General features: G+C 41.0%; 2 protein-coding genes across 2 annotated transcripts; one reads left to right on the top strand and one right to left on the bottom strand.

Annotated features, from left to right (window-relative positions):
* Positions 1–19,430: 19,430 nt before the first annotated feature.
* On the bottom strand, positions 19,431–60,799 carry LOC109421511 (uncharacterized). The gene is given in 15 exon segments (XM_062847590.1): positions 19,431–20,153; positions 20,216–20,464; positions 20,525–20,797; positions 20,855–20,958; positions 20,961–21,010; positions 21,072–21,188; positions 21,251–21,497; positions 21,559–21,769; positions 47,092–47,415; positions 47,478–47,726; positions 47,790–47,946; positions 48,008–48,280; positions 48,343–48,459; positions 48,518–48,764; positions 60,200–60,799. Coding segments are annotated over 15 exon segments (3,156 nt in total). The 5' UTR covers positions 60,405–60,799; the 3' UTR covers positions 19,431–19,820.
* Positions 32,431–34,657, top strand: LOC109421512 (probable cytochrome P450 12a4, mitochondrial). The gene is made up of 7 exons (XM_029871739.2): positions 32,431–32,888; positions 32,949–33,195; positions 33,262–33,378; positions 33,433–33,589; positions 33,647–33,919; positions 33,977–34,225; positions 34,286–34,657. The coding sequence occupies exons 1-7, from the start codon at positions 32,696–32,698 to the stop codon at positions 34,616–34,618; spliced, it is 1,569 nt and encodes a 522-aa protein (XP_029727599.1). The 5' UTR covers positions 32,431–32,695; the 3' UTR covers positions 34,619–34,657.
* Positions 60,800–72,089: the final 11,290 nt, after the last annotated feature.

Below are 72,089 nucleotides of genomic sequence, written 5' to 3'. Positions count from 1 at the left end.
TTGCTGAGCCCAATTAAGGCATATACCCAAACCTAGATACAAAGCAGATTCCTCTTTCGAAATGAAATAGGTTTGAAGTTTTAATTGAACCCCCCCATTACCGCGGTGCGTAGAAGGTTCGAATATCGACTGATCAGTCAGTCAGTGATCGATAAAATCTTGGCCGCTCCCATCATCATCCGTACTGTATTAGAGGTCTATTAGGTAAGGGTTTTCCGGTTTCCCATGGACCCGCGCGGGGTACACCATCTGTGCCTAGTCTAGCCCCGGGTATGTACCTAAGCATATTTTCCTAATCTCTTCGCATCATCTTCTACGAAAAACACACTAAAGAAAGCAGACATTTTCGGGCGGTTCAATGGTCTTTCTCCTCAGCCCTCGGGTGATTATCGATTATTATTACCTTTGTTTTTTTTTTCTTTTCTCACTCACCATCATTCGGGTGGTTTTTCATCTTGCGGACGGAGAATGGAGGGCCGATTTACGCCGGAGAATGAGATGGAACCCCGCACAAGATGGATGTAATCGATTACAATAAATTAGAAAGAATTTTGATAATTTATGTTGGAAACCTAATGGCGCCGGATACGCGTTACAGCGGGAGATTGTGTTTTCGTGGTTTTGGATTGGTTCAGCCTTACGTGGGATTGTTCTTGACGGTTTTATTGGTCTTGTGTGGCTCTGGACTCTGGACTAGAGTCTCTGAGCGTGGGATTATTTAATAGGGAACACGCTCTAGGTGGAAACGTTAGAATGAAGCTGGGTGAGAGAACGACCTCAGTTGAACAGCTCAACTTTTCACTCGTTGCAAGAAAATCGATGAAATTTTCACCATTTAAAGAGGATTAGTGTATGATCAGAGTGCTGCAAAAAAAAATGATGATTATGTTCATTGAGAGCGCCACTTGAACATGTGACATGATTCCGGATTCTAAGTGAAAAGCTATGTTTCATCGATTTTCTTGCAACGAGTGAAAAGTTATTTCAGATTGAAGACAAGAGGAGGAAAAAAATCTTGCACAAACACGTTGAAAGTTTAGCGTGGCCGAAAAAGCGCGAAAAATGTTAATATCGTCAAAACCATTATGTGTTATGTGCACAGATGTTGTTAACCATGGCATAAGGAAGTGTCCTCGAAAGAAAAAAGTTTGGGTTCATTGATAAATCTGCTTTGAATTTGAAGATTTGGCAAGAAGTTCGAACTCTGGGCATGGTTTTTTCGCAACAAGATGATGAGAATAAATTCATACAAGGATGACAGCCTCAAGAATCGCGTGCTGCTTTTCAAAAACGCACACAAGGGATATGTAGAGGTTTTACCTATTTTGATGAGCTGCCATGACAGCCGGGGTATCGTCACAGATAGGTAGTGTTTATCAACGAAAAAAACACTCAAATTTCGCATTTTCTCAATTCACTGATTTGCCCCTCATTTCGCAATAAAAAAAAGTTTGGCAATTTTTCTTCGGAATCCTAGTCAGACTAGTCAAGGCACTCAGGACACTGCATAGATGACCTGATTGTTGAACAAACGTGCGGAAGGGGTTGTTGCTCAAATTTACCACCGTTGTGCAGATTTTTAGAGAGGTCAACACTGAAAAAGTGAGAAAATGTGTGAAAAATAAAAATAAATAACAATAAATAAAAATAAATAACAATAATTAACCTTTGTTTTGAGGGCTTCACCTTTTATGTTTGTTATTCCATCCCTAAAATATACGTGATTTTGTCATTCCGGATTCTAAATGAACATAGCTTTACCAAAAAGCTTTAGCACAGGGGTTTTCAGACATTTCGGCTCGCGGTGCACTTTTTGAAAATAAATCGCTCCGCGGTGCACATGTTCATTATTGTTAAAAAAAAAACAATTCCAAATTCGTCAAAAAAACTGTCGAATTTTTCATAGCAATTTCAAGGTGCATACACTCGTCATTAGTTTTCCCCCCACCAATTATGACACTGTCTTACGCTTTTTCATCACTTATCGGAGCATAGTGAAGTGACGCAGTTTTTCGACTTAGAATATTTCTTGCACGGCATGTTTCTGGGAACTTTCAGACAAGATCTTTCTTAATGCTAAATGAAATCTTGAGCCAAATTAGTAGTGTTTTGTTTCTTGGTGAAATCCTTCCAAAACTACTGATTCATTTCTAGCAGTAGCGTCTCGTAACCTCTCTTTGTACCTCTTCAACGACTCTAAAACTGGAATTTGCGGATAATTCAGAATCCGAATCAAATTGAAAATGGACGGAAACGACAATTCTCGTGATGTTCTTCAAACTACGAGCTAATTTAATGACATAAATCAAGAATTTACGTTCGTGGGACAGGTAGGTTTGAGGTTAGGAAATCATAACTAGAAAAATTTTGATAGACTTTTTTCCAAGGATTTCTGGATTTCTGAAAAAAAATTCTGGCAACACACTTGGCAGCTTTATTTTCAGAACTTTGGCATATATTGACAATATTTTTGATAAATTCCTTCCAGGCACTCTTGTCAATTCGGAAGGAGTTGTGTGTTCACCTGATTTCGAGATCAGAGATAGATTCCTTCTCTGATATTAAGCAAAGCCACAGAAATATTAGTAAGATTTTTTTATCGCATTCATTGAAGATACATTGCAGATGCTTTGTAGGGTAAGTACTTGTGAGCATCCAGTACTAGTTCTTGGAAAAATATGATATTTATAAGAAAAGTTTTGGCAGACTTGTTCCATGATTCTTCGCGAATATCTGAGACGGTTTTTTTGGATTCAAGGTTAACTTTCCGGCTAGAATAATGGAAATATTACTCTCAATCCCTTTGAGCACCTAACAATTGTTTAGTTGTTCATGAAATAGCTAATGAATTTAAATTTACACTTAATTATGCTAAACTTTTCTGAAGTGCTGCGGTGCACTTGTCATGGCTTCGCGGTGCACCAAGTGCACCGCGGTGCACGATCTGAAAACCGCTGCTTTAGCAGATGAAGACTTAATGCAAATCATGCAATAACTTTCCTAACCATACAAGCTGAACAATATTACTTTGTGGTTAGATAGACATGTATGATAATAGGCAATTAGGGTGTTTGTTCTCTTACTAAGCATATAGGGCAAGAGATGCCGTTTTTCCAAGTTTCATCGTTTTCAATGATATGTAAATAGCTTCGTTTGTTTGTCATTCAAAGTGGTAACAGAAACTGAACAATATTTGCTTGATACTTCAGCAGAAATAGTCACGAAACTAAAGCATTTTCATCGGTTTTTAGCCATTGCAAAAGTTGGTTTGTAGAACGTAAGTGGTGCAAAAAGGGTTTCTGCTATGGTGTAAGATTCCACTTTATGAAAAGATTCAAAAATTACTCATTATTAAATTGGCTTTTTTCGGTAATATGAATACTACTCGAAGTTAGAAGGAGCAAGGAAAGTAATGAAAGTATACAGTCTAACTACCAACTACTATTACCACCCAACAAGATAATAACAATATTATAACAACCGTTGCTAGAAATAACAGAAGTAGATATTATTTTGTTGTAAGGATTTTTATAGGTTAATAATCATAACAAAATCGTAACAAAATTTGTTATTATTTCAGAAACAAAATTATAACAAAACTTGTTTGATTAGTTAAAACAGATGTATAACAACATTTGTTATATTATGCATTATAATAGATTTGCCTCTCACATAATTTCGTAACACGTTTATTTCAATCTTTGGTATATCTTTTGTAACAAAATTATTTCAGAATTTATAAGATTTTTTGTGTTGTCGTGAAAAAGATTAATAATTTTTATGATCATTAACCTTTTTTGATAATTTTTGTTATTTTGGTCACTCGAGCCTAAAGATTTATAACAAAACTTGTAACAAATTTGTTCTGATATATATAACAGAACTTGTTATAATTTTGTTATGATTTCGCATGTTTAGTCTAACAAAATTTGATATAATCTTGCTATGACTATATCTCAACTTGTTATAATTTTGTTTAAATTGGAACGAGCTTTGTTAGATTTTTTGTTATTTTAACTACTAACGGTACATGTTTTATAACAACTGTTGTTACAAAAATCATTGTAACAAAATAACACAACCTGTAATATTTTTGTTTTTCCTATCTAGCCGGGTTGTTTAACAATGGTCAAATGTTAATTTTAATTTCTGTTCAATTTCTCTTATCGCTCGCTTCCGTATCCATCCACCGTATACTTTCATTACTTTCCTGACTCCTTCTTACTTCGATTAGTATTCATATCACCAAAAAAAGCCAATTAAAGTTAATAATATTAAAGTCATGCGGTGATTAAACCTAGTAAAATAAAATTCAAAAATTACGTCTATCATTTAGATATGTTTTCGTATAGAGAAGTGGTCGTTTGTGCACGAAAGCTAGTGTTTATTGATCCATCGTCAGATTACATCACCAACTATAGGTGACTCCCAGACTGACAATGTACCCTACCCTACTAACAAAATTTCCTTCCTTAGACAAACGTGGAGATGCAGCGATTCGCGGTCTTTATAACAACGTTTGTCTCCCTAACATTGCCTCCCATCCTCGATGACCGTAAGGACGTGGCCGGCGCCGTTATTGACCTTACTGAAGTTGAGAGCTTTTGAGAATGGTAAACTAGTCCCAAGTCCAATTCATTGGTTCTTTGTGCAGCCCTGGCCAATCACGGAGTAGCAACTACGAATTGTGTAAGTGGTCATCTATGCTCATGCTCATGCTCATGCTCAATACACTCAAACCTCCGTTTACGTAATGAGTTGGGATTTTTTTTACTTAACAATTTATTTGAGGCTCATGTGCCAACAGGCATAACGGAGCCGAGTTCAGTTAAAACTTTTTACAATTCTATGTTTTTGACTTATAAACTATGTTAGCTTAGGAGAACCGTAAAACTCGCAGTTGGGTCGAGGTAATGGGGAATAAAAATAAGGAAGCGACCATGAATATAATTCATGAAACTTCTTGTTTCTATTCATGATTCTGGTTCTCGTTCATGATATTATGTTATGAATCATAACCATGATATTATGACTTGGCAGACATCATAAGAACATGATTTTTTATTTTTGATGAAGGGAATGGATTTTTTTTTTTCGTGCGCGATCCGAAGACAATGATACTGGATACGCTCTAGCTTCAGGATGTGTGTTTTCGCGGCGGACTGAAAGCAAAAGCTACCGTATTCGAGAACCGACAGTATCGATAAAGCTTTATCAGATCTTCCGGGTGGGCTCCCCACCATGTTTCGGTGAGTGTGCGCATGAAGTTGATTCGTTGTTGGCACTTCTGATACAGATAATTAATGTGCTTTTTTTTTTTATCTAGTTCGTTTATTTGGGGCTCAATCGCGTATAACGCTTTACGGAGCCGAGGATCTTTCTTTGTACTTAATAGTATACATTATACAGAGTAATAACTTTTTAATGATATCTGTTAGTAATGGGTGGAAGCCAGGGTACTCGTGGCAGCTCGAGGTTAGAAGGTCACATTTTGAGGGATGGACAGGGTAAGGATTGGGCCAAAGGTTTCACTGCTGCTCAACCGGGGGTGAATCGCATCTTGCTAGCGTATTCGGTGTCTTGTGGTGTTGGTACCAACTTGTTGTGGGACTTGGTCTTCCGGATGGCCAGGAGCAGCTTGGTAACACAAAGAGGACAAAACAGAGAAAAAAAACTGGAGAAGAAAACACAAGCAAATTAAACTTTTATACCAGCAGAGCGAAGAAAGTCGAAAATACATCCCATGTATGTGACATCGCGGGTCCCCAACACATCTCTCACAAGAAAAAAGGGTTGTCTACCTCGGGCCTCAAGGGTATCCAATAGTAGCGCTCTGGAGGCGTCATTATCCGGGCATTGCCAAACTACGTGGTCGATGTCATCATAACCGGAACCGCACTTAGTACAAACATTGCTCAACGCGAGGTTAATCCTGTGTAAATGCGCGTCTAGCGAGTAATGGTTGGACATAAGTCTTGACATCACGCGAATGAAATTGCGACTTACATCCAGACCATACCACCACACTCGCAAAGAAACATTAGGAATAATGGAATGTAACCACCGTCCCAGCTGGCCATCTCGCCAATCATTTTGCCAACTTTGAAGAGAACTCTGGCGAACAAAATGGAAAAATTCATCATGTGAAATTCTTCTATCATAGATCTCACCTTCCTGTGCGCCCACCTTTGCGAGAGAGTCCGCCTTCTCATTGCCATAAATTGAGCAATGTGAGGGGACCCATACAAAGGTAATCTTGTATGATCTTTCGACCAGTGCACCCATCTGCTCCCTTATTTTTGTAAGAAAGTAAGATGGATGTTTTACAGGTTTCATCGACCGGAGTGCCTCAATCGAACTAAGGCTATCCGAGAAGATGAAGAAATGGTCTACGGGCATGTTTGAAATCATCCCCAAAGCGAAATTGATTGCTGACAGCTCAGCAACATAAACCGAACAAGGTTCCTGAAGTTTGCGGAAGGCGGTGAAATTTTCATTGAAGACACCGAAACCAGTGGATCCATTTATGCGAGACCCATCAGTGAAGAATCTCTTACAGGAATTGACATTTTGGTACTTTTCGTTAAAAATGCGAGGAATAGATATACATCGAAGTTGATCTGGTATTCCATGAATAGCTTGTTTCATGGACAGATCGTATTTAACAGAGGTACTGTCATTAGTGAAGTGTACACGGGGAGGATTATAACTTGGTAGGCTTATGTCAGATGACATGTAGAACAGATAGATTCTCATGAATTTTGATTGAGTGTTCAGACTGAGCATTTCTTCGAAGTTTTCAATGACAAGTGTGTTGCTCACTCCACACTTGATAAGTAACCTTAGCGAGAGCTCCCAGAATCGGTTCTGGAGAGGTTTCACCCCTGCCAGGACCTCAAGGCTCGCATTATGCGTTGAGTGCATACAGCCGAGAGCAATACGCAGACAACGGTATTGAATTCATTCCAACTTTATTAGGTGGCAGTTTGCTGCTGAGTGGAAGCAGAAAGAGCCATACTCAATAACAGAGAGAATAGTCGTTTTGTAAAGTTTTATGAGGTCTTCCGGGTGAGCACCCCACCATGTTCCGGTAATTGTGCGTAGAAAATTGATCCTTTGTTGACATTTTTGCACCAAATATTTGATTTGGGTACCCCAAGTGCCTTTTGAATCAAACCAGACCCCAAGGTATTTCGAAGTCAAAGACTGGTCGATTTCTATTCCCAAAAGATTGAGTTTCAGTTGGGCTGGGTTCCGCTTTCTAGAAAACACAACCAATTGAGTTTTTTGCGGAGCAAACTCGATCCCTAAATCTCTTGCCCAGATTGACAGATTATTTAGAGAATTTTGCAATGGTCTTTGCAACATTTCTGCATGTGGGCCTTTTAGAGAAACCACAGCATCATCTGCAAGTTGTCTTAGCGTGCATTGTCCTTCCAAGCAACTATCAATGTCTTTCACGTAAAAATTATAAAGCAAGGGACTTAAACATGAGCCTTGGGGTAGGCCCATGTAACTAATTCTGGAAGTTGTCAGTTGTCCGAGATTGAAACTCATATGTTTTTCTGACAACAAATTATACAAAAAATTAATCAAAATTCCTGGAAGTCCACTATTGCGCAGTTTTTCTGACAATATTCCTATGGAAACTGAATCAAAGGCGCCCTTAATATCCAAGAAAACTGAAGCCAGTTGCTCCTTTTCCGCAAAGGCCAGTTGAATATCTGTTGAAAGCATCGCTAGACAGTCGTTTGTTCCTTTGCCCTTGCGAAACCCGAACTGTGTATTTGAAAGCAAGTTATTCGATTCGACCCAATGATCGAGTCGTGATAGGATCATTTTTTCTAACAATTTCCTTAAACATGATAACATAGCAATTGGGCGGTATGAATTATGATCAGACGCTGGTTTACCAGGCTTTTGAATAGCTATTACTTTGACCTGTCTCCATTCATGCGGAACGATGTTGTTCTCCATGAATGAGTTGAACAGGTCCAGTAATCGTCTTTTCGCGATATCTGGGAGATTCTTTAGAAGATTGAACTTGATCATATCGCTTCCCGGAGCGGAATTGTTTGATGAAAGAAGAGCCATAGAAAGTTCCAGCATAGTGAAGGGTCTGTCCAGAGAACCGTCTCTTGGGGATGTTTCCCAAGAAATCGGTTGTGCTGGGACTGAGTCTGGGCAGACCTTTTTCGCGAAGCTGAATATCCAACGGTTGGAGTATTCGTCACTCTCATTAGAAGAAGAGCGGTTTCGCAGGTTGCGAGCCACTCTCCAAAGCGTTGTCATTGAAGTTTCTCTTGAGAGACCCTCAATGAAGTGTCACCAATAACTACGCTTCTTCGCTTTCAGCAGGTTTCTCAGCTGTCTTTCGAGTTTTGCGTACTCTTGATAAAGATCTGTGGTACCGTGCCTACGAAAAGTTTTGAAAGCATCAGATTTTTTAAGATACAACTGGGTGCAATCATCATCCCAGCCTAGTGTGGCTGGTCTTCTTTTGAAGGTTGCACTTGGAACACGTCGTTTTTGTGATTCTAATGCACTCTTATATATCAGTTCAGACAGGAATCGATACTCATCCAAAGGTGGGAGGGGATTGAATGATTCGATGCCAAAAGATACCGCTTCTGCATACTTTTGCCAATCGATATTCCTTGTGAGGTCAAAAGGAACCTGAATTGGATGGTCTGACCTTTCACTATTATGCTTTATGGTGGTTATAATGGGTAAGTGATCACTACCATGAGGATCCTCGATTACCTTCCACAAGCAATCGAATGATAGTGAACTTGACCCCAGTGATAGGTCGAGACGACTTTCTTTGCCGTCAGATGCAATACGTGTCACTTCACCTGTATTTAAAATGTTCAAATTGAAATCGTCGCACAAATCATAGAAAATGGCCGCTCTATTATCGTCATATGGTTCGCCCCACCCTGTACCATGCGCGTTCATATCACCCAGAATTAAAACTGGATGTGATAGTGCAGAAACCGCATTCCAAAGATGACGGCGGTTAATTGAAATTCTTGGAGAAATGTAAACGGAAGCTACGCAAAGTTCTTTACCCTTTACGTTTACACTGAAGTTTTTTTTTACGCGGTTTTTTTACGCGGTTTTTTTTACGCGGTCCGTCCTAAAAAAAAACCGCGTTATTCCGAGACCCGTCGTAAAAAAAAACCGCGTTATTTCAAAAACCGTCGTAAAAAAAAATCCGCGTTTTTTCAAAAACACGCGCAAAATAGTCAGCACCACATCTAATGTGACTTGACTTTTTTTACGACGTTTTTTGAAATAACGCGGTTTTTTTTTTACGACGGGTCTTGAAATAACGCGGTTTTTTTTACGACGGGTCTCGAAATAACGCGGTTTTTTTTTACGCGGTTTTTTTTTACGCGGGACCATTACCGTCGTAAAAAAAACTTCAGTGTATTTGGCAAGCGACGATTTCTACGCCAGGATGAGTCGCGATTGGAATTCTATAAAATGAGTAAGTCTTTTTGATCCCCAAAAGAACTCCCCCATAATGGTCATCTCTATCCTGGCGTATAATGTTAAAATCGTGGAAGTTGAGTTCATCTTCAGAAGAAAGCCATGTTTCACAAAGGGCAAATATATCACAATCAGAGTTGTGAATCAAAAACTTAAACAGGTCTAATTTAGGTTTTAGACTATGACAGTTCCACTGTAGCACAGTGATCATATCTTGTACCTCACTTGATGAATTATCCATCGAAAGATATGATCGCAGCAAGGAGGGGCCATGATTGTGTCAGATTCCGAAGATATTCTTCTACTGTAGGTATAAAAATATCAATAATGTCTCTAAATGTTTCTGGAAGGCTGAGGGCATTATATAAGCGATCCACGAGAACCCTAAAAGTAAACAGTCGTCCTCGCTTGGGTCTAGGAGGCTTGCTTGAACTGCGAGGAACTTTGGTAGCTTTTTTCTTGCTACCTTGTCGATTATTTCTCTTTGAAGTGTATTTAACAGGCGGAGACGGGGGTGACAGGTTCTTGCTACAACATGGATCTGAAGCTAGAGGAACCTGATTCTTCGGAGTTTTTAAGTTTACCCCGTCTCCTTTAACATTAGGCAAACTTTTGAGGGAAGACTTTAAAAAGACCTTTCGGCGCAATCCCGGGGAAGATGATGACTTCCTTTTTCCAGGTGCGTGTACCTCCGAAAGAGATCCACCCTCATCAGTTTCGCCATCGTCCTGATCATCGGAAGACAACTCCTGATAGGGATTTTCAACTGGGACAGCTGATTCAGACACGGAATCTGGTGTTTTAAAAGATTTCACCATCTCCGCATATGTCTGTTTGGAGCGCTTTATGATAGAGCGACTCTCATTTCGAATGCGTCTTTTGTAAGCCGGGCAAACTTGCAAGTCGTGTGGATCTCCGTCACAGTAGCTACATTTTTCCGCTTCCTGTGTGCAAGAGTCCTCCAAATGAGCTTGGTTGCATTTGCCACAACGGGGCTTGTTGTCTCAAAAGCTATCACTGTGACCAAACTGCTTGCATTTGGTACAATTAAAAACCTTCGGCCTAAAAAGATGCACTGGGTAAAAACCACCATCAATTACAACAAATTCCGGGAGGACGGAACCTGGAAAAGTCACTCGAAAAAACGCTGAAGGCGAGTACACCTTTTTATTTCCTTCCATGGAAACCTTAGATAAGCGTTTACAGTCTAGGATAGCCACATCAGGAATTGACCTATTTTTGAATCGACCAAAGCCGGTCTTGATGTCCTCACATGTCAGCATTTCGTCGAGGATCTTCCCCTCCACCTCCACTTCTCGTGCTGGCACATAGACCGCGTATTCAACAGTAAACGCTTCGTGTTGAGCAATTTCATTTGCTGCTTTGTAGCTAGGTGCGGTAACACGCAGCTTGGATGCTTTCACTTGGTGAACAACGGTCCCAGGATACTTACGCTCTCGAGAAATCGAAAGCATATTCAATGGTTTGCATTTGCGCCGGAAATAGACAACCCAAGGTCCAGGCGAAGATGGCTGATAAAACCGCGTACGAGCAATGATATCATTAGGAGGCGTTTCGCCTCCAATCGAATCTTCCATGTGGAAACAAATTTATGAAAAATAACTCAAAAGTGCAAAGAGGAAGAGAAAAAACCTTAAAGTATTTACAGTGCACTTTCTTCCTTAGAACGACAACTGTTTGGTTTGTAAACCAAACAATGTTAACCCTAAAAGGGATACCTGGGGTCCATTTGGACCCCAGGCGCCTTGCAGAGCTCGTCTTTGATGGAACACACTCAGCGAGGTGACGAAACTGAGGCCATGAAGGTATCCCTTTTAGGGTTAATAATATATAAAAAAAATAAAGCAAAAAAAAAACTTGTACTAATAATATACGAATTTAATTCTTATGATTATTTTAGCGCACCCTGTAGGATGCAAAAAAACGGTATTGAAAAAAAAGAAAAAATAGCTAATAAAAAAAACCAAAAAAAAAATGTTCTGTTATTTACAGTTTGTACACCCTTACCCGTATACAGTAGTTTGGGAACCACTGTAATGGATGTCAAAAAATGCACGTGGTCGAATTTGGACTGGGGATACAATAGACAAAAGCGATCAAAACAAATTGGGCAGACAAAAGAGTGTATCGAAAGAGTGATACTTATCTGACCGGAGCAGGTAGATATTTATCAGGCAGGCAGATGGTAAAGCTGTCCGTCGCGTCTGCCTTCGCACCCGTCGCCGCCGTCCTCTTTGTTGACGGAGGGGCTGATGATGGCGATAATGATGACTTTTGAATGCAATTATTCCTTGACCTTGATGTACGATGATGCAAGCACCTCGCTTCGAATTTGAATGACCCCTAACATGGATAGCGTAAGAATTACCAACCATGCGCCTCCATGTGTTTCTCAATCTTCTTGGAAACATATGGCTGATAATGATTTTTGGTCATGCAATATGGGTATTATTGGTATGGAAAAAATGTCCTAAGTTCAAAAATGGCTTCCAGAATACCCAAAATGGCGACCTTAAATTTAATATGGCGGTTGTTTTGACATTTTGAATAACAAAAAAAAATCAATCCCTAAAAATTTAGGAAATGCATTCAGTTTCGCCATATGTATTTCTGCTCGTATTCATACACGAATCCCTTCACTAGTATGCTCCTGAAGCTCATCCAGAAGTTTCTAAAAAATCTTGCAGTAATTTCTAAATAAAATCGATTAGTCATTATTTTAAGGATTACTTCACGAATTTCTTCGAAAATTCTTTCAAATATTATTTCGAGAATTCCTCAAAGAATTCTATCACGATTTCCTCTGAAGTATTCTTTAGATATTCCTCGAAAATTTTGTTTCAAAAGTCTTCCAAATTTTAGAAATTCCTCCAAATATTCCTAACACATTTTTTTTCTTTGCAATTGCTTTCAGTTAATACCAAAGAGTTGATGTGGAATGCGTGATGTTCTGTGTCAGAGAGAACATGTGCCAGAAAAAAATACGAAAAAGATTCTAAAAAAAGTGTCTTCGAAGGATATTCATCTGCTAATTTTAAACGTTTCCTTTATTTTTTCAGTTTTTTTAGCATTTGAATACCACGGGAATAATGACATTTTACGATGACGCAAATATGATAACTCCATCGCATCCTGTCGGTTTCGGTCCATACTAACCATCACGAACAAAATCAATTTGATCCAAAGTGATCTTCAAAGGAATTGGCATCATTACTGCGGTTAGCCATAAATTTCAATTTATCGATCGATCGATCGATCCAGAACCATCACGAACAATTGATAGAGTTGCACCACCGCCATCTGAACACTAAAAAAACCGAACCGATTGATTGGTGCACTCACAGTCACCAATGGAGTCGTTCGTCTCCCCAGTGTAAAACTTTTACAATTTCCCTCCGGAACCACATCGGTAGTCCATATAGCAGCGATTGATTATTGCTTGAACTTCATTTGCCAGAGATAGTCATTTCGAATAGTTGCTGCCAAATGACTCGGAACGAATTGCCTCTCTCTTTCTCAGTCTGTCTCGGTTTCCTCCCTCCCAGTTTCTGGCGGTGGCGGCCCATAGACTTGCTATGGCAGTCAATTAAGAATGCAAATTTAGCTTCCAGTCTGCGGCGTTTTCCAGTTCATAAACCACAGCCATTATACGATTGAATGTCTCTCTGCCGTCCTGTCGGTTGAAATTGAGTCTCGGAATGGAACTTCGCCGAATGAATTAAGTTCTGGGATCTGTAGTTTATCGGTATAGAGTTGTTGGTGAAATACAATTGGCATTCCGAATCAATTTTATGAAAGCAATAACTTCTGCGTGATTAGTTTGTTGATTTATTTATATGTTTTATTTATAAATGAGCGAAATTACGAACTCGCAAACGAAGATTGGAATTGAATTGGATTTGAATTTTGAACTCGTGAAACCCAAATCAAAATCTCGTAAAGCTAACTGTACCACTACATTTTTCCAACATCACAGCACAATTATCATAAATACATCTCATAAACTCCCGTCAATCTACGATCATTATGAATATATGCAAATATGGCAGGGACCATCAACAACACAACAGGTAGCCAAGTTGTTAATTGTTTTCTATATAATATCCGTCTTCCACTCGCATTTCTTCACCCTGCGAAAGTCATTTCTGACAAAAAAAATCCTCATCTTTATTATTCCTCCATATTCAAATGTGCTCGAGTCTGACCGGGTCAATTCCCTCCCCAATGGAGGAAACATGGCCAACCGCCACCACTACTATGGCCATCTTGGTCGGCACCAATCAACAACGCTCCGAAGCACCGTTTACACAGTATAGTCGTAGCCACAGCACCAGTCGCGGTCAGAATTAAGATCATTAAGGCGAAAATTTATATTAATATCTCTGTTCCATTCCGGCTAATTAAGGAACGGGTTGGATCGCGGCAGCTTGATGGTTGTACGACTGTGAACCATCAAAATGAAATCCGTGGCTACGTAAGGTGATGGCGAGGACGAGTTAAGTTGATGGCATGGCGGACACGATGAAATGTTGGTGGTAGGTTCGGTGGCAGATTTTTTTTACTGAACAAAATAATCAACCTGGAAAAGAAATGGAATAAAAGTTTCAATAAGGATGTAGGAAGATGTAGGAGATATAGGGTAAACATTTACTTCATCATGTGCGCCAAATCTCGTCACATCAGACGGTAAATAACCAATCATTACATATATTCCGACTTACCTTTGTGAATGCCTCAATAGATGGAAGGAAAAAGATATAGCACTGGAAATCGAATAATTGCACTAAATTTCATGATTGAATTTCACTCCACTTACTAGTTGACCATTTTTCTCGTTTTGCGTACTACGAAATCCCGGAAGAAGTTCCTGGAGGGATCCTAAACCAGGTTTTAGGGGAATACTGAAAGAAGTTCTTGTCAGAGATCCAAGTAGGAAATTCCTGACGGAATTTAGGATGCCATTCCTGAAGTAATCCCCGAAAGAACTCCTAGAGGAATCCCGTGTGACATTGCTAGAATTTCCAGGAATAATTTCTGGAAGTTCAAAACACTTCTGGGGATATTCCAAAAGAAACTGATAGGAGAATCTCTCGCGCAGTTAGAGCAAACATACGATGGTTGCTCACCGCGTGACGTGAAAATCGTTGTCGGCGACATGAACGCGCAGGTAGGAAGGGAGGAAATGTACAGACCGGTAATCGGTAGCCTGCACGCCATATCGAATGATAACGGCCAGCGATGAGTAAACTTTGCAGCCTCCCGTGGTATGGTAGTCCGAAGCACCTTCTTCCCCCGCAAAGATATCCACAAAGCCACCTGGAGATCACCCGACCATCAAACAGAAAAGAGCAATTTGGCGCAGCTACACTTGAAGATGGCTGGAGGGACATCCGATCCGCCATAGGTAGTACCTCGGCTACAGCACTAGGCTTCGCGACTCCGAATCACAGAAACGACTGATACACGACGGCGAATGTGAACAGTTGAAAAACGAGAAGAATGCAGCATGGCGGGCGAGAATGCTGCAACACCGTACAAGAGCGAATGAGGCACGTTACAGACAGGTGCGGAACAGGCAGAACTCAGTCTTCCGGATGAAGAAGCGCCTGCAGGAAGAACGAGATCGCGAAGCAATGGAAGAGCTGTACCGCGCTAAGGACACACGAAAGTTCTACGAGAAGCTGAACCGCTCGCGCAGAGGCTTTGTGCCACAAGCCGACATGTGCCGAGATAATCACGAGAATATTCTCACGAACGAGCGTGAGGTGATCAAGAGGTGGTGGCAGCATTACGATGAGCACCTCAATGGCGACGTTGCAAGTACCGAAGGTGGCGTGGTAACAGATCTAGGAGTATGTGCACAGGACGAAAGACTTCCGGTCCCTGACCTCCAAGAGATTGAGGAGGAGGTTGGCCGGTTGAAAAATAACAAAGCCGCTGGAGCAGATCAACTACCAAACGAGCTTCTAAAATACGGTGGAGAAGCACTGGTGAGAGCACTACACTGGGTCATTACCAAGATTTGGGAGGGAAAGCATTATCGGAGGAATGGATGGAAGATATCGTATGTCTCATCTACAAAAAGGGCGACAAGTTGTATTGCGGGAACTACCGCGCGATCACACTACTGAGCGCTGCCTACAAGATGCTCTCTCAAATTTTATGCCGCCGTCTATCACCGATTGCGAGAGAGTTCGTGGGGCAATATCAGGCTGGATTTATGGGTGAACGCGCTACAACGGACCAGATGTTCGCCACCCGCCAGGTGTTGCAGAAATGCCGCGAATACAAAGTGCCCACACATCACTTGTTCATCGATTTCAAATCGGCGTATGATACAATCGATCGAGAACAGCTATGGCAGATTATGCACGAATACGGATTCCCGGATAAACTGATACGATTGATCAAGGCGACGATGGATCGAGTTCGAGTATCAGGGACACTGTGGAGTCCCTTTGAATCTCGCAGAGGGTTACGGCAAGGTGATGGTCTTTCGTGTTCGCTATTCAACATTGCTTTAGAGGCTGTAATTAGGAATGCGGGGATAAACACGAGTGGGACGATTTTCACGAAGTCCGTTCAGCTGCTTGGTTTCGCTGATGATATTGATATTATTGCTCGTAAACTTGAGACGATGGCGGAAACGTACAGCCGACTAAAGAGTGAAGCCAGGCGAATCAGACTAGTCATTAATGTGTCGAAGACAAAGTACATGATGGCAAAGGGCTCCAGGGAGGAATCACCGCGCCCGCCACTCCGAACTTATATTGGCGGTGATTAAATCGAGGCGGTTGAAGAATTCGTGTACTTGGGCCGCTACCAACGACACCAGCTGAGAAATTCAGAGGCGCATTGTGGCAGGAAATCGTTTTTACTTTGGACTCCGCAGAACTCTACGATCGAATAAAGTTAACTATCTACGAAACTCTGATTAGACCGGTCGTCCTCTATGGGCACGAAATATGGACACTTCGTGCAGAGGACCAACGCGCCCTTGGAGTTTTCGAACGGAAGGTGTTGCGTACCATCTACGACGGAGTGCAGATGGAAGACGGGACTTGGAGAAGGCGAATGAACCACGAGCTGCATCAGCTGCTAAGAGAAGCAACCATCATCGTCCATATCGCGAAAATCGGGAGGCTACGGTGGGCGGATCACGTCATCAGGATGTCGGATAGCAACCCGATTAAAATGGTTCTCGAGAGTCATTCGACCGGTACAAGACGACGTGGAGCGCAGCGAGCTAGGTGGGTAGACCAAGTGGAGGACGATCTGCGGACTAAGGCCAGCCTGGCCTTAGCCTGATCGGTAAGGTAAGTAAGGAGAATCTCAGATGGAATTCCTGGAAGATTCCCGGAAATTCTTGATAAAATCCAGAAGAAATCTTTTGAAGTCCAATAAAGAATCTTTGAAGGAATCCTGGAAAATGTTATGGAGGAATCTCATATTCAACGTTTAAGGAATATCAGAAGAGAACTCAGAGGGAACTTTTGAAGAAAAGAGTCTCAGCTGGAGTACCATGAGGAATCACAGAAGGAAATCCTAGATGGATTCTAGAGGAAATTTGTGGAGAAACCACGAAAGACATTCTTGGAAGAATCTCAGGAGAAAATCCTGGGGAAATCCTAGAAGGAATTCCTGGGGGAATCTCATCTCGGAATCAATTTCTAGATAAAGTTCGGAAGGCATTTTGAGGGAATCCAAAAACTACTGAAATAATTTCAGAATGTATCCTTAAGAAATCCCAGAACAAAAATTTCTAGAAGATTACTGGGTGTATTTTCTGCAAGAATGCCAGAAGTAACTTCTGGAAATCCTCAGAGGGAACTTCTGAATGAATCCTGAATGAACCCCCGGAAAAATCTCAACAAGAACTTCTTAGGAATCCCGGAAGAAAGCCCAGAAAAAAAATCCTTGAACAAATTTGTAAACAAACCACGAAGAATTTCTTGGAGGCAGCCCTGATGGAATTTCATTGTATATCATAAAGATCTCCTGGAGAGCTGCGGTGTGCTAGAGTTAGTCGGCTTCATATAAACAACTCACGCTCATTTGTAGTTAATGGAAACAAACAAGAGTGTGTTGTGGATTGGCATCTAAGCCGAAAGAGAGATGGATTTGTGAAAATAGAAAAGTTCATGGTGTGGGCTCGGAATTTGGTTTTATGTTGAAATCAATCGCGATGGGCACTGATCTTCCAGCAGGACAAATAACAACACTCGACTTGTTTAGTTATCATATGATACAAAGCAGCAATTAATTATTGTTCTATTTTAAAATGTAACATAATAAAATATAAAAATACTCACAACTTTAGCGATTTTCACATCGATACAGAAAGTTGGTTTCGATGCGCCCGTGCTATCACTTGTGTTCATTATGTTGTTGTTATTAATAGCACGGGAGTTTGGCAGGTCTCAGAAAAACACACATATACTTTAGTTCGCAAGCCGATTCTCGCGTAACATTCTTCCGCAGAATCGTTACTTGTAGTGCGGCGTAGTTGATTAAAGCGCCGGTCTAGCAAATACGGAGTCGTGGGTTCAAATCTCACCAGAATGCGTTTTTTTTTACAAATTTTTCTCTCAGTTTATCTATTAGCAACGTTTTGTGTCTTCTAATTAATTACAAGTTAGTCCAGTATGTTTCTGACATACCTTTAAATCTGGTAAATGCTTGTAAAGGGCTATTTAACCTTGTTTTTAGGAATTCCTTCAGAAATTTCTTAAGGAAATCCCTCGGTAATGCCATTGGAAATTAAGGTATCTATGACTTTGGGGATTTCCTTGGCAGTTCCTTTGGATTCCTTGCAGAAACATTTTTTTTAAATTATTTTGTGATTTTTTTCTGAAATTCCTATGATTTTTTTGTAAAGCTCCATCGTGACTACTTCAGAGATGCTTTTGAAAATTCAAGCGGCAGTTTCTTTGAGGATATCTCCGGCAATTCCTTTGGAAATTGCTTCGAAACTTTCTATAGAAATTTTACCAACAATTCCTTTGAGAATTTCTCAGGCAAATATTCTTAAAAATATCTTGGGTAATTATTTTAGAATTCTTTAAGTAACTGAGGGGGATAGAAGCAAAAGGGTGTAAGTGACAAAAACATACTTTCGAGTAAATGAGGTTAAAGTTTATCATCAATTGTTCATCCCATACAAAATGTATGATGTTTCAAAATCCACAAAATTTTCTCCAATTTATTGTATTTTTTCTAGTCATTGTAAAAACAATCTTAAAAATGTTCTTGGAAGCTTGATATCTGAAGAATGTTTTGATATGCTCAGCTCAAAATCGACAAAATAGTCACTTACACCCCTTTGATTCTGGGCCACTCAATTGCTCTGGAATACCGTTGGAGTTTTTTTCGCCTCTTTTGAGAAATTCATCAGCAATTCCTTTAGGATTTCTCGCACCTTGTCTTTGAAAAACCTTTAAGAAATTTCTTTTGAATCGGGCAGATCTTTTGGGAATCAATTCCGAAATTTCTTTATAATATTCTTTGCTAGGTCCTCCAGAGATACCTTTTTGAATTCATAAGGAAATTTCTACTGCAATTCCTGCGACAACTCTATTGGAATCTTATTCCAAATTTCCTTTGGGAATTTTTTTGGAAGTTCTCATGGGTATTCAGTAATTTCTTTAAAAATGTTTTCTGCAACTTCTACGGAAATTCCATAGGCAATTACTAAGGCAATTTTCCGGAAAGAAATCGAAACACTTTCTCGAATAAAATAGTATTTTTGTGTTATACGTAATTTAGTTTCCGAAGCTGTTTAAAGGGATTTTTCGAAGAAAAAAAACACTAAGGGGCGATTTCGTCACCCTGGCTAAGCGTTAAACCAGGTTTAACTATATGAGTAAGTCTGGCTTACCAGTTAAGCCGAGGTGAAGCAATCGGTCCTAAGAGTGTTATTCATCTATGGACTATGTTAGATGTCATATAATTTCAATTTTCAGAAAACTTTATCCTTAGATTTGCTTATAAGATCGTTACAAATATTTATTTCACTAATTGTCCCACTACTCTTAGGCTGGTCGAGGGGGGGATTTTCAAAATGATACAGCATTGAATCTAAAAAGTAATAGAAACTGATTTGTTAAAGAATTTTTAGCTTGAGCCTATTTTAATGTTTTTTTAACCACCCCCTCAAAATGCAAAATCTAGCCAAACAATTTTAAAGGTGGGGATGACTAAAATTCAAAATGAAATTTGTATGAACCTTATTTTTTGTAGAAAGCTGATTTCCAGCCTCAAAAGCATCGTGTAATGCCTCCAAAGGTATCTACAATCAGTTGGAATCAATTATCAACTTCCACCATCTGAAACTTCAAATCATTGACCGGCGTATTGACCAGCGTAGTCTGGATCTTTAAATCCTCGTAGTTCCAACGATACTCAAACATCCGAGTGATCCTTGCTACTAGGATTTCCATCTCCAGCATGGCCAGTCGTCGTCCAACGCAGGTACGAGGCCCATTTCCAAACGGCAGATATGCAAAAGGATGTGCTTCCTTGGAATGGGGACAACCGGGCTCCTTCGTCTTCAACCATCGTTCGGGCAGAAATTCCTTGGCCCTTGGAACGAAACGGTCACTTTGTTGAGCTACCATGGAACCCATGGCGACGTCCGTCTGAAAAAATATGAATGTTTAGTTTGGTTGTGGTTGTTTGAAAAAGCAACAACAGACCGCACCCCTTTAGGAATACGGTAGCCCTGTAAGACGATGTCCTTTCCGGTAGCTCGAAAATTTCCTCCCACAGGTGGGAACAATCTAATGCCTTCCTTGATGCAAGCCCGCAGATAAGGAAGATTGTGCATGCTGTCCGGAGTCAGAGGAGAATCCTTCTTCGGTAGAATGCTTCGTAATTCCTCGCGTAGTTTCGTTTGCTTTTCCGGATATTTGGCTAAGCAGAATAAAATTCCGACTATGGCAGAAGTCGTCTGTAGATTAGATTGAGTTGTTACCGTGACCGAATTTAAAGGTGATTTCTGTTTACGTACCGTGTCCACCCCTGCCAGAACCATATCGAAGGACATGACAATTGCGACGTCTCGATCAATTTTCAGCAGTTTTTCCAATACACTTTGTGTGTCGGTTGAAGTTGACGGATTTTTCTCCAATCTTATGACGGCTTCGTCTACTTTTGCCATTGCTATGGCAGTCAACTCATCGAATACTTTCATCAGTCGATGATACTTTGGTGTTTTATAGTACATCCAAATCGATGGACGGAAGTCCAGCTGATATACGAGTTCAAATAACTCCCTTGTGAGCTGAAATTACCGAAACCAATTGAGAAAACAGTGGAGAATAAAACATGTCATCCTCACCTGAACAATTCTTCGGGCTTCTTTGGATTCTTGCTCTTCTAGAACTCCCAGTCGCGAATCTACTGATAGTACACCAGTTGATTCTAGAGCCCATCGATTCAACAATGATTGAAATCAGCTGGTAGTTCATTCTTCTCGTCGCGAATTTTCAGCATTCTAAGAATAAAGTGTCATCAAGCAGTTGAAACTTTAAAGTTCAAATTCCACCGTTACTCACATAGCCATGAACTCCCGAGTGACTTCGTCCAATTTATCGACGTACAGTCGAACGGTTTTGGGTTGCAGCAATACGGGGTTCACGATGGTCCGAAACTTTTGCCAGCTTTCTCCTTGTCTGAATGAAATCACAGCGATCAACTTCTCATTATGGCGTACGCTTCGTCCCAATATACTCACTCGGTAACCAGACCTCCTACGCCCTTGAATAATTCCGGACGAACCTCCTTCCGGTAGTGTACAAAAGTATCCATACCTCGTCGGGTCGGCCATTGACCCTCCGTTCGAAAAACCTTTTCGAAGTCATCCGGCAAGAAGGTCATAACGATGTCCTTGCGGCCGAGAATTCCGGGGAACCGTATCAGGTCGCCAAAGTCTTCCTGAAGAAGACGATACATATCCGTGACGCTGACGTCATGGTATCGTCCTGTATCGAAATCGTTGAGATGTTCAATTGGTTAAGATTGGTCTGCTCTAGCCACACTTACCTCCCGGTATGAAGTTCTTTATCGATTGAAGGAATTTCATTCTGGGAATGTTTTCGTACGGTAGAGCATTATCCCATTCGGAGTCTTTTCCCTCGGAGGAAGGCGCAGGTTGTGAAATATAGGTACGAAATGGTACTACACAAGACCTCCCATAATACAAATTTAAACTTGATGTTAGAACACCAGAGAAGCGCTTCAATTGCATTTTGTTCTGCCTCCACCAGATTCAACCGACGGTATCCGATGAAATTTTCTCGTCCAACAATAACTTTCGACTTTGATGAATGGTCAAGTAATACTGATGCAACAGCGAGTGAACCGACGTTTAGTCAACACAGTCTTATCGTTCAACTAAATACATAGTAAGTGTAGACATTTGCGTGTCGCTTGTGGAACAGTGTAGGTAGCTCAACAATCACACGATGATAAGATTTCGCGACACGCTTACGAATCATCTCGAGTGGATTGTTGACTCGAATGTGTTGACTGACGCCACCGCTTGTCCCCTCATCGTTTCCCAAACTTGACTCTCGCGAACCTGCTCTCCGTTGTCACATCACTCGCAATAGAACAATCAAAGCGCACCCGCGAGCAGTTGCGGGGTTGCAAAAATAAGTTTGGGAAGCTATGTTCTAGACTGAATGTATGGGAATTTTGCTGTTACAACACATTAAATTTAGCTGCTTCCGTTTTCAGGCTTGTGCCATCCATTATAATACTACCAGTATTATACTACCTTTCAAAATACTCAGCTGACAATGTTCATATTACACTAAACTGCCCATAATCGCATAGTTGACGTAACCATCATTGATAATGTCAGCACTCACAAGCTAATATCTATCAAATATGCATAATTGTGACCAATTTTATTCAATAGAGCACAAGATCTAATCACTAGCTAGATAACAATGTAAAAAAAAATCATAAACTTTTCATTAATAATTGTTAAAATTTCAAAAGTGTGCTGAAAACTACCGTGGCGCTTACGTCAACTATGCGATTTTTGGCAGTAAAACCTCTCTTTATGCATGTTATTTTAATGAACTTTTAAATTAGGCGCCGTCCACAAATTACATAAATAAACAAAAATTGAAGTGCGCGATTGCAACAAATCAACTCGGTGTGTTCAGCGAAAACATCCAAGCAAAGAGCAGAAGAGAAACGAATGCACCGCAGAAAAAAATGGCAACACGAAGAGAGTGTTATTGCTGAAGCGCAGGAAAGGAACGATATGCAGAGGTTTTATGAAACTGTCAATGGCACGCGGCACAAGACTGCGCCAGAGCCCGCCATGTGCAATGACCGGGAAGGAAATTTTCTGACAGACAAAACAATGGTGGCAACCAGGTGGAAGGAGCACTTCGAAAATTTGTTGAATGGTAGCAGCGGAGGAGCACCCAGGAACCGGATTAACATAATGGATGACGGTCAAGCAGTGGAACCACCAACACTGGATGAGGTTAAAAAGGCCCTTAAGGAGTTGAAAAACAGCAAGGCTGCTGGGAAGGACGAGATCCCGGTCGAACCCCTTAAGCACGAAAGCGAGCAGCTACATCAATCAATCCACCAAATTGGAGGATGGCCTCATATGCCCAATCTACAAGAAAGGGCACAGACTAGAGTGTGCCAATTACAGAGGGATTACCCTTATAAATTCGGCGTATAAGATACTGTCGCGTGTCCTGTTCAACAGACTGCGACCTCTTGAGGAATCCTTCGTCGGCGAATACCAGGCTGGTTTTCGTGAGGGCCGATCAACGACGGATCAGATGTTTACCCTACGGATGATCCTAGATAAATTTCAGGAATATAACTTGCAGACTCATCATCTGTTCATTGATTTTAAAGCAGAGTACGATTCAGTGAAAAGAAATAAGCTTTGGCAGATAATGTCAGAACATGATTTTCCGACGAAACTAGTTAGGCTGATACGCGCAACGCTGGATGGATCAAAATCAAGTATATTTGGATCGCGGACGAAGTGTCTACGTTGTTTGTGACCTTGGATGGAATGAAGCAGGGGGATGCTCTTTCAAATTTATTGTTCAACATTGCACTCGAAGGAGCGATTAGGAGGTCAGGCGTGCAGAGGAATACAGGGTGCGGCAGGAAAAAATGCGAAAAGTTCAAGGCACTATTACACGTTAAATATGGGATATATATGACTATTTTTTCATGACAGTGTATCAGTCAATGTCTTTATTCTAGCACTGCAAAATAGAAATGAACATATTTGATGTTTAACATGTGATAATGTAAGCCTAATAAGCGGGTATCAAAAAACTGCGCGCCCAATGGTCATTAAACAAAATGACTATAACAGTAAAAAAATTAGCTTAAATTCGATGAACAACCAGATCACACTGATCCAGAGCCATGAAGTTTTACATACTAGATGAAATAAGTACATATATTTGATGATATTGTAGAGAAAATGGAATATTTTGTTTTATCAGATACGAAATTTGGCGACCTGTGTACTTTTCTGCGGTTTGAACATTCTGATTGTCTTCAGCTTCAGGCGCCGCCATGTAAAGTTTAGTGACTAAAATGGGAAAATTTTTAATAACCTTTTCAGAAAACTAGCCTATTAGAGATCATGGAACGTTAAAACATAGATTGGTTAACGTCAAATGGACGAAAACGAGGTTTGAAGTTGAAAAACACTTTCGCATTTTTTCCTGCCGCATACTGTAGCTCTATCATCCCACGGTTGCACATGCTCCTCGGTTTTGCGGACGATATTGATCTCATCGGCATCGATTGTAGGGCAGTGGAGGAAGCTTATGCTCCTCTGAAGAGAGAGACAGCGAGAATCGGGTTGACGAATAACTCTACCAAGACGAAGTGCATGATAGCGAGTAGAGACAGAAGCAGGCCTAGTGGTGTTAGTATTGAGGCAGTGATTGACGGAAATGTGTTTGAATTTGTTGAAGAATTTGTTTATCTTGGAAAATTTATGACATGTGACAATGACGTTTCCCGTAAAGTGAAAAGGCGTATTGTAGCTGCGAATAGGGCCTTTTACGGACTGCGTAGCCAGCTTAGGTCCCGTAACTTGGAAATGCAAACAAAATTCGCTCTGTATAAGACGCTGATTCTTCCGGTTGCCCTCTACGGTCACGAAGCGTGGACGTTAAAGGAGGTAGACCGAAAAGCTTTTGAAGTTTTTAGCGCAAAGTGCTGCGGACAATTCTCGGTGGGAAACAAGAAAAAGGAGTGTGGCGCAGACGCATGAATTACGAGTTGTACCAAGTGTACGAAGATGCGAATATTGTGAAACGTATAAAATACGGCAGACTTCAGTGGACTGTACACGTATTGCGAATGTCGGAAGAAAGGATAGCGAAAACAATATTCAGCAGAGAACCCGGTAGAGGTAGGCGACTTCGTGGGCGGCCGCGAACTCGGTGGCTGCACGCGGTTGAAGAAGGTCTACGATCCCTACACGGTCGGGGAAACTGGAGGAACATCGCCGAAGACCGACGAAGGTGGTGCTCTACTATACGCTCGACGTTGGAGTAAAGTTACTTTGTAGCCAAAAAGGTATCAAGGTAAGAAGGTGTTCAGAGCACTTATTCAGCATAAATCAACCAAATAGTGCGCCGAAGACATCAACTGGATTTGATGCAATCGCGCACTTTTATTAAGGTTTTTGCACTTATGAATATTAAGTGCGCAGTCCAGTGTTGAACTAAATGCGCAATAATAATGACGGGAACTGTTGCAGCGGTAGCTAGGGGCTGTTTATAGGGGAGAGCATAAGAAGGTTACAGAGACGTCTCAAGGGGTCCCAAAGGGTTACAGCAGAGTACCAGGAGATCTCAGGAGGGTTTCAGGGGGTCTGCGGGGGGTTTCATAAGCATTGCAGAGAGTTTCAGAGGAAGTATCAGAGCATTTTAGGCTGGTTTGAGAGGCGTTGCGGAGGCGTTTTTGGGAGTTTCGGAAAATCTCAGGTGCGTTACATAGGGTCCGAGGGGAATTCCGCAGGCTTCTGAGGAAGTTTCAGAGCATTTCTGGCGGAATTCAGAGGCTTTACGCAAGTGCTTCCCGGGATTTCGGAGGGTCTCAGAAGCGTTACATGGGGTCCGAAAAGGTTCAAGGGGGATTTTCTAGGTATTTCAGGCAGTATCAGAGCATTTTCATCGGGATTCGGCGGCGTAACTGTGGAGTCTTAGGATGTTTTGGATTGTTTGTCTCAAGTGCATTCCATAGGGTCCGAGGGGGTTTAAGGGGGATTCCGGAGGCATACCCTTTGATTAAAAGGTGCTTTTGTAACCCCCTTATACGACCCTGACCTAAAATGTTTCGAAACGCCCCTGAAATCTCCATAATCCTATTGAAACATCTTTGAAATAATCATATTTAAAATGCCTCTGAAACCCCTTTGGACGAATTTAATAGGGTTTAAACCCCTTGAAATTGCCGGGGCCCGTGGCGTAGTGGCTACACGTTTGCTTTATAAGCAGATGGTCATGGGTTCGATCCCAGCCCCGGCACTTTCGTCAGTTGCTCTTCCCCCCTGAGAGCAGCTGACCCTGCCCCTTTTCTGAGTCAATGGCTCAAATGGACCCGGATACTTGGACAACGGCGAACGGCAACTCATAATGGACCCCCAATCGGACTGGAAACAGAAACAACCAACAGCCACACATCAGCTTCCTCGTGCTCATCATTCTACCATGATAGGGTAGAAAGTGAAAGCAGCGCAACGGCAACCAGTTGGATATAGTAGAATTAGAACAGAATACATTTAGGTGCTGTACAAATTGTGAATACAGCTGCCAATTGGAATCGCTCACGCAGTGCCCAAGTTGGTAAATTAGGTTAAGTGATTGAAGAATAAAAAAAACCCTTGAAATGCCCCTGAAATGCTATCAAACGCCCCTAAAACCTCAAGGAACTCCCATAAAATGTTCCTGAAACACCGTGAAAATCTCTTAAATGGCTCTAAAATTACTCTGAAATACTTTGCAACACCCTTTAAAGGCTCCTGAGATCCCTTAAATTTCCTTAAGGCCTTAAGTCCCTTTAAACGTCCTTGAAACCCCTTTTAATACTATTGAAATGTCCCTGAATTCTCCATAATCCCATGAAAACGCCACCAAATCTTGATAGGACGCCCTGCGATTCGAGAACAGTAGGTTATTGGTCTATATGGTCCCCTATCCATCTAGGTGGGGCTGCCACCTTAGGTATAGCTTCCGGTGGAGGAGCCTGGATGCCAGAAGGTGGATGCCAGAACAGACGCTATTGAACCGCACCTCCTTGGTGAACAGACGCTCGGGTCGTACCTCCTCAATCTAGCTGAAGTCAGAAGGACAACAGTGCCCGGGCTGCACTACCAGCTAAGCACACAACTCTTAGCTGGCGGTCTTGTTAACTATTGGCCCGTTGAAGCATGAGGTAGGAACTTGTGAGGACCAGAGCTATGTTGGACGTTCCTTGTCGTCTCACCATTTTGCAGCCCGAGGATTATTATAATAGCAGACTTAAATGGTTTATGTTGGGATCTACGTGGATTCAGTGGTTAGATAAGATGGAATTGTTACTAACTTTGAAGGGATATTCCGTTGAGAATCTAGTTGTAATTATGATATGAGATATTTCAGTGGAAGTTTTAAAGAAAGAATTTGATTTTTTTCCAAAATATTACGAAAACCGTTCTGAAAAATATTCAACCTCTCTGGAATTTTGATTGTGATTCCAAAACTACTCGAAATATTTCCAGTTATTAACTCAGGACTTCTTCTGCAGTTTCCTCTGGGCTTCTTCCAGGTGTTTCGTTTGAGATTCTTAAACAGGTACCATCTTGAATTTGTCGAGGAGTTCAAAAGTAAGTTTTGGAGGAATCGCAAAAGGAACTAAGGGGAAACTTCTGGAGAGATCCTAGAAGAAGCTAATGGGATGGAATCCCGGAAAGATTTCCTAATGAAATCTCTTACCCAAGTAACCAGAAGTTCAAATATGAGAATACTTTATAAGATAAGCAGCTTGTTCGAGGTATCTCATTAGCCTTCTAAACAGCTTCATTTTTAAAGTAATTTTGAGACTTGAAAGTTAACATAAGGTAGCTGGATAGCCTTATAAGCAGCTTATGATGGCACTTTACAAAAATTCATGCAGAAACAAAAATGCATTTTTCAGACTTATCCTTGATTTCGTTTCAATGATACACTTTCATGCAACATTTGAATGAGTCACTTCAAGTGTTTCATACATATTTCTAATGACTCGGTCGTTAAAAAAAAACTTTTCCACTCATCGTAGCATTCGGTAGTCTCCCACCCAGTCGCATTGCTTGTGCTTCACCCGTCAGAGCATTAGTGTCTCACTGGTGCGCGCTAGTCTCTCAATGGTTACGGGCGCCGGTTAATTGGATTTAAGTGGTCGAATTTGTTATCCTCTTTCATAAAACATAATTATCATTCTATTGGCGTGCACCACTATTTAAAAATGTGGTTTAAATAGTGTTTTTGGCATGTTGAAGTATTTCAATGACTCATAAATGAAACGAAAATCCAAGTGTATCATCCCATGTTTCATACACACTTGTTTCTGTAGCAGCAACGAACGAGTGTGTTGCTGGGTGAGAGATGAAGCATCACAGCAGTCCGTTCGCATGGGAAACGATTTGCTACAGTCGTCGTACGTCATGTTTTCCTTTCGAAATTGCACGACCCTGGTTGTGAGAGTTTTTGCTGTAATGGCTTCCAATAATTATATTTTCACATATGTCACTCCAAATGTAGATTTGAATTGGATCCTCATGCGTGGTGAAGTGCTGATTTATTGCTGCGCTGGTGCAAGGGTGCAACACTAGCTGCCGACAGACAATCGATTTAAGGACAAACGTCTTGAAATCTCGCCTCAACAGTCCATCAGAACCTCAGACGCACAAGAAGCAAGCTTCAAACAACAGTGCATTTTATTATTCTGTTCTTGCTTACTTGTAATACGCTTAAAATAAGAAGTTTTGGTGCGCATGTTTTGTTCACGAAAAGATTTTTGCTTTCGAAATCGCGAGTAGGGGCCAAAGTCGGCCATTGTGGCGACCATTTTGGGATTCTAACAAGTCTGTCCTTAACTTTGATTTCACAGGCTGTTAACTTCATCGTAAATGTAGTGATGTGGTAGAGCAGAACATGGGGCTCTCACTCAGTGGCTATCGGTTCAAATCCGGTGGGTGACATTTTTTGTTTTGTTCAAGCCTAATATTCATTGATTTGATAAATTCATATTTGTCTTCTATTCGAGTATGCTAAAACAGTTTTTTTCTGCAAAAAAATACATTTATTTCATCCTTGAAACACAATGCTAACGAACTGAACTTCTATGAACTTGGAAGTTCCGATAATGTTCCGAGTAGCATCTTAAGCAGCTTTTAAGCTGCTTAAGAGGCTAATAATAAGCCTTGTCGGAACTTGCGTGCGCAGTTCCAGCAAGGCTCATCGTTAGCCTCTAAAGCAGCCAGAAAGTTCCATTTGGAACTTTATCTGAACTTCGTTGAACTTGAAGGTGCATTCTGTCATGGGAAGCGGAGCTTTTAGTTACTTGGGAATGTTTCTTTTATGATTCCTACAGTAGTTTCGTTTGGGTTTCTTCTAAAATTGTCATCTAACAAGGGATTCCATCTGGGATGTCTCCAAGAGTTTCTTCTGAAAATTTCTCATTAGGCTTTCCTCCAGGATTATCTTATGTGATTCCTTCCCCGATTTCACAAGGAATTCCCTCCGGGAATATAATTGTTTGCATGAGTTTTTTTCTGGGATTCCTCAAAGAAAATCTTTGAATTCCTCCAAGAAATTCGTTCGGGAACTTCTTCTGAGATTCTTCCAGGTAGATTTCTTCTAGAGCTTCTTCCAGGAATCCTCCTAGAACTGTCCGTGATTGATTTCCCTCGGGAACTCCTTCCGGGATTTCTTCAGATTTCAGCAGATTCTTCTAGAATTCTTTTGGAAGTTCAGAGTGAGAGTATTGCATCTCAGATGTCCCTTATGGAAATCCTTGAAGTGTTCATTAGGGACCATCCATAAATGCCGTAGCACTTTAGAGGGGAAGGGCAGCGTCTCTGATTTTGCAACGGACCATGTATTCAATGTGGGGAAATGGGCCATGAAGTGAGAGGTGGGTGTTAAAAATATGCATAAAAATTATTTAAGGCGATCCGTATATTTTTTGTGAGCATCTCTCTTTCTGAGTGCAATACTTACAGGACTTGCTTGACGAATTCCTCCAACTTTTTTTTCAAGAAATTCCTACAAAAAATCCTTTTGGGTTTCCTCCAATAGCTGTGACTATTATTTTATTCTAGAAATTCAAAAAAAAAAAAGTTTCTGAAGGATACAGCTTCTGAAATACAGAAGAAACTTCTAAAAAAGGAACCTCAGAAGCAACTCCATGAGAAGTCTTGGAAAGGTTTACTGGAGGATTCCCGGAGCTCCTGAAGATATCTCAAAAGTTTTTCCCAGAGAAATTCCGGGAGAAATCTATCAATAAATCTCGAAAGGATTACCGGAAGGAATCATAGAAGAAATTCCTGGAAGTTATTATAGAATCACAACCAAAATTTCTAGGAGGTCCTGATAGATTTCCGCAACGATTTCAAAGAGGGTTTTGGAGTAATTTGTAAGAAAAACTATATTATTCTAAAAATCCCACAAAAAATCTAAAAAAAATGCTGCTTGAATCCCACCAGTGCTTGCTTAAAATCCCAACCGGAATGTCTTCTACCATAATAAGGTTGTTATTATGGTAGGAGACATTATGATTGGGATTTTATTTTATTTTTGTTTTTATTCAATTCGTTTATTTTATAAGCTCAATTGAGTTGTGATAAACAAATGTTGGTGGGATTCAAGCAGCAATTTTTTAGATATTCTGCTGGGATTTTTGGAATAGTATTACAAGTTTTTCTTACAAATTACTCCAAAACCTTCTTTAAAATTGTTCTGGAAATCTTCTCAACATAATTTTCTTTCTAAATTAATCACAAGATCCCAGAATCATCTACAACAACCGACACAACCTCTCCCCCCATCCTTGCGAATGCCATCCTTCCCGAATGGGTCGTATGACTGAACTCTATAGAGTTCAGTCATATAGGATGATCGAAACAATTGAGATGATTTTTTTTTTGACATTCAAGCTACCAATAGTCAGAGCCTATCTTCTTCCTAGTTCTACTGTTCAGGGATTAGTTGTTCAATATTTCATCAGAGATTTCACCTCTAGCTCCATCTTCTTTAAATCAGGTTGTTCTTTTAAGTTATACTTATATGCAGTGCTGAAAATTTCATTTCGTCATATCAAAATTCAACCACCTACAGCTCATTTTAGAATTTGAACCTAAGAATATGGTATATGAAAAACTTGTGCGGCTAGACCAGTTCTGCAAGAAAGTCACGGAAAAACCGCTATTTTTCGAATATTTAATGTATAGACTGTTTCAGAAATTATAAATACACTTTGTTTATTAAATTAAATGAACTGTCCTAATGATTTTTACCAACTTCTTTCAGAGTATAGCATATTGTACTTCATATATTTATATTTCCTTTCAGTTGTCTTGATATTTTAAAGAACAGTCGAGTTCTCTAACAAATAACTTAATTTTTCAAATTTGAATTTGCACAAAGGTGTTTTTTGCCGATTTCAACATTATTTATCACTAAATACCAAAAATAATCTAAATTTGTATCACATTCGCTTTCTCAACAAGTTGTCTAAGGAATTCCTTGATCAAAATATGGAAAAAATCGATAAAGGCATTTCCACAACATTTTTTCGGAGATCAAGTTTCTTATTTTTTAAGGTTTTCTACGGAGCATAAGAACTACCACACAGTTTCTTAGCTTTCCTGAACGCATTCAATCTAAACAAACTATTTTTTTCAGCTCATTCGATCCTTCAGATGGCAAAGCTTGTCATACCATAAAAACGAATGCAGTAAGCAGTAATTAAGACATTCGTTTGCTTAACGTTTGTTGCTACTGGTGTTGTTGAGAAATGTGAAACAAAAATTTTTGCATTGAGAAGGCCCGTAATGGTGGTTTTTGATCAAATATTCCAGTAAAAATTACTCTTCCCAATCGAGAAATATGTTTTATTATCGATGCAGCAATTTTGATTTTGATTGAACGTAAAATATTTTATTTGTGAGATTTTTTGCTTTTCCAATATGCTACACTTTTTGACCACTTTGTGCAACTTCAAATTTTAATCATCCAGTTTACAGAGCCCTATTTTTTAACTTTTACCAGAAACATCAACAAAATTTGTATTATTTGCTTCGTTAGCATGTTAACTATGAGAGCTAGAAGGAACTTTTTCGGATATTGTGCTCAAATTGAAATGGCAGTTAATCGTTAGTGTATTTATAATTTCTGAAACAGTCTATAAATGTCACGGGCTACCATTGAAAAATGCCAAATGATATTCACCGTGAATATCAATTGCATTTTTCGAAGGTAGTCCGTGACATTTACCTTAAATATTCGAAAAATAGCGGTTTTTCCGTGACTTTCTTGCAGAACTGGTCTAGCCGCAAAAGTTTTTCATATACCATATTCTCAGGTTCAGCTTCTAAAATGAGCTGTAGGTGATTGAATTTAGATATGACGAAATGAATTTTTCAGCACTGCTTATATGGCCAAACGGCATTCGGCCAAATTACCCGGAACCAATCTGCCGTAGATTGAATGGTATTATTTTAAGCTTAGTATAATGAGTAATTGTTGTGACATGTAAAGCTCAAATTAGCATTGATCCTTGTAATCCACTCGTTGTTATCTCTTTGACCCATAATCCCCTCAATGATGCCGGTAGCCATTGTCTGCTAAGGTGCAGACTTGATAAGATTAGACTAGACCTCAACGCGAGACAATCACACAGAAGCCAGTTGAAACCAGCTGGAAGTACTCGCATTTCATGCTCATCTGAGTTGTTGTATGTATACTAAGCTGACTTTCGTGACCAGCAATTTTCGTAAGATAAGACGGACGCCGTCGAACTTTTTGGCGATAAGACTGTTCGCCGACAAAAATATAAACGGCTTGTATGAATGGTCAACAGTACCTAGAGGTTGAAAGTGAAACAGTTGGACAAGAATAGACTGTCGGTTCCAAGCTCGAAGATGCAGTCCAAAACAATTTCTAATGTCCTTAGAGCAAGATTCTATGGACGAATCGTGACAACTACTCGATACTGTAGTGCTCAAGCCGCTCCAGTCAACGAAGGAAGAGATCCGGAATGGGACAGTGCGTTACCGTACGAGAAGATTCCCAGAATGACGTTGCGTCAGACGTTGAAAAACTTCGCTCCAGGAGGTAAGTGTGATACTTTCCGTTTGACCTATCAATTCACAACCCAGCTCGTTCTTGATGTAGGTCGCTATCATAACGCCAGCGCACCGGAGATACATCGTCTGTGCCAGCAGGACTTTGGCGATCTGGTTCGCTTTCCGGGGATTCTGGGACGAAAGGATACCGTGATGACCTTTTTGCCGGATGATTTCGAAAAGGTGTTCCGCACGGAAGGTCCATGGCCGAACCGACGCGGTTTGGCCACCTTTGTGCACTACCGGAAGGAGGTGCGACCGGATGTGTTCAAGGGACTGGGAGGTTTGGTATCGGAGTAGGTTTCGTGATTTTCGAAGTAATCAAGAAATGTGCGTGAAGTGATAAGCAATATACCTTTCAGACAAGGGGAAAACTGGCAAAAATTTCGATCTATTGTTAATCCGGTATTGTTGCAACCCAAGGTGGTTCGTTCATACGTTGGTAAACTCGATGAAGTTACTAGTGAGTTCATGAACATGTAAGTAGAAATGAGATTACGATATGATTCATTCAGTAACAATCGTCATAATAGAATGCTCAAGATCCGCGACGAGAGGAAAGAACTACCGGCTGATTTCGGTCAGTGGTTGAATCGTTGGTCTCTGGAATCAACTGGAGTGCTATCTGTAGATTCACGGTTGGGAGTTCTAGATGAGCAAGAATCGGAAGAAGCCCGTAGAATTGTTCAGGTGGGTGTGGAATAGTTCATTTCCTACGCCTTATTACACTGGTGTTGGTAATTTCAGCTCACCAAGGAATTGTTCGAGCTTGTCTACCAACTGGACATACTTCCATCAATTTGGAGGTACTACAAAACTCCGAAATATCATCGACTTATGAAGATTTTCGATGAGCTGACCACGATTGCCATGTCAAAAGTAGATGAAGCTGTTCTCAGGTTGGAGAAGAGTCCTTCTACAACGTCTGATGCCCAAAGCGTCCTGGAGAAACTGCTGAAGATTGACCGGAACGTAGCGATTGTCATGTCGTTCGATATGATTTTGGCGGGCGTTGATACGGTGAGCGTGACTCTCTTTCAAGCAAATCATCGTCCTAACGATAAGATCAAATTGCAGACCACTTCAGCTATTACAGGAATCCTGTACTACTTGGCCACGAATCCAGAGAAACAAACCAAACTACGTGAGGAACTGAGAAGCATTTTGCCGCAGAAAGATTCTCCACTAACTCCGGACAACATGCAGAATCTTCCGTATTTGCGTGCCTGTATCAAGGAAGGAATGCGATTGTTTCCACCAATCATAGGAAACCTGCGGGCCACCGGGAAGGATATCGTTCTACAGGGCTACCGAATTCCTAAAGGAGTGAGTTGTGATGCTTCAAAATTCGAAACCTTATAGTCTCTATTTATTTCCATTCTACAGACAGACATCGGCATGGGTTCCATGGTAGTTCAACAGAGTGACCGTTTCGTTCCTCGGGCCAAAGAGTTCCTGCCAGAGCGATGGTTGAAAACACCAGAGCCGGGCTGTCCCCATGCCAAGGATGCCCATCCTTTCGTGTATCTACCGTTCGGAAATGGACCCCGTACCTGCGTTGGACGACGGCTTGCCATGCTGGAAATGGAAATCCTTTTAGCAAGGATTACTCGGCTGTTTGAATATCGTTGGAATTACGGGGATTTGAAGATTCAGACTACGCTGGTCAATACACCGGTCAATGATTTGAAGTTTCAGATGGTGGAAGTTAATGATTGAATCGATCATGCTCAAATATCAATAAAGTTGTTCCACATACGTGTTTGTCACAAAAATATGTTTGAGATTACTTTCATACTTTTGATTAACACAACTCCTACGCCAAGCAAGAGAAACTTGATCGTGTCCTCGATTAGCTACTGTTAGTATCGTGGCTTACCTACATAATATCTACCAATCTCGACAAATCGCTGGCAATCCATCTCAAACAGCTATTTTCGTAGACCCCGCATTTGAAATTCAAATCGCAACCTCCCCGAAAATATACTGTTTAACAAATGATGTTGTGAGAAATGCCAGAAAATAATTGTACCTGACATCAGGAAAAAAAAACACATCATCATAACGTCGAATTGTGCTCGGCCATAAAACTCTCTCACCGTTCCGAACTTCTTGATTGCCGGTCGCCATCTTCATCATCATCATCAACAGCAACTCCACTAGAAACACATCAAGATAACTGGTGATAAATGGACCTCCCCTCGCAAACGGCCGCCAGGCCAATTCGGAGTGCGTTGATTATCAAAAATATCGCATTAGTTCCCGTTTTCATTTCAATTTGAGAAACAGTTTGAGAAACTTCAGCACCCCAGCACCATCTTGGCAGCTTCTTCCTCGCAAAACCGCATAATTACGACCCGCAGAAGTGACGAGAAAAAAAAAACGAAATAATCGCGTTTCCCCCAAAGTACCTACCTGGTCGGTTGTCGTTGTGTTGTACGCATTAATATTTCATGGATTATGGTAATTCGAAACGGTTCTCTTTCGCGATTCGCTGATACGGCACCACACCGGGCCACCGATTCAAAATGGCAAAAAGTTTTTGCGACAATGGAAGTACTGGAATGCCCAGGCCGTACTTGAACTATCCTAAGATGTTACTTCGGCCACATCACTATGGCGTAGTGGACGTTCGTGAGCCCGTCTGGGTCATATTGACCCCAACATCCTACTAGGGTTAAGATGGTGGGCCACGATCTGCTCTGTTGAATCTTTCTTCACTGGACCCGGTCCCGGTCTTCACTGCCAGTCTCCCCTTGGCATCCAGTGCCCTCAGACTCTGGTCAGCAGCCACTGTTGAACACATCATCTGAACTGACGATTTCATTCATCCCGTTAGACTTCCTTTAACATCTCTGCTGCCAATTTAACTCAAAATTCATCGCCCACCGTCACTTCACTACGAGCACCACAATTGTACTCACGCTTTTTTCCAGCGAAACAATCATGCCCTTCGTCTTGATGGTGGTCATTGTGAGAGTAAGGAGTTTCAAGGGGTTTACAGGTGCGTTTCTGGAACCTTTCAAAGACGTTCTGAAGGGTTTCAAAGGTATTTCATATTGATTAAGATGATTTCAATACAATGGGATCATTGAGCTTTCAAAACATTTCAATTCAGGTAAGTATTAGGAAAGGAGGGGTCGTTAAGGGGTATTATGGGGATTTCAGGACGTTTCAATACACTGAAACCTCCACTTAGGTAGGATCCATTTAAGTAAAATCTATTTAGGTTCCTGGACAATTAACAAAAAAAAGCTACACTCCCATGGGCTTTTCCCTGCTCCAAATAAATTAACATAAAAAAAAACAAACAAAATAGGTTCTGATCAATAAGGTAAAGAAACAATTATTTTACATAATAAACAATGTTAGCAAGAATGAACGAGAAAAATAGGTAAGTTATGAGGGAAAAATATGATATGATACTTTTTTGATATCATAAAACATTTGGTATAAAACAACTATTTTTGGGAGTGGAGGGAAATAAGAGCAGTCAGTCGAAACATAACGGTTGGGAAGAGTGGAGATGCCAACTTCTTATTATAACTTTTATGTGGAGAATGACAGCTTCTTCTTTTTCACATTCATTGGGGCATCCTCCAATGTGAAGTGCTTGCACTATATATAATTGTATGATCTTGGTTGTATAATTATAATGTTTTGCTTGATCAAATCACATTGGATGGACAGCCCACTGCTGTCGGGCTTAGTACCGTGCTACAATGAATGGAAACCATCATCATCATCATCATCTGATCTACAAGCGAAATCAGTGATCTATTGGAGCATTACATACATTTATTTGTTCAACATCATTAAGACAAGACATAATCAACAATAGTACGCCACAATACTCGGTTTGAGGCTGCCGCTCTCCATCCTCGGTCGCGCCCAATGCTCGCCAAGTCACGCTCCACCTGGTCCGCCCATCGTGCTCTCTGCGCTCCGCGCCTTCTTGTGCCAACCGGATCAGTTGCAAACACCAGCTTTGCAGGGTTGTTGTCCGGCATTCTAGCAACATATCCTGCCCACCGTATCGTTCCGGCTTTGGCCACCTTCTGGATGCTGGGTTCGCCGTAAAGTGCAGCGAGCTCGTGGTTCATCCTTCTCCGCCACGCACCGTTCTCCTGCACACCGTCGAAGATCGTTCTTAGCACGCGTCGCTCGAAAACTCCGAGTGCTTGTAGGTCCTCCGCAAGCCTAGTCCATGTCTCGTGCCCGTAGAGGATCACCGGTCTTATTAGCGTTTCGTACATGGTGCATTTGGTGCGTGGGTGAATCTTTTTCGACCGCAGTTTCTTCTGGAGCCCGTAGTAAGCCCGACTTCCGCTGATGATGCGACTCCGAATTTCACGGCTCACGTTGTTGTCAGCCGTCAGTAAGGATCCGAGGTAGACGAATTCCTCCACCACCTCAAAAGTATCCCCGTCTATCGTAACATTACTACCCAGACGGATCCGGTCGTGTTCGGTTCCGCCTACCAGCATGTACTATGTTTTTGAGGCATTCACCACCAGTTCGACCTTTGCTGCTTCGCGTTTCAGGCGGGTGTACAGTTCTGCCACCGTTCCAAATGTTCTAGCGATAATGTCCATGTCGTCCGCAAAGCACACAAATTGACCGGATTTTGTGAAAATCGTTCCCCGGCTGTTGAGCCCGGCTCGTCGCATCACACCTTCCAGAGCGATGTTGAAGAGTAGGCATGAGAGTCCGTCACCTTGTCGCAGTCCCCGGCGAGGTTCGAATGAACCGGATAGCTCACCCGAAACCCTTACGCAGTTTTGCACACCGTCCATCGTTGCTTTTATCAGTCTAGTCAGCTTCCCAGGAAAGCCGTTTTCGTCCATGATTCTCCATAGCACTGCGCGGTCGATACTGTCGTATGCCGCTTTGAAGTCGATGAACAGGTGATGCGTTGGGACCTGGTACTCACGGCATTTCTGGAGGATTTGCCGTACGGTAAAGATCTGGTCCGTTGTCGACCGGCCGTCGATGAAGCCAGCCTGATAACTTCCCACGAACTCATTCGTTTTAGGTGACAGACGACGGAAGATAATCTGGGATAGCACTTTGTAGGCATCATTCAAAATAGTGATCGCCTGAAGTTCTCACATTCCAAATGGTCGCCTTACTTGTGAATGGGGCAGATTACCCCTTCCGTCCACTCCTCCGGTAGATGTTCGGTTTCCCAGATCCTGACTATCAGCCAATGCAGACAGGCGGCCAACTTTTCTGGGCCCATCTTGATGAGTTCAGCTGCGATACCATCCTTGCCAGCTGCTTTGTTGGTTTTGAGCTGGTGAATGGCATCCTTAACTTCCCTCAGCGTGGGAGTTAGTTCATTTCCGTCCTCCGCTGCACTGGCGTCGTCGTTTCCTCCGTTGCCGTGGTCGCCCGTGCCTACGTTCTCCAAGGCATTCAGACCCAAGTAACACACATGTTATATAAAAGTTACGACAGCGCAAGTTTTGGTTGTATAGAAGTTTATTATACGTTATTTCAACACAATGATAGAATTACGTAAAATAAACTTCTATACAACCAAAACATGCGCTGTCGTAACTCTATTATAACATGTGTGTTTCTTGGGGATGCTGGTCGAAGTGCTGCTTCCACCTTTCGATCACCTCACGTCCGTCCGTCAAGAGGCCTCCGTCTTTATCCCTGCATTTTTCGGCTCGCGGCACGAAGCCGTTGCGGGATGCGTTGAGCTTCTGATAGAACTTCCGTGTTTCTTGAGAACGGCACAGCAGTTCCATTTCTTCACACTCCGATTCTTCCAGGCGGCGCTTTTTCTCTCGAAAGAGGTGGGTCTGCTGTTTCCGCTTCTGTTTATAACGTTCCACGTTCTGTCAAGTCCCTTGCTGCAGCATTACCGCTCTCGCTGCGTTCTTCTCCTCCAAAACCGTTCTGCACTCTTCGTCGAACCATTGTTCCGTCGATTCCGTTCCACGTACCCGATGGTGCTCTCTGCTGCATCGTTGATGGCTGCTTTCACTGTACTCCAGCAGTCGTCTAGAGGGGCCTCATCGAGCTCGTCCTCGTCCGGCAACGCGACTTCGAGATCCTGCGCGTATGCTGAGGCGACATCCGATTGCTTCAGTCGCTCTAGGTTGTACCGTGGCGGTCGCTGGTACCGTACATTGTTGATGACGGAGAATTTTGGGCGCAGTTTGACCATCACCAGATAGTGGTCGGAGTCGATGTTGGCGCCACGTTAGGTCCTGACGTCGATAATGTCGGAGAAGTGCCGTCCGTCAATCAGAACGTGGTCGATTTGAGATTCTGTCAGCTGTGGTGATCTCCAGGTGTAACTATATTGACAACGACTGTTTTGAAGATTTTCGAATAGCTTTGGCGTTTCAGTCTTTTCGGGGTCAAAAACAACTAAATGTTTTCTTCTTCCAACGTTTCGATCCTTATTGGATCTTCCTCAGGGAATCGAATGAAATTGTTGCTTTTTCGTCCAGTGGTAGTTTTTTAAAACTTTTAACCGTCATTTGTTGTTGAAACGTCTTATGACCCCGGGAGCCAATCGCTCCGACCCAGAGGGGACGGGCCTAAGCCCTAAGCAGCTGGTCTGAGCCTCGGCCGCTTCCGGGGCACTCAAGGCCATCTTTTGGTCTCCCGGGTCCCAGGGCGTTTAGTAGAGGGGGAGTTTCGGACGGTGTTGAACCTAACCACAAATACAGGGAAAATTTACCGCAATTGTGTATTAGGATGATCCAGATGATAGATACATAAGCTGTCGAAACGGTCTGCGAGCGGTCGGAGAGATGGTGATGAAAAGTGTCTTCGGCATGGCCATGGAGCGACCTGGAAAGCCACCGGAGTGCGGCCGTTAGCTAGATGGTGGCGCCGCAGATGAGCGACTAGGACGTTGTCGGGGTGGTCGCTGGGATGCGGCCAGAAGGCGACTCGAGCTCCCGTTGATGGCCCATGGCCGAAACACGGCCAGAAGCGGTTGAAACTTGACAAAAAGCGGCCGTAGTGCCGCCATGGGGGGGGGGGGGGGGGTCGTTGAACGGTTGGACGTTGCCGGAGAGCTCCTGGAGTACGGCCAGTACTCTGCAGTTGGCTCATGGAGGACAACCGGGATACGAGCGGCGGCCTAACGGCTGACAAGCTGCGCGGATGATAGTAAGCGGCACGCGACCCGTGGGTCGAACAGGGCCCGGCCGTCGAGTAGCTGTAGCGCGGCCGGAAAGTGGCCGTAGGGGTATCCGAATGGCGCGGCTTTTTGCTCACGCTGTTGCGTTGGTGATTCGGGACTTTGGACGGAGAAGCTTCTTCTCTTCCCCCCAAATGGGGGGGGGACGATTTGACGAGTTTAATGGCGTATTGACCCTGTGCCTGAACTATACGACACCACAAATTTCACTCCTCGCCTCTTTACTGTTCGGCGACCGTTCTTAGACTCCCCGCTTTTTCCCTTTCTTCTTTACTCCCTCTCTCTGCGTTATTGTTCCTCTCCTCCTGTTCCACAGTTCCGTTCCACATCGCAGCCAACTTTAGTGCTTGTTCGCTCCGCATATATGCGTTTCAACTTCTTTTTAAATTAACCGTTAAAGTCTAGCTTAACAAGTTGGGTCCCTAGTTTCATATACCGTAAGTCTATCAACAACTTGTTACCGTCCGGTAACATTGTTTTTTGAATTTGTCCGTTTTTTCTGTTCCGAAAAACCTTCAAATTCAAAAAGAAAATATCTTTTTGAATTTGAAGGTTTTTCGGAACAGAAAAAACGGACAAATTCAAAAAACAACAAATGACGGTTAAAAGTTTAAAAAAACTACCACTGGACGAAAAAGCAACAATTTCATTCGATTCCCCGAGGAAGATCCAATAAGGATCGAAACGTTGGAAGAAGAATACATTTAGTTGTTTTTGATACCGAAAACACTGAAACGCCAAAACTATTCGAAAGTCCAGGTGTAACGATAAGGGAGGCTGTGTTGGAAAAAGGTGCTACGTATGGCCATATTTTTGGAGGCGGCGAAATCAATGAGTCGTAGGCCGTTTTCGTTTGTCTGCTGGTGGGCGCTGAACTTACCAATCGTCGGTCTGAATTCCTCCTCCTGGCCTACCCGAGCGTTCAAATCTCCTATGATGATCTTGACGTCGTGGCTTGGGCAGCAATCGTCTGGGCTGTGCACGTTTATTATGCTGAAGTTGAAGAATCGGCCCTTGATCCTCAACCTGCACATTCTTTCGTCGATCGGCCACTAACCGATCACGCACCTCTGCATATTACCCATAACTATGAAAGCTGTTCCCAGCTCGCGTGTGTTGCCGCAGCTCTGGTAGATGGTATGATTACCTCTAAACGTTCGCACCATGGATCCTGTCCAACACACTTTCTGCAGCGCTACGATGCCGAACCCGCGGTTCTTCAGTAGATCGGCGAGTATGCGGGTGCTCCCAATGAAGTTGAGAGATCGGCAGTTCCTCGTACCGAGTTTCCAATCGCAAGTCCTTTTTGTTCGCTGGGGTCGTTGCCGTTGGTCTCGGTTCGTATTATTCTGTTGTTGATTTTCCGCTACAATGGTTTTTTACGGCTGGCTCGTAGGGCCTGACACCAACCCCCTACTTTCCGGAGGACCATAGTGCACAGTTGAGCCTAGAGTCCTTCCCTGGCACTCGGACGTAGATCAGCCACCCCTAGCATGGGGATCAGACGCTGTTGTGAGCCGCTCCTCCCGGAGAACATACGCTCAGGTTTGCCGAAGCAAACCCCCCCCCTTCCCTGTCAGCCTACGACCAAAGTTCCCACCGGGGTTGGTTACCCGATCTTCCCTATGGTTGCTCATAGTTTCCGGCCGGTACCGCGTGGAGGTAGGGATAAGAGTTGCTGGGCAGAGGCTAGTAGATCGCAATGGGATCTGAATTGCGCAGCATACCCAGCCTTTACCGTGCCAGCTATTGGAGCATTATTAATGAAATTGATGCTAACACAGCTTCATGTTGCTATGTGTTGTCAAGTGGTGAGTTCGTTGTCAGTTTGAGGATCTCCAAGAACTTTCTTGAGTATAGGTCATCGGATCCACTAACGTATTTGGTTGTCTTTAAGAGATTTACGAAACAGAGGAAAAGTTAAATGGGCTTTTATATTCCCCTCTGAAGACCATTAAGATACCTTGAAACGCTTTTAAACACCTCCAAAACCCCCATGAAACCCCATGAGCCTCTGAAGCCCCCTTAACCCTCTTGAAACGCTTTGAAACGCCTTGAAACACTTTGAAACACCTTGAAAGGCTTTTGCCTCTGAAACCCCTATGGAACCTGCAAGAAATTCACCTGCGAGCCTCTGAAGCCCCCTGAAACCCTCCTAAAACCTCCTGGGACGCTTTGCAACGCATTGAAAAGCCTTGAAACGTCTTGAAACGCTCTGAAACGCCTCTAAAACCCCTACAAAACCTTCATGAAATTCTCCTGAGAGCCTATGAAGCCCCCTAAAACCCCTGTGAAATCTCTTGAATCGCCCTGAAACGCCATGAAACGCATTTAAATGCCTTGAAACGCTTTGAGACGCTTTGAAACGCCTCTGAAACTCCCATGAACCCGCTGTGAAATTCACCTGCGAGCCTCTGAAACCCCCTTAAAGACCCCTAAACCTCCTGAAACGCCCTAAAACGCGCTAAAACGCTCTGAAACGCCTCTAAAACCACTATAAAACCTCCGTGAAATTCACCTGCGAGCCTCTTAAGCCCTCTCAAATTCATCGGAAACCTTCTGGAATGATCTGAAATGCCCTCAAACACATTGAAACGCTTTAAAATGCCTCTCTAAAACCCCTTTAGCCCTCCGTGAAATTCACCTGAGAGCCTCTGAATCCCCCTAAAACCCCTGTGAAACTTCCTGAAACCCCCTGAAACGCATTCAAACGCCTTGAGACGATTTGAAACGACCCTGAAATCCCTATTCAACCAACGTGAAATTTACCTGAGCGAGCGTGAGGTGGTCGAGAGGTGGCGGCAGCATTACGATGAGCACCTCAATGGCGACGTTGCAAGCACCGAAGGTGGCGTAGTAACAGATCTAGGAGTACGTGCACAGGACGAAGGACTTCCGGCCCCTGACCTCCAAGAGATTGAGGAGGAGGTCGGCCGGTTGAAAAACAACAAAGCCGCTGGAGCAGATCAACTACCAAGCGAGCTTCTAAAATACGGTGGAGAAGCACTGGTGAGAGCACTACACTGGATCATTACCGAAATTTGGGAGGAGGAAGTATTGCCTGAGGTATGGATGGAAGGTATCATGTGCCCCATCTACAAAAAGGGCGACAAGTTGGATTGCGGAAACTATCGCGCGATCACACTACTGAGCGGTGCCTACAAGGTACTCTCTCAAATTTTATGCCACCGTCTATCACCGATTCCAAGAGAGTTCGTGGGGCAATATCAGGCTGGATTCATGGGTGAACGCGCTACAACGGGCCAGATGTTCGCCATCCGCCAGGTGTTGCAAAAATGCCGCGAATACAACGTGCCAACACATCACTTGCTCATCGATTTCAAATCGGCGTATGATACAATCGATCGAGAACAGCTATGGCAGATTATGCACGAATACGGATTCCCGGATAAACTGATACGGTTGATCAAGGCATTGATGGATCGAGTGATGTGCGTAGTTCGAGTATCAGGGACACTCTCGAGTCCCTTCGAATCTCGCAAAGAATTACGGCAAGGTGATGGTCTTTCGTGCTTGCTGTTCAACATTGCGATAGAAGGTGTAATAAGAAGAGCGGAACTAAACACGAGTGGAAAGATTTTCACGAAGTCCGTTCAGCTGCTTGGTTTCGCTGATGATATTGATATTATAGCTCGTAAATTTGAGACAATGAATGGCGGAAACGTACATCCGACTAAAGAGTGACGCCAAGCGAATCGGATTAGTCATTAATGTGTCGAAGGCAAAGTACATAATGGCAAAGGGCTCCAGGGAGAAATCACCGCGCCATCCCGAATTTATTTCGACGGTGATGAAATCCAGGCGGTTGAAGAATTCGTGTACTTGAGCTCACTGGTGACCGCCGACAACGACATCAGCAGAGAAATTCAGAGACGCATTGTGGCAGGGAATCGTGCTTACTTTGGATTCCGCAGAACTCTATGATCGAATAAAGTTCGCCGTAACACGAAGGTAACTATCTACAAAACGCTGATTAGACCGGTCGTCCTCTATGGGCACTAAACATGGACCCCACGTGCAGAGGACCAACGCGCCCTTGTAGTTTTCGAACGGAAGGTGTTGCGTACCATCTACGGCGGAGTGCAGATGAAAGACGAGACTTGGAGAAGACGAATGAACCACGAGCTGCATCAGCTGCTGAGAGAACCAACCATCGTCCATATCGCGAAAATCGGGAGGCTACGGTGGACGTCATCAGAATGTCGGATAGCAACCCGACTAAAATTGTTCTAGAGTCATCCGACCGGTACATGAAGACGTGGTGCGCAGCGAGCTAGGTGGGTCGACCAAGTGGAGGACGATCTGCGGACCCTATGCAGAGTGCGGAAGTGGAGACAAACAGCCATGGACTGAGTGGAATGGAGACGGCTACTATGTACAACAGAGGCCACCCCGGCCTTAGCCTGATCGGTGAAGTAAGTAAGAAATTTACCTGAGACTCCCTGAAGCCCCCCTTAAACCCTGTGAAACTTCCTGAAACGCATTGAAACCCTCATGAAACCTCCATGAAATTCACCTGCGAGCCTCTGAAACGCCCCGAAATGCATTAAAACGCCATGAAACGCCTTTAAACGCTTCGAAACGTCTACAAAACCCCTATTAAACCACCGTAAAATTCACCTCCGTTAAAAAAAAACCGCCCGAAACCTCCTGAAAGGCCATGAAACGTCCTGAAACGCATTGAAACGCCTTGAAACGCTTTGAAACGCCTCTGAAACCCCCATGAACCCTCAATGAAACTCACTTGAGAGTTTCTGAAGCCCCACAAAACCTCCTTGAAATCTCCTGAAACGGCTTGAAACACCTCTGAAACACAAATGAAATCATTGAAACGAAATTAAACGCCACTTGGTAACAAATTACTCCATTACCACGAAACGCAACGCAATACTCGTGCCATTCTACATTTCACCACTAAACCTAACCTCCGAAATGTTTGACAGTTCTCAGGTAACTTGACAGACCACACGCAAACAAGATAAAGACAATAATATCTTCTACTTTATCGACATTATTGCTGTTCTCTATTTTCTCGTGCTACATTTGTCAAATGACCTGATAACTGTGAAACATTTTGGAGGTTAGGTTTAGAGTTGTAATTAAGAACATGCATATTTTCGGACCTGGGTCAGTGATTTGATGTCGCAATTTCCTACGCAATTTTTGAATCCATGATGGCGACCTCCGGTTTGTGATGATAAATGATAACTATGGAGATTCTGGCTTTATTAGTCTAGGGAATCCAGAATCTCCATAGCATACCGTTTCCAGTCGAAAACATCCAATAAATGAAAACCTGTGTATTGTAGGGACTTCCAGAAAGGAGGGTTGCTTGGAGTTTTACCTTCCGGGTTCCGGACCCCCGGAACCGCTCATTACGCCCCATGTAACGCTTCTGAAACCCGTTGAAAATCCTAGGAAACATTCAGATATGCCTCCGAAATCCTCCTAAAACCTCCAAGGACCCTATGTAACGCACATGCGACCGTTTGAAACCCTGGAAAGCGCTTGCGTAATGCTTGTATACCTTCGGATAATTCTCTGAAGCTACTTGAAGTGCCTCCCCTCGGATCCCATGTAACGCACATGAGTCCAAACCAAAAACAAACCTATAACGCCTTCGAAACCCGCCATAAACTATCTGAGGTTTTTTAAAATGCCTTCTAAAATCGCCCGAAAACCCCCTACAGCCCCATGTAACACACATTAGACCTTCCAAAACCACCGAAAACGTACATGTAACGTCCGAAAAACGCACCAAAAATCCTCTGAAGCTTCTTGAAATCCCCTTGAATTCAATGTTACGCACCTAAGACCTTCCGAAACCCCTACATAATACCTCTAAAATTCACCAAAAATCCTTTGAAACTTTCTGAAACGCCCCAGAGGTACGCTGGCACTTCAGACCCTAGGATTCTTTAAAGCGCCCCTGAATCCCGCTCGAACCTCCCTGAGACCTCTTGAACCGCCCCTGAGACCTCTTGAACCGCCTCTGAGACCCCTTGAACCCTCCTGAGAGGACCCTGAAACCCTCTTAAATGTCCCTGAGACCCATTAATATCCCCTGAAACCCCCTGAGACGCAGTTGGAACTTCCTTGAGATCACCTGGGTCCCCACCGTAACTTACTTTTCAGTTCTGAGCGTCCATGGTGGTGCAGATGGCCTGTTTTTTGGTTATCGTCTGACCCGTGGAAGCATGAGATAGGAATTTGTGAAGACTTCCGCTATAATGGACGCTCTTTTCCATGTTGATAAGTCACCACTTGTGTGTATTATAAGGGCGTATCAAATTAACTACCAATTGAAGAGAGGTGTGATAGAGAAAACTGAAAAATAATAAAGTCGATCTTGATGGCGATGGCGGACGCGGTTATGGAATGAAACTGAGCCGTAAGGGAGGCTCCACCGCAATCCGAAAATTGCCACTGAATTGTGCGCGAAATCAAATCCAACCCGAGTGGTGTCCAATTTCCCAGCCCGCAGTAATAATGGCCACCGGTGTGTTCGGGTGGCTGGAGAACAGGGTGGTGCTGCTCTACAGGCCGCCAGAGCTATTTCAATCAACGTCGTCGTGGTCGTCGTCGTTGATTGGTGCGAATGTGCGGGAGAGAGAGATGAACTCTAAATCTCGCGGGCTGTTCAATTTTGTTTTGAACCCCATTGACGAGCTAACGGGAGGTCGTAAATTAAGGATATTTTCGGATTCGATGAAATTTGCTCGGTTGGAAATTGGGATTCCAATTAGGAGGGAATAAGGTACGTTCACGAAAAATAAACAAAAGTTTATGGTGGTGAGGAAGCAGAGAAGTGAGGAATCGAGAAATTATCGAAAATTGAAAAAAGAGCGAGGCAATGAAGTAAAACACAAGAGTTTAAAATAAACATAAAAAGGAATTTATTATGATTACAATAATACAATAAAAACAAATACATAAGCCAAGCCCAAGTATGATGAACTCTTAAACATCTCTTAAAGCTATATCATACAAATATCCCTTAATCGTCCAGTTCGGTCATCTGGAACCTGAGCTCATTGATCGGAACGTTGATGAGCGTAGCACGAATCTCTAGCTCTCCGTAGTTCCACCGGTAGTCGAACTGGCGAGTAATTCGGGACACGATCATCTCCATCTCCAGCATGGCCAGACGGCGCCCAATACAGGTTCTCGCCCCAAACCCAAACGGCAAATACAGGAACGGATGAGCATCCTTGGCATTTGGATAGCCTTCCTCCTTTAGCCAACGCTCCGGCAGGAAATCCTTTGCCCGTTCAACGAATTTCTCCTCGTGATTCAGGATCATCGAAGCCATGGCTACGTCAGTCTATCGTGAAAGGCAAGGGTAACGTCACAAAATTTCGAATTCAAAACTCGAGTGAAACTTACCCCCTTCGGAATCTGATAACCTTGAAGAACCATATCTTTTCCGGCTGCTCGAACATTTCCCGCGGTCGGTGGACACAGCCGGAGGCCTTCCTTGATGCATGCACGCAGGTATGGAAGGTTTCGCATGTTTTCAGGAGTGAGCGGTGAATCCTTCTTCGGAAGAACCGTTCGTAGCTCCTCACGTAGTTTGGCTTGCTTGTCCGGATTGGTGGCCAGGAGGTACAGGATACCTGTAGTTCCCGTAGAAGTCTGTAATTCAACATATCCCGATGGTTAGGCATTGAACTTTCAGCAACATTCCATAATACCTACAGTATCTACTCCAGCCAGCAACATGTCAAACGCCATGACAATAGCAACGTGACGATCTACCTTCAACAACTTCTCCAGGACACTCTGGGTATCGCTCGGAGCCGAAGGATTCTTTTCCAGCCTGACTACGGCATCATCGACCTTTGCCATGACAACCCTGTAGATGAATTTCAGTTTAGAATTTTAAAATTCACAATCCGTGAATGATGAATACTCACTCAGTCAGACTGTCGAGCACCTTCATCAACTTGTTGAACGTCGGTGATTTGTAATATTTCCAAACGGACGGCAGCACATCCAACTGGTATGTCAATTCAAAGAACTGTCGGATGTTGTTCACGATGAGCTTGGCTTCCTCCGATTCCGAGTCGTCCAACACGCCCAATCTAGTATCCAAGGCCAGGACACCCATTGTTTCCAGCGCCCACCGGTTCAACCACTGACTGAAGTCCCCGGGGAGTTCATTTTTGTCGTCACGAATTCTCACCATGCTGTGGGGTTAAGTACAAACTAGCTTTATTCAACGATACAAAATCAATTCAAGGATACCAACATCTTCATGAACTCCTGTGCAACGGCGTCCAACTTGTCCACGTACAGCTTGACAATTTTCGGTTGTAGCATAACCGGGTTGACCGCCGTTCGGAAAGTCTGCCAGTTTTCTCCCTGCCTAAAAAGCAAAATTCCGGATTAGCTCAGCTCATCGTAAAAACCCTTCTCCGACTCACTCAGTAACCAATCCACCCAGACCCTTGAAAACATCCGGTCGAACCTTCTGTCGGTAGTATGTGAAGGTATCAATACCACGTCGAATAGGCCACTGTCCTTCGTTGCGGAACAGTGTTTCATAGTCGTCCGGTCGGAAGCTCAGCAGGACATCGTTGCGTCCCAGAAAGCCCGGCATCCGAACCAGTTCGCCGTAGTCCTCCCGGAAGAGTCGATGCATCGTCGGTAGGTTGGCATTGTGGTAGCGACCTGGAATCGATAAATTGATAAATTAGGTAAGTATGTGATCCAGTCTGTCCAGTTAATTCGAATGTCAAATCTGTGCTCTGCCGTGAATCGCATATCAGTCCCATCTTTGCTGGATTTCCTATGCAAATGGGACAGATATGCGATTCACGGCAGTGCTGCTATACGCCAGTGAAACTTGATGTGTATCAGTGGAGAACACTCAATGGCTGCGGGTCTTCATCAATAGATGCCTGCGATATATAATTCGTGCATGGAGGCCTTACATCATGTAATGCCATCAAAAGCCGATAGCAGCAGAAATTCAGGAGCTAAAGTGGAGGCGAGTCAGCCACACTCTACGCAGGGGCGGAAACGAAATCTGCAAGCAAGTGTTAGATTAAATTTGGAACCCAGCAGGACATCGCAACAGAGGCAGACCCAGAGGGTCAGTTTCCACTAGGAAATGAAGGAAGTCGACAGAAATTTGACCTGGTCACAGGTCAAGGCGATAGCGGGCAATCGAGCCCTTTAGACGGCGTTGTAAGGGGTTGAAGAGGCATTTCAGGAATATTTTAAGGACATACCTAGAGGTTTTGAAAACATTTGATAACAAGGGGGTTCCAGGTGCATTTCAGGTGGGTTCTGCAGCATTTTGAAGGCGTTTCAATGGATTTCAGGGGCCTTTTGAATTGTTTCAAGGAATTCCAGGTCAGGTTCATATAATGAGGGTTTCAGGAACAACCTTAAATCAAAGGGCCCCTGAACCTTTCCAATGGATTACGGGGATTTCAAGGGCATTTCAATGGGAGGTTTCAGAGGCGTTTCAATGCGTTTCAGGGGCAATTCAAGAGGTTTTATGGGTTTCAGTTAAGGATTCTTTAAAAATCTTCTGGAATTTCCTTAAATGCATCCGAAACACACCTAAGACCCTCCAAACCCACCGAAAACGCCAAAAATCTTTTGAAGCTTCCTGGAATATCTCTGAAATCCCCCTAAGCTTCCATAGGCCCCATGTATCTGACCTAAGACCCTAACCTCCGAAATCGCACCTATAATGCTTCTAAAACATTCAAAAAATCTTCTGGAGCTACCTGAAATGCTTCCGAACTCCACCTAATACCGCTTCAGACCCCATGTACCGTATTTGAGACCATTCGAAACCTCTGAAAACGCCTGAAACTTCCACAAATACCTCCGAAGTCTCACTAAAACCTCCTCGGACTCCGTGAACGCATCTGAGATCTTAGAAAAAGCCCCCGTAACGCCTCTAAAACCAGTAGAAAATGCTTTGCAAGTTCATGATCATGCCTTCGGAATCACCACCCCCCAAAAACCCCGTCGAGCTAAACGTGTGCGCCACCAGTGTTGGGCCCATCTACTGGTGACTCCGCCAGTTTACGGTTTTGACGTTGAAAGTCGTTCCAAGGAGTATCGGCGTGTTGATAAAGTTAAAGTCATTCATGTAAAGTAGAAAGAGAAACGGTCCTAGGCGGCTCCCTTGCTGCACTCCGGAGATGACAGGAAACGCTGACGAATGGTGGTCCCCAATCCTTACTTGCATAGACCGTCTAGTTAGGTACGAACGTATCCAGACAAGAAGATTGCCGGTAGAAGTGTTGCCGGTGCGACAATTGTGGTAAAAAGTACTGTACGGTCCTCTACACTGCCGTAAACCCCCTGAGAGCCCCTTAAACGCCACAGAGACTTTCTGAAACCCTCTGAAACGCCTTTGAGACGGTCAGGTAACCCCATGAAACACCTTTGAATCCCCTAAGACTCTCTGAAACTCCCCTGAGACTTCCTGAAGCGTCACACAAACCCGCTGAAACTCCATTGAGACTTCCTTAAACGCACCTGAGATCTCCTGGTGTTCCCTAAAATGCCTCTGAAGCCCCCTGAAAGTTCCCTGGAACCCCTAGAAGCGCCCCTGCGGCCCCCCGACCCCCTGAGAGAGCCAATGAGACGCTCCTATGACCTCTTGGTAGCGCCTGATACCTCTTGAAGCTTCGCGTTTCTGAGACCTCCTGGAACCACCTGAAGTTACTGATTTTTGCGCCCTCAAAAATATTAAAAAGAAACTTTTTAATAATAATTTATATTCTCCCAGTCTACTAGGTCTCCAGTTAGCCTAGTGGTTAAGACCTTAGATCGCCAAGCCGAAGATGGCGGGTTCAATTCCCGTTTTGGTCGAGGGAATTTCCTCGACTCCCTGGGCATTAGTGTGTCCTTGCCTCACAATTTACAAATTCATGCAATGGCAGGCAAAGAAAGCCCTTCAATTAATAACTGTGGAAGTGCTCAAAGAACACTAAATTGAAAAGAGGCAGGCCAAGTTCCAGTGAGAACGTCGAGCCATAAAGCAGAAGAAGAAGAAAAAGAATCTCCCATACTTGTATGCAAAAATCTTTTTCTTCAGAATTCCTCCAGAAATTAATCGAAATCCAGAAAGCGATCGATGGGTAGATTAAGAAATGATTCCATGAATTCCATTTGAGTTTTTGACCCCATTCCATTTAAACCCCACATTTAAACAAAATTGTTTAATACCTAAATTCACAAAGAAACGACCGTTTTCGACCACTTCTTCCGCTTGAATAAGATACCTTATTGCGTGAACTTGTTGTTAACAGTGATTGTTGTGAAGATTTTCTGCCGGAAAGCTGATTTTGAACGAGTTTACTGCACCTAGTCTAGCACCAATTCTCGGCACCAGGGCCGAACTTCCAGCAAAATCAATTGGGAAATCACTTCGGCACCCATCTTTGTGCTGACGAAGTACACACGTCTGCGTGTAAAACTTGTTTTGAGCACTTGTGCGGCTTCAGAGTGAACGTGTAGCTTATTGACTGTGGATCTCGTTGCGAAAATGTTGCTGGAGATGATTACCTACGGAAGTGCGTTTGGAAAATATGCGGCAAGTGATATTTTGAATTGTTTTACTGTGAGGTGCCAGGAATTGACGCGGGTGCCCAAGTAGTTCGTAATCCTAATACAAAACTCTCCGGTATTTCTACAGCGAGTACTTCAGAAAATTTTCGAGGGTTATTTAAGAAACTCTGCCAGGCATACTTCCAGAGATTCCCCTGATCTCCGAAATCTTCCTTTAGAGTTTCCTTTAAAAATTGTTTCAAAGTTCTCTGAACATTACTCAAGAAATTAATGTGAGTACTCTTTTATCAATCCTTCCTTGGATTCCTTCCAAAATTTCTCCATGTATACATTTAGATCATCTTCCATGAAAAGCTTCAGAAACTTTTCGAGAATTTCCTTCAGAATTCCCCCTAAAGCATCCAGAGTTTTTTTTTTGAAGAATTCCTCAAATAAAGTTTCCATGGGTTAACTCATAAATTTCTCCAAAGATTGTTTCAGAATTCAGTACGAGAATTCTTTAAGGACATACAAAAGTTCAGTATTTCTTCATAAATTTATCCATGGCTTTCATTAGAAAACGTTCCAGCGACTCATTCAGAATTATTTTTTCATTTTCCTTTGAAAAATCCTTTAAGGATTTTTTAAGAATTTTCGCTGGAGATTTCTCTAAAAGATTTTCCGAAATTTGTACATAAAGTCCTATGAGAATTCTTCTATTGATTTCTTCCTAATCTCTTCAAAAACTTCCTTCTGCAATAACTCCAGGAATTCGATCTTAAAATCTGTCATCTTTCAGAAACTTTACATGTGGGTTCTGCAGAAATTCTTCAGAAACTTACTTCAGGGATTTGCCCCACGAAATTCACCAGAAATCCCTCATAAAATTCTTCTAGATAGATTCACTTGTTTTATTTCTGAAATTCTGCAAGGGATTTACCTTATATTTTTTTTCTTATGAAGAACATCTGTCACGAAAATCTTTCGAAAATTTCTCCAGGGATTCTTTTGAAATTTTCCAAGGGGATTCCTTCAGAAATTCTTTCAAAGATTCTTTTACAAAATCTTCCTGTGGAGTGTGGAGTAACCCGCAATTACCGCATAAGATTCTCCAGAGATTCTTGGATTACTACTAACATAATTCAGGCAGGATTTCCAGTGGGAGTTTTTTTTTTTAGAAAGACATGGACACGTTGTGGATTATTTTTAGAATTTCACCCCGAATTTCTAAGAAACATTTCCAAAGAACTTCTACAGAAATTTCATAACAAATAACTCAATAGTTTTTTTTTCCTGTGGATCTTTAAAGAACTTTAGCAAGGCGTTTCTCCACGTATTTCCACAAGTATTCCTTCAGATTGCTTCAAGAATTTCCTTGTGATTTCTTCAGATATTTCTCCATAAATTCATAAGTACTTTCTTAGACTTCTACTGTAGATTTCTTAAAAAATATCTCCAGAGACTTCTTGAGAATTTCAGAAATTTCTTCAGGAATTTCAGCAAGGGATTTTTTTTGAAAGATTTTAAGTAGTTTCCTGAGATTTATTTTATCGCCCTACAAAGATTCCGTCAGAAATCTTTCCTAGGGATCCTCCAAAACTACTTTCAGAAATTTCTACAGGGATTCACGCAGAATTTCCAACGATGGCTTTTTTGGAAATTGTACCTGCGTAAATCATTTCAGGTATTTCTCTAGGGTTTTTTCTCATACGCTTTTCCAGAATTGCGCAAAATATAGAAGTTTTTTTTCTGGATGAATTTTTGGATAAAAGCCCGGGAATTATTTGATGAGTTCCTTCAAAAGTTCTCGTGATTTCATTTTCTAGGAATTGAGGAGGTACTTGAGATGATATGTTTTCATTTCATTGCATAAAAAATTACGAGAAACTTTTGAAGAAACTCTAGAAGTAACTTCAATGAAATTTTTGAAAAGATTCTTTAAGAAATCGTTTGAGAGGCTTTTGAAGGATTTTTTTAAGGAAGGTGTTCAGAAATTGCTGACAAAATTACTGGTGGAATTCTCAAAAAAGGTCAATAAATTTCTTAGGGAGCCCTGAAGGATTTTCCGAAGAAAACCTTGGAAGGAATCCAAGAGATACCTCTGATGTCTCAGATGAACTTCTCATCCATTTTTGGAAGTGATTAGTACACACACAAGGGGTTTCTGAAGGAAATCTTGCAGAAATTAACAAAATCTCGGAGAAATTCTTTGGAAAACCACTGAAAAAAAAATAGATAACTTAAGAACTTTTTGCAGGTATACATAGAAGAATTTCTTGAAGTCATTCTCGAAATGGAATAGGTTTTGTAGTAATTTATGCAGCAATCGCTGAGAGAATCGTTTGAGAATCTTTAGAGAGCGCTCCGAAATTGTTTTTTTTTGTCAGAATAACTGAAGAAAGATCTGAATAAATTCTAGAGACATAGCTCTTGAAATCTTTGGAGGAACTTCCGCTTTTGAAATTTCTAGAGACATTTCAAAATGAATGCCTGAGAGAATCCCTGGATATACAGAGTTAAACCTGAAAAACCTGTTGAGAAATTCCAACAAGTATTTTTAAAGAATTTTCAAAAGAATCTCAGAATCTCTGTGAAGAAAATTGTCCCTGAAAAAATATTAAATAAATAATCTGAAGAATTAAAGAAAGATTTTTTGAAGGAATTTTTCAAGAAACCCGTATACCAGTTTCAAGATGAACTTTTGGAAAATTTCTAGAGCAACTCCTGAGGAAAACCCAACGGAAAAATCCTGAAGAAATTTCTGAAAGATTATCTGGAGAACTTCCTGGAGAAAGTTTCACAGAAAAAAAAACACGAACAGGGATGGTTACTTGTGGAGCCTCGTGGCCATGCGGTTAGCGTCACCAAGCGTATAAACGTACCATGCTATGGAGTAAGGGTTTGATTCCCGCTCCGAGTGGTAAAGCTTTTCGCAAGAAATGTTTCTTCTTCATATCCACTGGTGCTCGTAATAAGCGTCGTGTCCGTTGTCTAGTGTTAAATTTCGTACAGTCTGTACAGCCTCTGGCTGAAGACGGTGTCTTTTTCTTTTTTATTCAACCTTAAAGAATTTTCAGAGGAATCGTCAGAGAAATTCTGAAGACGAGTCTTTTTCTTTTTTATTCAACCTTAAAGAATTTTCAGAGGAATCGTCAGAGAAATTCTTGCTGAAATCATTCTATGAAGTCCTGCACAAATCCCTATTTTCTTTTTCAAATTCCTTATTTTTTTTGTAAAATCTCGGAATAACCCCTATGGGAATTTGTGGCAGTATCTCTAAAGGTAATCGTAGAGAAAATTTTAGTACATCGGAAGGAATACATTCTGAAAGTATTCTCGGAGCAATATCTAGAAGAATTGCTGTTTTTTGAACCCTAAGACTGCGTAGCCGTTAATCTATAGAATCTAGAAGAATTCTTGCCAGTGGTGTTATCAAGTTACTCACTGAGTAATCAGCTCTTGAGATAAAAAATAATTTCCTACCAATATGAGCACTTAATGATTACACTATAAAATTCCCCCGAAATAACTTTATGGGCTTTTAAAAAAATCTATCGAGAGATTTATACCTAAACTTTTCCAGCGATTTCTAGAGTTCCTTCTTCTTCTTCTTCTTGGCGTAACGTCCTCACTGGGACAAAGCCTGCTCTCAGTGTTCTATGAGCACTTCCACAGTTATTAACTGAGAGCTTCCTCTGCCAATGACCATTTTGCATGTGTATATCGTGTGGCAGGCACGAAGATACTCTATGCCCAAGGAAGTCAAGGAAATTTCCTTTACGAAAAGATCCTGGACCGACCGGGAATCAAACCCGTCACCCTCAGCATGGTCATGCTGAATACCCGTGCGTTTACCGCCTCGGCTATATGGGCCCTAGAGTTCCTTACAGGATTTAATTCAGATATTTCATTAGCTATTTCTCCGAAATTTCTGAAAACGCTATTTTAGAAAAAAAAAAATGCAAAAATTTCTTTAGAAATCCTTTAATGATTCCTATAGATTTTTTTTTTTGAGAGATTCCTCCAGAAAAACGTCAAACAATCCATGGATATTTTCAAACATTACTCTATGGCTTCCTGCAAAAAAATCCTTCTAAGATTGCCAACGCAATTCCTTCAGTTTTTTTTTTTCAAAGAATAAAAGAAAATGTCAGGAAACTCTAGGAAAATTATATTGTCCCTCAAAATACGCAAAGTTTCCTTTAGAATTTCTTTAAAGTTTTCAAAAGATTATCCCCGAAATTATTAAAGAACTTCTTATAAAACCTTCCTTGGGTTCCGTCCGGAATTGTTCCATGGATTTCCTTAAACAATCCTTACAATCCTTGAAAACAATCTTCCAGAAAGTCTTATAAGGATTTCTTCCGTAGTTCCGAAAGATTTTAGAACATCTACCACGGATTTCGTAGAAATTTCTCAAGAATTTCATGTAGTAATGCCACCAGAGGGTACTAGAACAGCTCGAGAAAAACTTCCATAAGTTTCCTCAGAAATTCCTCCATAAATTCTTTCAAAGTTTCGAACGAGAATTCTTTCAGGAAATCAATTTCGGATATCTACAGAAATGCTTTCAGCGATAGCTTCAGTAAATCTAAAAATCAGAATTCCTCCAGAAATTTCTCGACGGATATTTGTAGAAAATTTTCCACATACTCCTTCTAGAAGAATGCTTCCAGTGTTTTCTTCAAAAATTCTTCCAGGGACTCCTTAAGAAATTAGCCTGTACATGTCTTCAGAAACCCTTCTGGAGATACTTTCATAAATTTCTTCAAGGATTCCATCCATGGATTTTTTCAAAAGTTATCTTAAGGTGAAACTGGAAGTATTTCCTCATTTTTTTGGTTTTTGTTTTTTTTTTTTTGTTAAATTCCAAATTCCTACACGTTTTTTGTTTGGAGATTGTTCCTGTGACTCCGTAAGAAATATCACCCGGAGTTCCTACAAAGATTAATGTAGGAATTGTTTCAAATATTCCATCAGGAACAGTACTTAACGCGATTTTCTTTTTATTTACAGATATTCCCCTAACAAGCCCAAGTTAATCATCATTCCAACAGGGTTTTTTTTTCAGAAGTGTTTTTTTTTCAGAAATGCCTGGAAGAATTCTTGAAGAAATCTGTGAAAGAAATTCTAAAGAAAAAATACCTGAAGAAATCCCTTCCTAAAAAAATCTCTTTATTATAACTTTGGAGTTTCATAGAGGAAATTATTTAACATTTTCAGGAGCGATTCCCAGACAAAAATTTCTGGAGAAGAACCTGAAGAAACTGTTTAAAACTGTTTAAAATGCCTTCTTAATTCCTAGGGAAAAAATCACGAAAAAAATCTTGGGGAACTCTTAAAGTAATTTCAAGAAAATTTTGCTTGAGATATTTATGGAAGGCATGCTGCAGAATTCGTAGAGAATTTTTCGGAAGAATGTAAAACAAAGTCTGCCAATATTATTGTAGAAATCGCAGACAAAAATACTGGTGGAATTCTTATATAAATCCGAAAATAATTTTCTGAGGAAAGAAGGAATCCTTAGAAGAAGTCCGGAAGATATTTTTGATAGAAGATTTTCTCAAACAAGTTCTTCAGACATAATTGCATAACAATCCCTGTAGAGAACTTCTGAATGAACTTATTAAATTTTGAAAGAATACCTGGAAGAGTTTGAGAAGGATTTCTAGTTACATTCGTAGAAAAATAGATTAGAGTAATTTCTACGGGAATTGCTAAGAGTGCCTTTGAAGAAGTTTTTAAAGCATCACCGGAAAAATATATGAGAAGATCCTTAATGTAAGGTTTTCATGAACCCTAAGCATTCCCTGGAGATGTATGGAACAAAAATATGCATTTCTAAAGAAACCCCCTAGAAGAACATTTTATTGTTCAATTTCTGAATCTCTGTTGAAAAAATTCTCCTAGAATTACATCTTTTGAAGAAATTTTAGGAGGAAGTCCTTGAGGAACCCTTGAAGAAATTGCTAGAATGCTTGAGAAGAATTCTGATAATATTTCTGAAGGAAACTCCTACAGAATTGTTTGAAGATACATATGAAAGAATGCATGCAAATAATCGCTAAAGGAATCCCAGGAAGAATTTCTGAAAGAAACTTGTGGAGTAGTTTCAAGACGAATCTTTTGAGAAATTTCTTGGGAAACTTCCGAAGCAGACCCAAGGAAAATTCCTGGTGGAGTAAAGGCCTTTTCAGTAGACAGGACCATGTAAGCCACTGTTTACAGCTGCCGAACGAGGACGCAAACGCTGAACTGTCATTTTTATAGGACAACTGTCATAGGCCCCTAAAATCAGCTGATTTCAAACGTCTGCTGATTAGGCCTATGAGAAATAATTATCAAGAAATTCCAGGAGACATTTTCAAAGAAATGCATGGGCAATGCATTTATAGAGATACTGAAACAATCTTTGGGGGAATTCTTATTTGGATCATTCTAGAAGATCCTTCAAGAATCTTCTTTTATCAAAACTAAAGAAATTTTTTGATATATCTTGAAAGGATCCCCAAAGAAATTTCTGGCGGTATCCCTCAAGGTAATCATAGAGAAAATTCTTGAACAGTACAGGAGAAGGAATAAATTCCAAAAAAACTTTTTGGAAAAAGTCACGATGAACTCATAGAATCCCTGCAATAATTTCTGGCAAAAATTATGAAAATATTTTTCAGGAATTATTTTATTAACAAGTTGTAATGTAAAAGTAATCCCTATGGGAGCTTACCAGAACAGGGAGCGTTGAGATTTGGAAATTTTAAGTAACAAGCTCTGATTTTACCATGACAGCAATGAAAAAAATAATGATTTGAGGGTTTCTCCGGAAACTTAATTCCTTGTAAATCACAATACAGGTATTCTTCGATATAACGTACCCTCGATATAGCGAATTCGATATAATGTACATTTTGCTTCGATATAACGTACAACATTGAAAATTTTAATTTCTCCCAGGAATAACCTTCAGATAAGCTACGAAACCACTCAAATCAATGTTTTCTTGCAGTGTTAACCTTGTTACCTAGAATTAGCGCAAATTGAGAAAAAAAATTACTGTTATATCGAAGCAAAATGAAATATAACGTTATAAATATAACGAAGCACAAAAAACGAATTTACTTTTTCGTGAAAACTCATGGTTTTCATTATTGGTTTTGTGAATTTCATCGAAATCATTATTTGGGGTTAATTTCACGTCGAAATCATCAATATTAGCATAAAAAATATTATTTTTTTCTCTGCTTCAATATAATGTACACTTCGATATAACGTACAAAGAGAAAACTTTTTTGTACGTTATATCGAAGAGTACCTGAATTTAAATTATGTCAATGAATGCATACCTTTTCAAGGGGGACTGAAATTTGGAAACCTTGACTAACCAGCTTTGATTTTTACTTCTATTGCCAGATCCTACCACCCCACCAGTAGTGGATAGCGACATATAATTTATGCAGCTCAACAATAGCGAGAAGGGTCTGGGACCATTTCGGCAGGCGGGCCTATTTTGGGCACTTGCTGCTATAACTCAGTCAATTTCAATCCGATTGACTTGAATTTTCGATCATGGCTAGATTCTATACGTATCTGATCGTGCCCCAAAATCAGTTAAAAATTGACCGAGTTATGGCTGCAAGTGCCCAAAATAGGTCCCCCTGCCCAAATGATCCCAGACCCTAGTCCACGTTTAAAATCATTTGATAAATCAGCAAGTCATAACCTGAGTTCCAGATTTGCCATTTTTGGTCATGGCATTAATAAACAAGAAACAGTTGATAGGCTTCGAAATAATCGTGATAAGCAGCTAGCTTTTGTCACAAACAACACTGATTTTTAATCATGAATGAATTGACCTGTACCTACCACTACAGTCACCATACTAATTCAACTGCTTAGCCGCAGACGATCATTACTAGATACGACCATACCGTACAGTCAATCATACGACTAAAACATCTTCAAACACGCGTCCATGCCATCCTCCTATGATATCCATTCGCTAGTTTTCGTTTACCGCTTCAACCAAACATTCAACACATGTTCATCTAATTAGATCCACACCATCCACAGTCTACATTCACGCTACGCGACAACCACACATATACACCAGTGTAATAGTTGGGAATCGCCGAAATTATCACCCTCCGCTACTCATCAAACGTACACATCGCGCTTCGAGGATGATTGTACGAAAACCTGATCGTTTTGCTTTTCGTTACATCTTGCCGCAGACACCGCTTTAGTTTGGCAAACAGGACTAAAAATTGATTTCAGCAGTATCCTTCAATTGAAGTATTCTTCGAAACACCCAAATTGACGAGATCTACAATCCCCATTTTTGTCGTGTACACCCTTTTCGATATGCGCCACGCGACGAAAATGACCTTGCCCGTGAACAGTGATGTTGTACAGGGATAGATACAGCTGGTGTGAATAGATTTTTGAAGATTCATAAAGATCATTTTTTTCATGAGATACAGAGGTTTGGACTACCCAAGAAATCCGGGTGTGATATACGATACATTATTGTTTAGCCTAGTGTGAAATACAGCGACACCGTTCTCCAACGCGCACCCCTTGATTGAACTCACCTCCCGGAGCGAAATCTTTCAGCATCTTGAACACGCTCGGCCCAGGAATTTTACTGTACGGCAAGGCACTGTCCCATTCCGAATCTCTGACTTCATGTACCGAAGCGCCAGCTACTGGCGCCGCTGCTGGCTGGGCCTGTGTGCTGCGGAACCGTACCGAACTGACCACAACGGAGTTGTTCACTTTCACCGCTTTCCGCAGCATGTTTGCCGTGTGTAACTTGTTGGAACCGTCTTCTATCTAGTGGGGAACACTCGCGAATGAACTACGGTACCACGGGTGCGGAATTCTTCGATATCTCACTGTGTGTAAGCACAGGCGATTAAGCGAACGCGATTTTGGTTTATCAGTCACCACGGTCAAACTGATAGGGAGTGGGCGCAAGGGTTTACCGTTAACAGCGATCCACCGTCGCCGTCGTCACCTGCGGGAGTAGACTGACCTTGCGCGAACTACGCAACAGCCAGCGACTTGATTGCAAAAACGCCGCTACCACACCAATCATCATATTCACATCTTCATGCCTAAATTGGATGAATGACATTGAACTTTTTTCTTTGGCAAATTGGTGTTTTGTTCGCGACGCGTGAGTAAACTGGTATTCGTGTACGCTACATTGGTGGATATCCAACATCGCACATCAACGACAGCGCGTCAGCGCCCCAGCGTTGTAGTGGAACAACGCAGTCTGGTCTGATGATGATTCGACACTTTCGCGGCTACGCGAATGCTGCTGAGTCGCGTCGCAGAGCTGTTGTTTACGCGTAGTTCAACCTCGGAGTCAGCTGAGTGTAGCTGTTTGGGTGTTTTGTTTGATTTCTTTATTGACTGGATGGTGACGAATTATTTGATCTTGGTAGTCGTAGATTGATACGAATGATGCTGTCGCTGAAAGCTTGATTGACATCTAGGGGAGAGTGCTCCAATGGGCACCTTTTCAGTTCGTTTGGTTATTGCTCCCGTCTCAAACACATTATTGAAGATTATTGTTTAGGTCTAAGGCTGGGTTAGACATCTGGAGCTCAGTCAGGCACATTCAAAGATAGGGGGGGGCATCGACTGTTCTGTGCAATTAAAGTTTAAAGGCTGCGCAATCTTGATTAATTGAAACGAGTTGCCATCTAACCCGACGTTTTGATACTTTTGATAGAGTCTTTTTCAGGGGGACAGATGAATGTTTGACTCGAGTCAAGTACAAGACACTGAATACGACCTTACAGTTGAGGTCGAAATACGTACACTCCCGTTCAAAAGTTTGGGATCACTCCCTCAAAAACATGTCATTTTTTTAGGCCCATATCTCCGCCAATTTGCGTCCGATTTCAAAACCCTAGGTTTCATTCAAAAGATAATAAGTCAAAGAAACTTTGAACATGATTTAAATGAAACTTTTTCGAAAAATTTTGTATGTAAACTTAACCCAAAGATGCCAAATTTTCTAAAAAATGAATATAAACTTAGGGCAGTGTCGCTGGAAATTGGGTCGACCAAATTTTAAGATGAGAGTGTAAATATAACCCATTTTCTATTAGCTTTCAACTGCTTTTTACAGAACTTAGCTAAACAATCTAGAAAAAAAAGTTATTATGTAAATTAACTCTTCATGTCATCGGCCAAAAGTTTAGGGTCACCCCTCAATATGATGTATCAGCCAAAAGTTTGGGGTCACCTTCGTAAAACATGGAAAAGTAATTTGATGATATCTTCGTCATCTATAATTCAATTTTAATTCTTTTTGGCTCATATCAAAGATAATTAACTAAATTTACGTTTGATGTCTTTAACTTAACGTATTTAACGATTTTTGTACATAACAATGTTATGTAAAGTTAACACATTTCATCACATTTCAAAAAATGAGGAAACTTTTCGTTAAATTTGAGTATGTAAATTTCAACAAATATGTGTGGTTCAATGTCTATGCAGTAAGTATCATTCATTATGTTTCAAATAAGGCAAGAAGAATTAAAATTGAATGAAAGATGACAAAGATATCAAAAAATCACTTTTCCATGTTTTACGATAGTGACCCCAAACTTTTGGTCGATGACATCAAGATTTTTTAGCTAAGTTCTGTAAAAAGCAGTTGAAAGCTAATAGAAAATGGGTTATACTACCGCTCTCATCTTAAAATTTGATCGACCCAATTTCCAGCGACACTGCCGTAAGTTTACACTCCGTCCTTATTTTACGTCCACTATCGGGGGGGCGTAAATCAAATTGGACGTAAAAAAAATCACAGTACTTACCTAATTTCGTCAAAATACCAATGTTAGATGCAAGTTTACCTTCTCCATGTGTTCAGCAAAGTTTGAGTACTGACCAAGGGCTATCATGTGTGGCCATTCACTGTTCGAAATTTTGACCTCAGATGGCAACACTGATCGATCTACATAAAATAGTCCATTATCTGGGGGTGTTGCTTCAATGCACCGGTAAACGTAGTTACCAAGTAAAGTTTTAGACTTCCCTAACTCGTGATCCAAAGCAGATAGAAAAGTGCCGTCTTCGGCAAAGTTGTTCAGAAGAATAAGAGCATTCTGTTGATTTACCAATTAGTTGGAGATTTCTCCGCTAGGTGGCGCTAGTTATCAAGTGAAGTTTTAGACGTCTCTAACTCGTGATCCAAAGCAGATAGAAATGTGCCGTCTTCGGCAAAGTTGTTCAGAAGTATAAAAGCATTCTGCTGATTTACCAATTAGTTGGAGATTTCGCCGCTAGGTGGCGCTAGGTATCAAGTGAAGTTTTAGACTTTTCTATCTCGTGATCCAAAGCAGATAGAAATGTGCCGTCTTCGGCAAAGTTGTTCAGAAGTATAAAAGCATTCTGCTGATTTACCAATTAGTTGAAGATTTCGCCGCTAGGTGGCGCTAGTTATCAAGTGAAGTTTTAGACTTTTCTATCTCGCGATCCAAAGCAGATAGAAAAGTGCCGTCTTCGGCAAAGTTGTTCAGAAGGATAAGAGCATTCTGTTGATTTACCAATTAGTTGAAGATTTCGCCGCTAGGTGGCGCTAGTTATCAAGTGAAGTTTTAGACTTCCCTAACTCGTGATCCAAAGCAGATAGAAAAGTGCCGTCTTCGGCAAAGTTGTTCAGAAGGATAAGAACATTCTGTTGATTTACCAATTAGTTGAAGATTTCGCCGCTAGGTGGCGCTAGTTATTAAGTGAAGTTTTAGACTTTTCTATCTCGCGATCCAAAGCAGATAGAAAAGTGCCGTCTTCGGCAAAGTTGTTCAGGAGAATAAGAGCATTCTGTTGATTTACCAATTAGTTGGAGATTTCGCCGCTAGGTGGCGCTAGTTATCAAGTGAAGTTTTGGACTTTTCTATCTCGCGATCCAAAGCAGATAGAAAAGTGCCGTCTTCGGCAAAGTTGTTCAGAAGAATAAGAGCATTCTGTTGATTTACCAATTAGTTGGAGATTTCTCAGCTAGGTGGCGCTAGTTATCAAGTGAAGTTTTAGACGTCTCTAACTCGTGATCCAAAGCAGATAGAAATGTGCCGTCTTCGGTAAAGTTGTTCAGAAGTATAAAAGCATTCTGTTGATTTATCAATTAGTTGGAAATTTCGCCGCTAGGTCGCGCTGGTTAACAAGTTAAGTTTTAGACTTCTTCAACTCGTAATCCAAAGCAGATAGAAAAGTTTTTCGGAAGTATAAGAGCATTCTGTTGATTTACCAATTAGATGGAAATTCCGCCGCTAGGTGGCGCTAGTTAACAAGTAATGTTTTAGACGTCTCTAACTCGTGATCCAAAGCAGATAGAAATGTGCCGTCTTCGGCAAAGTTGTTCAGAAGTATAAAAGCATTCTCTTGATTTATCAATTAGTTGGAAATTTCACCGCTAGGTGGCGCTAGTTATCAAGTAGAATTTGAGACTTTTCTATCTCGCGATCCAAAGCAGACACAAAAGTGCCTTTTTCGGCAAAGTTGTTCAGAAGGATAAGAGCATTCTGTTGATTTACCAATTAGTTGGTGATTTCGCCGCTAGGTGGTGGTAATCATCAAAGTGTAGAATTAGCAGTACAGGTCGGACTCGATTATCCGGGGGTTCAATTAACCGGGGGCCCGATTATCCGGGGTTCGATTATCCGGCAAAAATGGCTCGATTATCCGGGGAAAAGTTTGTTTATGCTTTGTTTACAAGATTTAAGATTATAATATGTCAAAAAATGTGATAAACATCAAATACAACACCTGAAAATTGAGTTTACCATATTTGAAAATTGTTTTTATTTTTTCAAATTTTTTAGCTAAAATTTCATTTTTCGGAAAACGAAAAGCAGTTTTTTCACTGTAAATCAAAACAATGACCATGGAAATATATTCACTGTATTTCATTCCTCATGTGGAATGCAGTGAATACATTTTCATGGCGAAATCTTTTGTTTTGAATGAGAAAACTGCTTTTAAATTATTGATGATGGCAATAATTTCAATGACGAATGGTTCAACGTTAAAAAACATCGAAAATAAAAGAAAAGAAGCATGGCTCGATTATCCGGGTGATTCGATTATCCGGGGTGAAATAATTTTGGAGTCACCCGGATAATCGAGTCCGACCTGTAGTTAAAATATACAAAAAAAATTAAAAAGGTGATCATCAAATAAAGTTCCAGACTTCCAAATTTTGGGGTCGAGAGTAGATAGAAAAGTGCCGTCTTCGAATACCTTGTTCAGAAGGATAAGAACTATTTGTTTATCGGTTAACCGTGATGCCTTCTGTATACGTTTCAAGGTGTATTAAGTAGTGAAGCAAAAAATATGAATGGAACATTTCTTTTATTGTTCTCTTTCGTTTTAAATCCAGTGTTGACAGAAAATAAAAAAAATAAACAACTTAATCGTACAACTGCCCTTATTTTAGTTAACCCATTCTCTCTTCATCGACCGAGCAATTTTTGGCAGCCAAAACAGTAACTGACTGCTGTTTGAAAAGCTGATTATACCGAAGCGTCACTCTCCGCAAATCAGCCCGAAATTGCACGGCTCGTTTCTTAATGGTGTAGTTACCAACACGCATACGAAATTTTACATAGCGATCCGATCTGGAATTTGGTAATTGACCGATGAGAAACATGCTCATGAATACGAAAAATGGACGATATTCAAGACTTCCTTGCGTGGCGTAACTCGTAGCTCTCGGATGCGATTTGTTATCATGTGAGTTTTTTTTGCAATGACCGAAGGATCTGAAAAGGAGGCCCTCGTAATATATTTTTGTGTAACAATGCACTGCAAATGAGGTGCATTACAACATTGTCGAACATTCGAATTGCCTATCTCACACCGGATTTGAGATATTGAGAATTATTTAAATCTGCATGGTCAGTGTTGCCAGCAATAACAGAATTTGTATATCACAGTGCGAAATAATCCACTGTAAATGAGGTGCACTACAACATTGTCAAACATTCGAATTGCCTATCTCACACCGGATTTGAGATATTGAGCTTTATATAAATCTGCATGGTCAGTGTTGCCAGCAATAACAGAACTTTTGTATCACAGTGCGAAATAATCCACTGTAAATGAGGTGCACTACAACATTGTCGAACATTCGAATTGCCTATCTCACACCGGATTTGAGATATTGAGAATTATTTAAATCTGCATGGTCAGTGTTGCCAGCAATAACAGAACTTTTGTATCACAGTGCGAAATAATCCACTGTTAATGAGGTGCACTACAACATTGTCGAACATTCGAATTGCCTATCTCACACCGGATTTGAGATATTGAGCTTTATATAAATCTGCATGGTCAGTGTTGCCAGCAATAACAGAACTTTTGTATCACAGTGCGAAATAATCCACTGTAAATGAGGTGCACTACAACATTGTCGAACATTCGAATTGCCTATCTCACACCGGATTTGAGATATTGAGCTTTATATAAATCTGCATGGTCAGTGTTGCCAGCAATAACAGAATTTTTGTATCACAGTGCGAAATAATTCTCTGTAAATGAGGTGCACTACAACATTGCCGAACATTCGAATTGCCTATCTCACACCGGATTTGAGATATTGAGCATTATTTAAATCTGCATGGTCAGTGTTGCCAGCAATAACAGATTTTTTATATGACAGTGTGAAATAATCCACTGTAAATGAGGTGCACTACAACATTGCCGAACATTCGAATTGCCTATCTCACACCGGATTTGAGATATTGAGCTTTATATAAATCTGCATGGTCAGTGTTGCCAGCAATAACAGAATTTTTGTATCACAGTGCGAAATAATTCTCTGTAAATGAGGTGCACTACAACATTGCCGAACATTCGAATTGCCTATCTCACACCGGATTTGAGATATTGAGCATTATTTAAATCTGCATGGTCAGTGTTGCCAGCAATAACAGATTTTTTATATGACAGTGTGAAATAATCCACTGTAAATGAGGTGCACTACAACATTGCCGAACATTCGAATTGCCTATCTCACACCGGATTTGAGATATTGAGCTTTATATAAATCTGCATGGTCAGTGTTGCCAGCAATACCAGAATTGTTATGTCGGAGTGTGGAACAATGTACTGCAAACGAGGTGTACTACAATATTGTCGAAAATATGAATTGACACCCATATAAGTTATGCTGAAAAGTCTGATATATTGTGCACATTCATATGTATATATTTAGCAATATATGACTCTATTAGAACAGTGTTGCCATCTAAAAGTGTAAATAATTACAACCGAAGCTATCACTGGTTAGCTTTTGTTGTCCTTTCAAACTTTACAGAATATTATTTGTGTCTATTTAGAAAAACTTTTTGATAATTTGAGCAATGATTGAAATGGACGTTAATCTAAATTTTGGACGTAAAAAAGTGGACGTAAACTGATTCGGCGTAAAAAAAGTGGACGTAAAATAAGGTCGGAGTGTATATTCATTTTTTAGAAAATTTGGCAACTTTGAGTTAAGTTTACATACAAAATTTTTCGAAAAAGTTTCTTTTAAATCATGTTCAAAGTTTCTTTGACTTATTATCTTTTGAATGAAACCTAGAGTTTTGAAATCGGACGCAAATTGGCGGAGATATGGGCCTAAAAAAATGACATGTTTTTGAGGGGGTGACCCCAAACTTTTGAACGGGAGTGTGTCTGTCAAAGGATGCAAATTCTTAGTGGAATTCAAAGGAACAGTACTTAACGCGATTTTTTTTTACTTATAAGTGTAGGTCTAAACATCTGATAATTTTCTCAGGTTCTGTTTTAGCACACTTTTACACTATTGTTTAATTCTGTTCTATTAACCCTCGAGCAGTCGCATCTTCGGCCACCCTCAGCGACACCGCGTACACGCTGTGTATCACAAGCTTTTTTCATGGTGCGTGTATTCAGTACACGACGCGACCGCTCCCGGGTTAAGAAACAAGTGGTAGATATTATAACCACAATTTTTTTTAAAAGGATTGCAGATGCCTTCACGCTTTACTACAAAAATGTACACTGTGGTGCATAATTGATCGAACAAACGCCAATTTTTATACAAAATATCCAAGTTTGAGTTGCTGCAACTATGCCTTGCGTTGATGGATTGAGCTCAATGTTTGACACAGAACTACTTATATGCTGAATTTTACGTATACAAGGTACACATTTTTTTCGTTCACAGGTTTGGGCGTGGCAAGGCGTTCAAAAAGTGCAAAAGTGATCGGACAGCGGTACTCCTTTAATTTACATGCGTGCCGCTGTCCGATCACTTTTGCACTTTTTGAACGCCTTGCCACGCCCAAACCTGTGAACGAAAAAAAATTTTACCTTGTATACGTAAAATTCAGCATATTAGTAGATGTTTATACCCTTCTTATGATGTAAGAAGAATATAAATGTGATTTTTAAGCAGATATACACTGTGGTGCATAACACAAGTTTACAAAATAAAACGAAAGTCGTGAACTTCTGTCAACGACCAAAATTTTTGAAGCAAGATTTAGTGCTGATTTCGAAACTGACCTTCAAAAAATTTTAAGTAGAACAGTTTTTGAGTTTTAGCTCAATATCGAGTTTTGCAACTTTTCAAAAAATTACTAAAATCCAAATATATTGCGTTTTGTTCAAAAGATTTTAAATCCTTTTCCATAAATTAAAAGCTGAATACAATACCATTCGATCATGTGAATACAGATTTTGCTTCAGATTGATGAAATTCAAGATATTGGCGAGTTTCAGGAACGATCTTCTTAAATTTTAGCAAAATTCCCAAAAATATTTGAAGAAATGTATTTTTTTCAATAAGAAAAAAACAACTTAAAAATTCTTTCTCGACGTTTATTTGACATATCATATGTAGGCGAGTTACAGTAAAAAATTCAGCTCAATCGGAGCATTGATTACGGAGAATGAGATGTTTGAAGTGAGCGACTTTGCTTAAAAATAGATAGAACAAAAATCGATTTCAAATCATTAACCTTGTATGGAAAGTCGAAAAAATTTCCGCTCTACTGTAATTTTTTTCATTTTGTATGAAAATCGGCGTTTGTCCGATCGATTATGCACCACAGTGTATATCTACTTAAAAATCACATTTATATTCTTCTTACATCATAAGAAGGGTATAAACATTGCTCGAAAAACCTACATTGAATCCGAGGCCTAAAGGGCCGAGTCTCATATACCTATCAACTCAGTTCATGTCAGCAAATGTCTGTATGTGTGTGTAGGGTAACGTGCCACTTGGGCGGTGGCTTCTATATTCGTCTGTTTTCCACTATAACTCAGTCAATTTTGAACCAATTGACTTGAAATGTTGTACACGGGTAGATACTATATCTATCTCACTGCATTCCAAAAATTCTGTCAATTGGTTCAAATTTGACTGAGTTATAGCGGAAAACAGACGAAAATAGATGTGCGATTCCCTATGTGTTTTTTTTTCATGAAACAAGGAGTTTAAAAATCTTCTAAAAGACTGGCCTGTTGTGTTGTCTCATGCTCATGCTTCATGCCAGTGTATTTTTGGCACGGTGTGGGACTCAATTTCTTGTCTATCTACGAAAAAACTCTTCTAGGAACACTACCCAAGTAACAATTATACTTGTGTGGCAATCCTGAAGTAATTTCTAAGATTGAATAATAAAACTTAGCAATAAAGCTCTTTGTTCTGCAAATTCGAGATTAAATAGGCATAAAATATCCATAAGACTAATGTGGCCCACTCTTCAGGAGATCTTCGAGGCTGCTTTTGAAGACTGTTTTAAAACTAGTTGTATTTATGTACTTACACTGATGATTGATTATAAGAACTTCATAAAACTTTAACAAGAATAGCTTGAGGCATGTTGATCTTTTAGCTGTCTTCTTCAAAAGTGATAATAGTGCATAATAAATGAAATCTTTTACCTAAGCATTATACAGATGCGAACTAGTTTTGTTTCATGGATGAAGATGAAATGTTAAATGAACTGTGAATTAATGTTCATCAAATTGAAATGGCTTAATCATTAAAAATGCCTGACAGATCATTGATGACAGGGAATTAAAATTTCCCGTGCCATACCCACTTTGTCGTTGATATGCCACCCGAAACATACGAAAATAACCAAGCGCCTCAAAAATAATATCATTCATTAATATACGTAGACATAAATTTCCTTTAAAAACAAAAGTCTACGCCACTTTTTCAATTCTTGCTAAACATGGCTGCCGTTCCAAGCGAACAAAACTCATGCAGCCGCCATTAATTGTTATTACCTTTAATCCAAACCACCTCAAAACAATGATGGAACCAAGTCGCCTTGCATGAAATCTACAACATTTATTGAAGATTGTTTTTACTAGTGATAATCTTAAGGCAGATTTGTTCGTCTTAAATGAAACTTATTCGTTTTATTCAAGAGTAACAGCCTTTGACAATTGTTTGTTTACCTTTTTGGAGCTAGAAAGTTGTTTCTGTACATTTTGCGTCAGGAAGTGCCAATTATATTATTGTTTCGTGTATTTGATTAGTGCATTACTTAAATTTACTAGTATTACACTATTTAGCATGAGCATGCGAAGAGTCACAGTAAGTACCCATTTCATTTTTGATTCAAGTTGCTGTGGCCTGTGTGAGTAACTGGCTGAAGGTTGGACGACAGCAGCAAGCTACTCGCATTTTTGATTGGCTATAAAATGAATATTTCGTCGATATGATTACTTTTAAGCATCAAAACGGCTAAATTAACAGTGAGCAAAAATGTTTGAGTGTTTATATTTGCATAAGAAAGCCAATTTGTTGCATAATTTATTATTTGAAATAATAAGATAGTTCGTTGTTTTTTTATTCCGCTTAGTTCTTGTTCCAGGGTAGAGGCTCTAGCTCAAGAATTGGAAGCTTTAAGAAGTTTTTAAAGGAGAACAACTCAGATGAATTGTACTTGAATAAACGAAGCATAAACTTTAAATAAAATTTGTTGATGTTATGTGTTGAAAATAACTTCAAATACGTCTTAAAACTCATTATAAGATTAAATGCCTTAGTGAATCAAGTTGTTTTATGCTTGATTTTCATAATTAACTTGAAGAAAACTTAAAAACCGCAAACGAACGTTGATTATTTTCTCTTGATAAAAACAACTAAAGCATTGTCCACTTAGAATCCGGACGCATGGCATATTTTCTAGGGACGCTCTTAATGATCACAATCTTCATTCTTTAACTGCAGTCTGATCCTACACGAGTCCTCTTTCAATGGTGAAAATTTCATCGATTTTCTTGCATCGAGTGAAAAGTTATTCCAGATTGAAGACAAGAGAAGGAAAAAAAATCTTGCACAAACACGTTGAAAATTTAGCGTGGTCAGGTACGACAGTCACAAAAAATGTTAAAATCTCCAAAACCATTATGTGTTTTGTGCACAGATGTTGTTAATTATGGCATAAAGAAGTGTCCCCAGAAGATTAAAGCTTGGGTTCATTGATAAGTCTGCATGGAATTCGAAGATTTGGCAAGAAGTTCGGACTCTGGACATCGTTTTTTAAAAACAAGATGATCAGAACAAATTTATACAAGGATGACAGCCTCAATAAACCGCGTGCTGCTTTTCAAAAACACACACAAGGGATCTATAGAGGTTATACCTATTTTGATGATCTGTCACGGCAGTTGGAGCCGTTCAGTGGTATCGTCATAGATGGGTAGTGTTTATCAACGAAAAACCACTCAAATTTCGCGTTCACTCTATTCACCAAATTTCCCCTCATTTCGCAATAAGAAAAACGTTTGGATTTTTTTCTTCGGAATCCCAATCAGATTAATCAAGGCACTCAGAAAATTGTATAGACGACCTGATTGTTGGACTAACATGCCGATGGAGTTGATTCTAAAATTTACCACCGTTGTGCAGATTTTTAAGGAGGCTATCACGGAAAAAGTGAGAAAATGTATTAAAAATAAAAATAAATAATTTTAATGTAATTTTTCCATGAAACTACAATAAATAATCTTTGTTTTGAGGGCTTCACCTTTTATGTTTGTTATTCCATCCCTGAGATATACGTGATTTAGTCCGTCCGGATTCTAAGTGGACAATGCCTTATAAATGTTTCATGAATTCTTCATGCTATGATAAAGCTTCCATAAAAATAAACAAATCTAAAAGGAATTTAAATTGTTACTTGGGTACCTTCTCCTCCGGCACCATCTTACTTTGAAGGGGAGGCGATTCATGCTATGCGCACCGCTTTGTGAGCCCTTCGGCTCCCGTTAATTGGTTAACCCGGGAGCGGTCGCGTCGTGTACTGAGTACACGTACCATGAAAAAACACATTTGTGGTACACAGTGTGAGCGTGGTGTCGCTGAGGGTAGCTGAAGACGCGACTGTTCGAGGGTTAATCCTACAGTTTCGCCATTAAGCGACCAATCACATATCAGTTAGCACGATGTGCACAAAATTTGTT

This window comes from Aedes albopictus, chromosome 2 (genome assembly GCF_035046485.1).
Source record: "Aedes albopictus strain Foshan chromosome 2, AalbF5, whole genome shotgun sequence".
Taxonomy (NCBI): domain Eukaryota; kingdom Metazoa; phylum Arthropoda; class Insecta; order Diptera; family Culicidae; genus Aedes; species Aedes albopictus.
This window is presented reverse-complemented; position numbering and strand designations above follow the sequence as displayed.

Bases quoted from the DNA above. Each gene is read 5' to 3' on its own strand.
- LOC109421512 (XM_029871739.2), top strand. From the start codon at position 32,696: ATGCAGTCCAAAACAATTTCTAATGTCCTTAGAGCAAGATTCTATGGA. The intron at 33,379-33,432 runs GTAAGTAGAAAT...TCGTCATAATAG, and splicing joins ACTAGTGAGTTCATGAACAT to AATGCTCAAGATCCGCGACG. The intron at 34,226-34,285 runs GTGAGTTGTGAT...TCCATTCTACAG, and splicing joins GCTACCGAATTCCTAAAGGA to ACAGACATCGGCATGGGTTC.